Source organism: Neopsephotus bourkii, unplaced genomic scaffold (genome assembly GCF_033783945.1).
Source record: "Neopsephotus bourkii isolate Nb327-2 ecotype Australia unplaced genomic scaffold, CSIRO-AGI_Nbou_v1 NB_53, whole genome shotgun sequence".
In the NCBI taxonomy this organism is placed as follows: Eukaryota; Metazoa; Chordata; class Aves; order Psittaciformes; family Psittacidae; genus Neopsephotus; species Neopsephotus bourkii.
The window spans coordinates 13,380,102-13,452,190 of NW_026900570.1; the positions used below are offsets into that span (position 1 = coordinate 13,380,102).

The following is a 72,089-nucleotide window of genomic DNA, read 5'->3' on the forward strand; positions in this document are numbered from 1 at the left end:
ATGCAATTTTTTACGATGCACTTTTTAAATTCCCTTATAAACTCATTGACTTTAAACTCCAAATCATAATTTTGGTTGTTAGTGATGCAGCAAAACACTTGGCCACATCAAAGAGAACAGCCCCAAACCATTCACCATCAAGATTCATACACAATATGCTTTATTTTCTGCTTCCTGTTCAAAATCCAGTAAATAAAAAAAAAAACACATTTATTTATTTTAAATCATATGTTACCTTTAACACCTTTATTTTCTGTAATCAGACCTTTATGATGACTCCCATGTACACATTAGAATAAGAAGCTTTATTATCAGATTAGTATTTCATCTTTGCTCAATATGCAGATATGCACAAGCTTCAGTTCAGAGTCCTCTAAATTGATCAGACATGACAAAACCTCACTTATCCCACCGGGATTAGCCTCCCTTGATATGTAAGCACAATCAAAAACATTAATCAATCAATTATTTCTTTTTATGGTTAGCTTCAGTCCAACTTTCTTTCGGTGGCAAACGTGATCATTAGATCACTTCTGGCAATTTTAAGAGAAACTTGATAAGAAGCAAATTTAATTCACAAAGCAGTCATTATTATACTTCATTGAACAGTGTCCAGCATGTGTTTGACCTGCTCAGTCCAACACATGACTGGCTTCAGCCAGTCACAGCTTTCCCAGCAGCAACATCAAACACCAGCAGAAGAGAGCAGCAGAAGAGGAGGCTGTGTTGTTTCCCCTGGGTTTGCTGCTACTCTTTTCTTTCGCTCACCTCAGTTATAGTGCTTGGATTGACTGTTTGTCTGCTTTGACAAGGGCACCCAGGCAGAGGAACACCATCCCCAGCTACACCTCCCAACTGCTCTGCACTGCCCACAGTCACTCAGCTCAACCTACAATAAGATTTGGATCACTACACTTTGCACTGGACCTGGAGAATCCTGTTTCTCCTTCCCACTGCCCTACCTGGACCCACTGTGGTTGCATATCTGCAGATGATCCCAGCACCACACTCACAGTGTTTGCGGTCCACCTGCTTTTTGCCAGCCACAGTACAAGAACCCTCACCAGAGCTGGGAATCTGGGTGGTCAGTGAGCAGGCTCCAAAGGGGCCTGACAGATCATCTGTTCCTAGGGTCTGGGGACATTAGCCCCATGGAGCTTGGGAACCCCACCATCTCAAGCAGCCAAGCAGCTACAGTACAGCCAGGAGCACTGCAGTGAGCACCATCTCCAGCACAGAGGGCAGAGCCACTCTCCAAGTCACCACACCATGGGCATGGCTACTCTGGGCAGCAATGGGATGGGCTACACTGGACTGGGATGCAGCAGATGAAGCAAGACAGAACACAGAAAAGAAAACAGCAAAAAAGAGGAGGAAAAGCCTTCACAGCAGTATTGTACACAGAGTATTGTACACAGAAGATTTGTCTGTCCACAGGTTTATCTAAACCTTTTCCTACTGTTTGGGTTTCAGCCAACATTGCTTTTCTGTTCAATCTATTGTGCCACCACCCCTGCTGTACAGCCACTGCCACCACTGCCCTTGCAGTACTGCTGCCACCATGGTATCACTTTGCTTTCGGGATTGTTTCCTTCCCTTCTCTCTCTTTGCCAATTCTTGTATGAGACTTCCCTTTACGCTGCACATTTTCTCCATTATTAAATCTTCACATTATTCCACATTAAGCTTTAGTTGCATGAAGAACTTACACATGTTACTTTCATAACAGCATAGAAAGCATGCTCGGTCTATCCCTCACAAAGACAGATCTCATGCCATTGATGCAGTTTATCCTGGAAATCCTGAGCTATTCTCTTTTGACAGGGAGACACTGGCTTTTTCCTTTGGAAATGCCGTTAAAACTATTAGGTCACTGCTACACTAGTAAATATAAGAGTTCAAGGCTTATCCTCTGGCCTTGAGATTGACGGACATGGCCCCGATCGTATGTTTTACAGGAAAGGAGAGCAGTCCTTCCTTTTGGGAGCAGCCCCCAGGCTGACCTCTGGACAGGATCCAAGAACTGGGGGAAAAGTGCTCGTGGGCACAGGCCAAAACTGTGCCAGGAACTGACCTACCAGCATGATTATTAGCCCAGGCTTAGATCCTGGCATTAATTAGACTACTACTGCAGCTGCAGCCTGAAAGACCTACAGAATCTACTCAATGCAGTAAAGGCAGCTGAATTTTGTAACTATTTTGTAACACATTATATTGACCAAAAATTGAAAAAGAATTGTCTTTCAGCCATTCTGATCAGATGTATGTAACATGTATTTCATTATGCATTCTTTACTTTTTTTCTTTAAAAAGAAGGAAAAACTTCCTGTTAAAGTTTTTTCTCAACACATTCCCTAAAAAATGCTTTTTTTCTCAAAGTTCTAAATGGGAGCATAAAAAAGAAACTTCCAGCAGAGAAGCGAAAGGCCCCAACCCCAGGTTTTGAAGCATGGACAGCACAGATAATGAAGCTCCAATACACTTTTTGGATGCACAGTTCGAGTTCATGTTGCAGACTCACAAGCCCTGTTGGAAACCCACCAGCCTCTTGCTGAAGCTCAGAGGTTAGCTGGCTAAAACACAATTTACTGCTGAATCCTTTGTACTCAATAAGGTATGAGAAATTCAGGTGAATCATTACTTACTAGTCATGCAGGATACATTTGATTCATGACAAAGCACCAGACAGGAAGGAATTTTAAGATGAACCTTGAGAAAAATGCCAGATCTGGCAAAAGTAAAGATCATATGAAGCTTTTATTTCATTTTGTTTATGGCTGTATTAAGTTAAAGAAACGTAACATTACTTCTGAACCTGTAATTGCTGTTAGCAATGTATTTTGACCTATGATAAGCACCTGTTTGTGCATGTGTATGTATCTCTGTGTATGCATGGATACATTTGGATTTGGATTGTCATAGGTTTAGGTGTTCCTGCTCCGGCAGGGGGATTGGACTAGATGATCCTTTGAGGTCCCTTCCAATCTCTAACCTACTGTGATACTGTGATACTGTGATCGTTATCATTTACCCAGGATTATCAGCCTGGATAAATGTCTTATGATACATATTACTTACAGGCTTAGTTTTCAAAAGGGTAGATGGTACAACATCAACTGTAAAGTATATTCCCAAGCAGCAAGCTGGTATTTTGACTAAGCTCTTCATTTCAGTACTCATAACATCATCTGGCTTCATCCATATTCAAAACAACTTATTTTGTATTTGTGCAAGATCTCTGAAGCACAGACTAACTTTGTTATCTGTTTATGCAGTCCTTAACACAATTTTTGTCAGGAGCTCCTGTATGTTATTACTCTACATAGTACGTATAGGCATGTTAAACGCCAATTTATTTGAGGTTGTGTTTACGCATACATCTACACTTTCCCTGTAGCTCTTGATGAACTCTGACTGTTGCTAAACTCAGGTTATGGAAAACTGTTCCCATGTGACATCTAGCATCCAGATCAGGCCTACACCTACTCTGGTCGGTCCAATATTCCTGCAGAGCTTGTATTTGTCTTCACAAAGAGAAAGACACACTTGCAAAATAAAAGGTATTCAGGAAGACCAGTGGTTTCAATATTTTTTTCTTGGAAATACCCCTCTGAGAACTGGATGGATCCTGCAGTTCCTGTAGCATATGCAGTTTTGGTTTCCAGGTTGAAGCCCAGCAACTTTTAAGGTTCAAAGAAACCCCAGTGGATGTTAGTGAGATCAGGTGTAGAAATGCAACCTACCATAACAACATAGTTTCTGAGATGGCAAGTCAAATGTAAGAGAGGCCCTGTGAAATCCAAGTAATGCAGTAGGAACACTGAGGAGTTACCCTGCCCCATCACAAGGTCACAAAGAACTGCAAAGCCTGTGCTGTTCAGTTTCTGAAAGCTTCAACACACCCTGAGCATCTATAAAGTGACATATTCTTGTGCAGTAAGGAATAGAAAGAAGTATTTTAAACTACCAGGATTAAGAATATGCTAGGAAGAAAGTGGACTTTTCCAAGCCTTGATTATGACTATATCACAAGGGACCAAAGCAAGAAGCATGAGGAATTCAAGTTCTGTGTCACTATTTTGCCACTGATGCTTTTCCTTTCACCAAATGGAATTCCTCAGTTTTTATTCCAGCCCGCAGGCAAACTGCAAACTTCAAATTTAGACCTGCCTCTGAAGCTGACTGGAGGTTTTTTGGGAAAAAATAAAACTGTGCACTTCTGCAAACTCAGGAGATGCTGAGGAACATGTTACTATAATATTCTCTCTTCTGGTCCTCTCTTCCCTGCTGCAAGTAAACTGTTGTTAGAGCATATTCAGAAAGACACAACTGTAGAAACATACTCAACATTTACTGCTTTCCTTATCTTTTAATAAAATTTTACAGTATAATCCTTGCCTAATGACTTTTACTAACACGGATGAAAACAAAAGCTGGCATGTGTTCACCATGCTACAAGACTATCTATCATTCAAGCTGTAAGTTCTTCAGACAGGAGTCCCTGGGACAAGGGTATAGCCTTGACTTCTGACTTTAATTTCCAGCATAATGTAGATAGAGAAAGAAAACATCAGCAAGAGCAAGAAAGCAGACTATGCAACTGTGGTGTGTCATCTGAAGGTTTCCTTTAGCACTTCCACTGGGAAACTTCATGGCAAAGTTGTATCCTTCGTGCTGTTGTCATTTCTCTTTCAACCCACGAGTGTCTGTGGTTCTTTGCACTTACATGCTCTTCTAGGCAACAGTGACACAGAAGAACACCTTGCACTTTGAGACAAACTACACGAAAGATCCAGAAGAATTATTAGCTCATGAATGAGCTGACTTGCATCTTACTGGAAGCAGATAGTCTGTTCCACCTACGCTGGCCTAGACAAAGTCACCCAGACTTCAACACTAAGCGGAGCTGGAGTGAAAAGCTCAGGTGTAATAGGTATAAACCCTAAAAACAGTAGAAGACAAGACATTGGAAGAAATCCAAGAAATACATTTCACCTCGAATTTCATACCTCCAGTGCTGAGCACAGTCTGTGTGCAAATATTAATCATAGATGCATCAAACTGCTAACCATGTGCTTTTCTTTAACATCCCTTTTAGTTGTCAGCTGCAGGATGTTTCACTTGAATGCGTTGCTGGTTAAGCCTTTCTTATCTTTCCATTTGTATTAATTTCTTGTTTGGATTTTCAGTGTTCATTAATGCCCATCTACTGTATCACTCAATGTAAAATATTCCACTTTACTAAAACTAGTTACATTATCCTTTTTACATCAAACAACAATTATCCCTCCCTACCACTGTCATTTAATTTTAAGTTCAATGACTGCAACAGTGTTTAACAGGTTATTGCTGCTTTTTGTAACTAGTACTAAGAAAAAGATCACTGACAAAATCTAGAACAGAGAACTCAAGTAGGATAACTTTGGCCATTTATTGCTGCTACTAATTATCCTAACCTTCTTATCATAATTACTTATTGGCCTACTTACCCAGTTACCCTAACCTCACAGCCTTGACTTCCGCTACACTCAGGATTTAGTGCTAGTAAAGTTCAAGTCTTTGTTACTGACACTAAATACAACATAGACGTGAAACAAAAGTGAGGAGCAATTAAAACAATACCATTATTTTGGTAGCCATTTCCTTGGCAGTAGTTGTTAACCATAAATGTTCAAGGGCATGAAAAAGGGAGAGTCTGTGGAAGAGGAAAATCTTCATAGACCAACAGACAGAGGGGGGGGAAATCTTGCAAGTGTGCAAGCCTTTCTTCAAACAGTGCAGTGATATTCAAAGCTAAATACAAGCTGAAGAAGTTCCTCTGAGTTCAGTTAGGTATGATAATCATCTGAGAGAAAAGGTCTGGAGTCTCAAGGGCAGTGTTAGCGAGGTTAGGTGGTGAAATGTTTATCTCCTGCAGGGAAATGGGAGCAACAGCCCATTTATTGCCTGTGGAACTTGAGGGAAAGCCTTTTTCTCTATTTACATTTATAGTTGTAGTTCATCATCTGAAGGTTTAGCTTCATCCTTTTAATGGGTTTTCTTGCTAAGGCCTGAGAGGTCCCAGTCAGCAGTGGCTGAAGGTGTGAAATGCTGATAATGGGCACCTGAGAGTTGCTGTCCCCTACAGCACTGCCTGTTCTGAGCACAGGTGTCGTCCAACTTCACCCATGCAGTTTCCCAGAGGGTATGTGGTGTATGGAGTGAGATACAAGATATTCAAAGGGTGCCACACATGGCCAAATGAAGGTACAAGGGAACTCATGGGATACTGCCCATTGCTTGGGGCATGCTTTGCAAGAGAAGTGGTTACCAAATAGACCAACCCAACAGACAGTCTTCTTAGCTGCGAGTAGTCAGGTATGCTGAGCCTCGTTTTGGTTTTCCTTCCAGATGTCAGTTTATAGATACTATAGCAGAGAGAATACCAGGCATTGCTAACCCATCACTCAAGAATCAGTGCAGCTAGTCCTGTATTATTATTCTGAAAAATGGGGATGTAGGTTCCCAATTGTCACAGCCATGGAGGTGTGCTACTAGTGGGGTTTTTTGCTGAGGCATAGTCTGGATTATTCATGCAGATATTTCTTTTTTCCTAATGGCAAGTTAAGTGACACAGGAGTGTTTAAAGCTGAAAGGGCTATTCTTAGAAAGACTGGAAAAAATCCTGGAAAAGATTTTTTTATATATTTAGGTTATAAACCTTAAATTGTTTTCTGAATAGGTTCAAAGCTACCAAGAGTGTGCAATTGTTTTCTACTGAAACCATAACTCTGAAAAATGCAGTGATTCAGAGGAGTATTGTTACAGGACAAAACGTTTTTTACACTGTGGAACTGAATACTGAAAATGTTGAGCTTAGATACCACTCACTTGGGTTCAAGAGCTCAGCTGTGCTCTTCAAACCAGTTAATTTTCTTCAAAGCAATTGCTGTTGCAGCAACTATTTTGCGTGCACTGCCCTAATGACTGCATTATCCATACACATACATCCATCATGACAGAAATGGAGTTGCTTGGTCTCAACTATATAAATGAGAAGTTTTAAAATCTTACAATGTAATTTTTACATTACAAACAGTACAAAAAGCACAATTTCATGCAACTTTTAGCAATTCATGACCTGTAAGAATAGCACCATATGTATGGCATTAAAAGCACCTTATTCAGTAAAAGTCTCTTTAATTAATGTACAATTGAAAACAACTTCAAAAACGTTTTCTGTGTAGGTTCCAATTTTTGTTGAAATAAACCTTGTACTTAAAAATAGCACATCACTGGGTTTTTTCAGTGTTGTAAACCCAAACTTTGATTTCCCCCCTCTCTAGCAGGAACAGTAGGTGCTCTCAGTGTGTTTATAATAGGTGTTCTGGGTGTGTTTGGGAATTCTGGCATCAATAATGCTTTCCACATCAGCCAAAACCGCATCTACTCATAAGGTTAGAAAGAGCACACCCACATACGTATATCTTTGCAAATCAAGCAATGTAACACCTTAGACTGCTAATGCTTTAAAACTTAGTCATTAAGAGAGGTTTCTAATCCTCTAGTAATGCTCCCTTCAAATTGTAATGTTAATCTCTTTAAGAAGCTATGGAATTCCTCCATCATAAGCATGTTTGTAGTGACATATGTAACAAATTAAGATTGTGTCTCTTTTCAAGACTAGTGAACTTTTCTGGCATACTAACTGAAAGCAATGAGAAAGGAAGGTAATGAATTTAGCCAAAAGCACACTTAGCTCACACAGGCTGTTACAACTGAAGTAGACTTCTACTTGACTAAAACCTGTGAGGAACTGCAAAGAGTAATGAAACACGAATCACATCACAACCAGCATAACTATTATTCTCATTCCCATTATTCAGGTGTCTGATTCATTTATTTACAGGTTCAGCACTGTAAGGAACAAAAGTTCTGAACACTGGAGAAGTAAGCACTAATTATTGTTATTACAGTGGTACACAATCACATGTGTGACACTTATTTACAGGGGACCAATTTTTCTGCAGGGTTGAAATAGCACAGTATCACAGTACTTCAATATATATCTGTGCCAGTAGAACTGGTACAGTCAATGGTATACTGTACAACTCAACTTTTCCCATTCTATTTTTAAATGCATTTCTGTTGACGATTATTCACCTACTGCTTGAGAGAAGAACATATGATGGTAATGCTATTTTTGTACAAAACTGTTTATCCAGTTATGTAAGACAAAAAAGACTTAATCTCATCTGTCAGTGGAATGTAACATCCTGAAGGTTTTAATCTTATGGTTTTTGAAGGCATCGAAAAGATGATGCTGCAATGAACACAAGTTTAGGGACAAAAAGCTTTGTGAACATGTATAGAGGTAGAGATAAAATCTTTCATACAGCAAATTAAAACAAATTAGTGATATGAAATAGCCTGAGAGAAGGGAATTTATTTTGCAAATTATTATTAATCAAGAGCTGGCACAGTGTTCTTTGCCAAAGTACAAACAGCATTACTGGTCCTACCAGGGCTGTATGCACAGACAAACAGATGGTGAATCTCTGCCTTTTTGAAGTTGTGAACTTCATTCAAACGAATGTGGCTCTAATGGTACCTATATGAAATTTATACATTTTTTTAATGGAAATTGTGTCAGGGACATCATCTTGTTCAAATGCAGAACTAGCTTTACAATGTTGTGCTCATTAAAGGATTTTAATTGTTATGTATTTGAACATCAGATACTTCTTTCAGCTTTTATAAAGACTGATTTTAGCAGAATAGTTAATAACTAGATCTACTGTGTGAGGTTTCTGTTTAATCCACAAATACTTACAGATGCGTAAGTAAACAAATGTTCTATTTTAGCACACAAATAGGCATATGCCCACATACCTACTGAAAAACAAATGCAAAGCAAATTTGCCAGAGAAAGGTTACAGCCTAAAGGAAAACACTGAAAGGAGCTTAACAGAATGGAAAACTAGAAATGTCAAATGTTTCAATCACGTCTAACATGAATTAGCAATTTAGAAGCCAAGAAAAACAAGGAAAAATAAAGTGCATGTATCAAATCTACCATGACTCATAGCAGCTCTATTGTACTTTTTGCTGTTTATAAAGCCTGTTAGTTCTAGCTCCTGGCAAGCTGTGAGAAAGTTGTTCCTTGCATCTCTGATATGCAGAAATTAAGCAAGAGCAACTCCATGACTGCTGGAGACCAGGGCCACCAATGAAGCTGTGGATAAAGCGGTGCTAATGCAGGGACTTTTAACTTACAGCTCTCAGTCAGAGTGACAGTTTTGCAGGGTGACATGAAATGCAAACCTCCTCGTCCCTGCATCAGGACAGAGCTGAGTTTCACCAGGCCTGTGCAAAACCCTGCCCCAGCAGCTCTTCTGCTCTGCTTTGCACTGCTCCCTGCCCTCCACAGCCTCTCTGTTGACAGCTCCAGGATTACAGCACATTGTAAATGAGGTCCAAGAAGGGGTGCAAGGTGGCAATTGAGACCTTCAAGTCCCAAGGATTGGTAAATCAGCTAACTCCTATCAGCTTGGGCTTGGAAATGAGCTGTTGCCATGTAATTTCCTCTGCTCTCCGCCAGCATTGCTGAGAAGTGGTTTATGTTACTTACAACTGCTATACCATTTTCCTGCTTGCAGTTACCATGGCTTCCTATTAAATGGCAATTCAGCTATATATGGAATTTTTATATGTTTGTAATATAGTATCTTTAACGCTCTCCTGGGGCTACATACTGCTCATACAATTACTGCAGCTTGGTATTGCAAGACTGTTGCCTGGCACAAAATAATACCTTGAAATCTAGTCCATAGAGTTAAACCCCTGAAGGCTTATCTGTGCCCCAGAGTGTTGATGCCAAACCTCACCAGAGTGCGCAGGACCCTGCATGTGCACCAGGGGAGGAAGCAAAACAATCCTGTGGCTCGGAGTCCTACTAAACTGCTTCAGGGACCTGCTTTTTCCTTCTACCTAATAAGCACTGTGCTGCCATTGCAACGCTGCTGCCCCTCCTGAGCTCGGCAGGGCGTCTCCACACACCACTGTCTTTTGCAGTGCAGACATACCCCAGAAGACTAGCAGAGTAATTTTCTTTCTTCATCTCACTGAGCAGCATAGGAGGAAGAAAATCCAGGAAATGGCATTTCAAATACTGTGCAGGTGATGATGCTGACCTTATGTACAGATGTAGATATTATATTCTCTCCTTCAAGGATCTTCTTTCAAGAACCTGTGTAAACAGACCCCGCACTCAGTTCCCCGTCTGCAATAACTAGAGGCAAAGGCAGCTGTCTCAGGAAAGTGACAGGTACAGGATTTTGTTGGGATGAGCTGGCCCATCAGCATAGCAGCAGAGAGCCTAAATAAGCTCCAGTTTCATTCTCTCCCCCCCTAAGAAATTAAATCTGTAAATTTAGAATAAAGTACATAAGAATGAGAAATGTCAGATTTTTATAACATCCCATTCATGTAATATTTCCCGTTCAGAATTCCCTTACTATCCATCAAATTTAACACAGCTGTAAGCACTTACTTAAAAAGCCTATAAAGGTGGAATTAATACTTCTTCGCAAATTTATTTTTCAGAGCTATGTGCTTGAATTACATGGTAAAGTTTGCGAAATTGAAAACACCACATAAATCTTGTCAGATGTAAAATTCCTAAAATATATTCTGGACTTGACTCTCAAGAGCCAAAATCTCTGTTCATACTTAATATCTGGGTGGGAAAAGCTAACGTTTTGCAAAAATGTGAAAAGCTTTTTTTTTTTTTTGCCAAGGAAATAAAGGCAAATTTATAAGTGAGATGCAAAACCCACAGCTCAGACCACTGAAAAGCAAGGCTTCCTGCACACTGCACTTTAAGCTCAGATAGATACATCACTTTGATTTTTGTTGGCACAGTCCTAATCCTCTCTCATCTCAGAGCCTTTGGCAATTGCATAAGCATGTGCTCAATATAAGGAATATTAGCAAGAATAAGGCTCTCTAAAGAAGGCTTTCAGTCTGAAATTATTCTCTCCTCTCCTTTTTGGCTTTAATAGTATTCATTATCACTGGAAACAATCCCCAACATGCCCTCCCTATGCTAAGGGAATAAACACTTAAGAGTTTATGAGGGGATTAAAAACATAATAGTGGTAGTAAATAGAAACAAATACCCAAACAGCAGATTAACTTGGATCCAGGGTGGAATTCAGTAGAAAACCTGACTGCATCCCGCTGAAGATCTCCATTTGACCAAGTGTCTGTAGCGTTTCTAGAGCTGTAAAATGCCTCCATGGCCAGCTATAAACTGGGGGGGGGGGAGTAAATATAACTGGCTTGGCGCAGATGTGAGGATTTTTATGTGACAGATTTTAAGTGAGTAGTGGGAGAGAACTGATTCCGTGTTCCAGTGATGTATAATTTCTTTTTCCTTACACTTTATGCTAGACAGGAGTGATACATGACACCGTTAGGACAACCAACCACGTATGCTGGAGAACAAGTTTCCCTACACACTGACAGTATCTGCTTCTTGTCTACCTTTCGATCAGTATCAAGTGACTGAAAGAGATTTGATACAGCTGCTGGCTTGTTAGAGCTTAATCCAGAGAGCACTGAGATAAAGCTCAGAGGCTTGAGGAAGCACCAGAAGTCTTAGCAGAGATTAACTCAATCCGTTGACTGAAGTAGAGCAACTACTATTACCTACTTGGTCTCAAGGCTAGAAGCCTAGCTGGCAACGTGATTTCCACAGATGTTTAGGCTGAGGCCACTGCCAAGGTCTGTGCTGTACAGCCTGTCTCTGGGGCAATGGATGCCATGGTTCCTTTCAAATAGCGTCTACCTGGAGCAGTATCTTTTGTCACCTCAGAACAGGTCTAGTGCAATAATTCATGTGTGCTTTTAACTACAACAACAAAAAACTTTTATCTGATATCTACTCTATTGCTATTTACTCACCAAGTAATATGGCAGAAATTCAAAGGGGAATCCAAGAAGCTGCATTGACCCACCAAGCTCAGGGCTCACTGGCTCCACTTCTTTGAGCTGTCCTGTCCCAGCCAGTGAGCCAGCAGATGCTGGGCTGGGATGCCAGCTCTTGAGGGGCACATGCCTGAGTGCTTCCAGTGATGGACAGCATAGCCAGAAAGAATCTGGGTCAAACCAGCCCAAAGAAATCTGAGGTTTCCCAGGACACACAGCTGTCCAGATAAATGCTGTAATTGCCTGGTGATTCTTACATGCAATCAAAGTGTTTCAAGTACCTATTGCAATTTTAAGTGTGAGCATAGAACTAATAACGCAGTATACAACCTACACGGGTTAGATGATGTTCTAGGCTAGTCATGCATCTCTGCTAAGTTTCTTAATTGAAGTTATGGAGGTTTTTGTGATAAGAATATAAACCTAAGTGTCACTCAGCTTTTGGACACTGGTTAATGCAGATGGTGGTGATGTTAGCCAGAGAAAGTTAATGTATGAGCAAGCAAGCTCTAGTCACTTCAAGAATTACATTGTCCCCTCACTCCCACACACCAAGCCTGTCAAAGTTAAAGAAAACTGTTATCCTATGTGTTAATTATCACTTAACTGATAATTTGAAGGACTCCTAGGAGTAAATACAGCAGGAAATTTGTTGTGACAACGCCATGCAGGACAGAACAGTTAGAATTATTGCAATTCCGTGAGTCATTTTAGGCAATATTTTGTTTTGAAAGATTATGTACTTTTGGGTTTTTACGTTGATGTAATTTCAGTGTGACAATAAAATGTTTTGAAGAACACGTGTACTAGGGTATCCCAGCAGCCCCCTTTGCAATAATACATTTGGTGAAGCTTTCCACAATAATCATTTCTTATTAAAAGATTCTTTAATTTACCCAGCAGAGCCCATATTTGTCCTATTTGTCCATTTTGCAACATGTTTGTCTCTCGCCAGAGCTATATAAAACCCTCTACAAGGAGAGGAAACTGGCTACACAGATGCTATCAGCTCCATACACAAGTAACTGATTTTTTTTATTTGATAGAATTTCTGGCCATTTCAGATCTTACAGAGCCTCTTCAGAGCTACTGCTGTAAAATACTAGCTGAAAAATGGAAATCTACTAGGAATCACGTTCACACAAATGTTTTACATGAATTATTGTGAGTATATACAAAAGGACAGCTACCTAATTGAGAAAATATCCATAAATATTTACTTCCTGATAAGTAAGATAAGGCACATGCCAAAAAGAAAATGAAACGGAGAATAAGTTTTCAGATACCTGCTAAGGGTGTGCTGTTAGTAATACTGCTTCTCATCAAGGTCCCAGTGGGATTGCAGCTTTGTTGTACTAAATGCTCTACAGTATAAAAGTTGTTTAACCAAGGAAATTTCTTATTCACCATTTAGTTAGGGGTATAAATCTGAATTAAGGATCTTATTCTACACGTATTCAACCTACGAGTTCAGGAAGGACGCAGGCCACATAAACAAACATTCCTTAACTAAAGCCAAAGATCTCTTTCACTAGATAATAGACATGGTGGGAAATACATGACAAAAAAAGCAATTATTTCCTGGCTCCTAATAACAGAACATTATTTTATTTTTTAATCTACCAGTCTTAGTGGTCTCGTGTCTCCATTCTCAGTTTAGCAAAAATATAACGTGAGATGACATTTTTTATGAAGAAATAATAAACACAATTACATTAAAGCTTTTAGATCAGCGGCTACAATGCCAATCTATAAACTGACATAACCACCTTTTAGAGCAAAAGAAGTCCTTTCACAACTGCTTCATTTTGGGCAACACCTCTCCCTCCCTTATACATAAACAACAAAAGAGCTGTCAACTCCTAAACTCATTCAAATGTCGCATTTAATTAGGCTTTGGTTTACAGCATAACTAGTTTCAAAGGTTAAACTTGAACGGGCAAATAACTGCCAATCAACAAAAATGAAAATGGAAAGAAAAGATTGCAGGTATGATTTGCAGGAGTTGTATTATTGGTAATTAATGAGACAATACTTTTGTCATCACTTCTACTTTAAACTCCAATAGTCAGTCCTTGTGAGTAATCCACTAATCCAGTGGAGCTGAAATTTGGTAGGAAAGCAAACAACTCATATAAACATGCCAGCTAATTGCTTAATTGCTTATTCAAAGCTCAATCTTTAAGTCATATGTAAGACAGGCAATTTAGATATAAAATATACTGTATGATTTATTTACAAAAGGGGTACATTTTGACCACTGCCCTCTCTCAAAAAAGTATCAAAACAAGCTCAGTTAGAGTTTCAAGCATCATATGATTTCTGAAAGCAGCCATGTAAACATGAGTACAGCATCAGCGATGGGAAGAAGTATTACTCTTAGCCATATTAGGTTAAATTGACAGAACTTACAAGGTTCCAAATCCCACGCAGGGATCCAAAATCATGGATTTTCTTGCCCAGAAACATTGGTGAGTTGGAATAGCTGAAAAATGGAATTTTACACTTAGCAAAAAATAGTTTCATGCAGGAAAAATGCTGGATCCTTGTACCCATGAAAATAATATGGCCTACATAATGAAATTATGGATTAATTAAAAAAAAAAAAAGTTTGCCAAGCTTTCTTAGAGTCTTAAAAATTTGCTATCAAGTGCTTTATCTGATCTTTAAAATTATGTTGGTTCTTTATGACCATTTTGGTATTCAGTCATGCTGTTGCTCATTGATACTTAGGAACAAAAGGCAAGAAAAAACCCACACCTTTGTCTGTGAAATTCTTTCATTTTTGTCTGAGACAGTGCTGCATCCCTTCTTCCATATGCAGCCTCCCAGAAACTCGGCAGGATAGTAACTTCACAGCTGAACATCAATGAGCAATAACAGTGAACCTGATGCACACTGCCACCAGAACAGCAGCACAGACTCACTGCCTACCACAGCAAGTCCAGATCTCCCCTGCCTGGGATGTGGGTGAACACGAGACAAAAGGATAGAAGACAACCTGAGCTCCTTCACAACCATCTCCCAGCTTCATCTTTCCCTGCAGCTACCCTCCCCTCCTGCAATAGTCTTCACTGCAGATGCCATTCTTTATGCAACTTAACTGTGCTGTAGTGCTGAAGGTTCACACTCTTAACCATGCCTTGTAGTAAGGATACAACAGTTTTCTACAACTTCCAGTAAAAACAATAGGATATAAAATACACATTAAAAGCATAATGGTTTAAAAACGCACACTAAAAATGCAGGAAATGCCAAATTTAGGATCACACAGGAAAGATTAGTTCTATGTGTGTATGTGCATCGTGCTGCTACAATTGCACACTCACAGTTTCTCTAAAGAAACCTGATCTTACTCAGTAATTAGGAGAAATGTATGAGGATACAGAATAATAACCACTCATGCAACAGAAACCTGGAACTTGCCAGTGGTTTATTTCTATCAGTTTGAAGTCCAAATACCAGGCATGAGTTTTCTTGTATAAAAGAAGATTTGAAATACTAACACCAGAAAAAAAAAAAAAGACTGAAGTACAGTGTATTACTGCATTGCTATACCTTTCTATCCATTTATACTATAAACTTACTTTAAAAAAAGACAGACTGTAAATTAAAACTTAACAGGAAATAAGACCTTCAACATTTTTCAACTAAAATGCACATGTACATGTTACAAATCAGCCTGTACACTAGTGAAAAGTTCAAAGCTTAAATTCTTCTGCTTCTTTAAAAGAAGTCCTGGTGGCTACAGAATCGGCGTTTGCCAGACCAAACGGTTGCTCACCACCTTTCTGAATGCTGCATACTTTCATATGACCGTGTCCTTCAGTAAAAGGGACAATCTATACAACACCAAAGCTGAGGCTTTTTTCATTCGGCACCATTTTTCAACACATCCCAATAACACTTATCAATGCATATCAGCGAACTGCTAAATACATATGAAAGAGTATAAACAAAAAACAGTTAATGCCAGGTACCTGTCCCTGATGTGAGATATCTGTCATCAGGTATCTGCTTAGATTCAGAAGCTTTGTATGTGCACACTGACAAACCACTAAACCAAAATTGTAATTTTAACCTCAAAAATCCTATCAATTAATCCTGACATAATAAAAGCAAAATCAGAAGAAATATTTGGGTGCACACGGTTTTCTGCATGCATAGGGAGTACTGAAATATACCTTTATGTTTACAAATTACATCAATGTAACAGATTTATCTTGCGCACATGTAATGTACCAGACAGGTACAACAGGAAATATAAACCCAATAGCTGGCACTAAGCAACTTTTATGAATCCTAAATAAATCACTAAGCACGGAGTCACCCACTTAACTTTCTGAAAGAAAACCATTGACTGAGATGAAGAAAGACACACAAATCTCCCTTTTCCCACTTCCCACCTTATTTTGGGATGCATTCATTGTACGTACAAACCAATTCAGTTCTTGCAAACCTTACGTTGTCCAACAGAGTCTGTTCAAGACACACGAAAATTCTAACATATCCATTGCACGTTTAGTGACAGAATGCCATAGTCTTGGCAACCTAAGAAACTTCTGAAATGAAGCATCAACTAATTCACGATTGTATTATAAAACACAAGCAAAGATCCTCAGTTCAGAATTAAAGCATTTTCTACTTGACTTAAAGGACCATACAACCAAATATTGAAAACCTAGCTCTCCTTTTCACTTATTGTTAGTAATAAAGAGCCTATTGACCGAAGTCCCCAGACAGGTCTAAGGATGAGCTGTGTTATGCAAGTGATTAGCCAAGGTTAAAATAATCAGGTATTGAAATTATGAGCAAAATGACACTTGTCATCTCCTTGTTACTGGAATTGTTGAGGACACTCAAGGAAAACTTACACTTGGGCCAGCTGACAACGTTACAACCAGTTCTGTAAAGTTTTGTCCACATAAGGACCACTGCCTCTCTAGATGAACTATTCCACTGTCCAGAACTGACGCTATTGCTCCTCAGGCAAGACGCTGGCTTGCATCTAGACTCAAGTTTCTCAGCTAAACTTCAAACACCAGAGCTATAAAAAGAAGTTTTCACTTTCCATGTGCCTGGAACAACTGACATGCCATTTTTGTCATTTCCTGTCAGAACAGACACAGTATGTAATGTAAGCTGCAAAAACAAGTGCGCCGATAGATGCTTCAGCAGTGTATCCTCAATGTTTTCACAAGCTAGTTCAACAAGTAGCCTAGTTTCTTTAAATTCTTTAAAGTTATCCACATGTCCCTGTGACTTCATGCAGTAGCATCAAAATTGTTAATGAACCCCATGGGAACTTACCCACGGTTCTGCACTGCTCATTTTTAACATTACTGTTGATATTTTAGTGTAAAATATATCTCTCAGAGTGAACACTATACAGTATCAATCCTTCTTTGCTTTGCTTACTCTATGAGGGTTTCTAAGGTGTAGCAAAACACAATCAAAATTTGTAAACCCAAGTCATGTAGCCAAAAATCATAATTTTAAAAGACCTGAGGTTTAAACAAACTTTTTCAAAACAAAGTGTGGGATATCCACAACTGTGAATGAAATCGTCATCTCCAACCCAAAAGGTAAGCAAGTAGATACAAAGTTTTTAATCAATCAAGCACATCACTGATATTTAGTGACGCTGTATTAGTATTTTTGTGCTTATACCCACCTAAGTAACAGTTTTTCTCAACTATCTCTGTCCTTATGAACACCCATATCTGCATCTTCGCCTGGCTCTCACCTCAGAACTCAGCTTTTCAGAGATTCAGTAAAGTTAAGCAATAGTGGACTAGCAAGACAGGGTTTTACCACTTTTGACCTTTAAGGAAGAAACACGATTGTGTGTGAAGAAAGAATGGGGGAAAATACAATCTGTATTTACCAGTATTTTGGAAGTAACACAAGAAACTTAAGTCTACCCTTTGCATCACATAAAACAGCACCAAAATAAACACAATCCCGCGGCTCTGTAGCATGACTGTGCTCAATGAAGACTGCTGCATTTCAGGTATTTAGTTAATTTATAATCCTAATTTTAACCCAGTACCCTTCTGTCATTTAAGGGTGGCCTTGTAGCATTTTGAGATCAGGGGTAGGTTTGTAACTGCATGCATGCACACCAAGCAAGGTCTAACAACTTTCACTCCCCTTACAAGATGGAAATGCTCTATTCAACTCACGTGAGGAGGGCTGAGAGATACAAGTCGTGACAAGGGAAATCTAAAATTTGGAGCTGCAGAATGGCCATTCCCAATTACCGCAATCCAAGCCCAAGTGTACACAGCCCCACGGAGAGCTGGTCCATCACAACCACTGGTATGACCAGTGCAGGTACCACACTTGAGAACTCCCCTCCTAAGGCAAATTAATATACAAAAAATATTTCTTATGTGCAGAGATATGCCAAGATCTGTAATCTTACAGATATTCAATTGGTTTTAAATGCTTGCATTTCTTTCACATGTTCACAGACACCAAAATTATCAGTGGTTCACATTTGTGTAGTACCATGCCCTTCCTCCCACCTCTTAATTGAGGAAACTATGGCAGAGAAACTAAATAATGGGTCTTGGGAACACAACTGCAGTTCTTCACCACACTAGGAATAGAAAGGGTGGAAAGAAAGATCACAAGTAAAATTACATTCTTTATTCATTCCATTTTAGCTGTGAATATTCCTATTATACAAATACAGTATAAATTCCAAAATCACAATATATTACAAAATAAAAAAGTACAAACTGCATTACTTAATAAATATATCTAACAAGTTAATCAGAAAGTAGAAGACAGAGTTAAGATTGAAACATCCAAATGTTTGACCCAGCAAACCATACAAACCTCAATACTTTTTTTCCTCCTTTTAAACCATAATGTAGAACAAACACCATTCCTGATTTATTAGAAAATAACGCCAAGTGAATAAAATGTTGTGATCAGATAATGAGTTGTTGGTGCAATACCAGTGCCAGAAAACAAGCAGGGCTTATACAAAAGACATCATAACCCCAGAAACAAGAACACAAACACCGAGGTGCAGCCAAGGCAATTACTGCCGAAGTGGGAGACTATTATCTAGTCACAACATTCTATTGCAAGTTAATGTTCTGTTATTACAGATAACTAATATAAATGGAGCAGAGGGTAAGCCAACCAGGCAACAAGAGGCCAGTTTACTCAAAACAATAATTAAATACAGAAGAGTCAATTGCTCCCTGTACTGTTCATGTGTAGCTGCATTCTAACTGGCTCAAAGGGCCTGTTCTGTGCTCCAGGCAGAGAAAGCAACTGTTCTGAAAAGCAATCTGTTCACACTTTGGTGCACTTTTACAAAAAACATTGTTTTAGTTTTGCAAGAAAATACCCACGATGCTTTCATCATTAGGAAGGGTTAGTCTGACATCAGCTTCATTTGGTAAAAATATAAGGTTTATGGGTAAAAAACACAGCAAAAAATAGCTGTTACATCATAAGCCTTATTTACAAAAACAGTTTACAAACGTTTTTGGCTGTACAGCTGAAAGCCAGATACTAATGTCATGTGTAGAAGATGGAGGTAACAGTTTAAAAATATTGTGCAAAAAAATACATTCTGATAGAAAATAGACAGTGGGGAGACACAAACATATGCGGAAAATCTGCTTGCAAATAATCCGAGGCTGTGTTTTTTACAACAGAATATTACAACACGTTTGCATTTACTCCCCCCACAATCTACAGTTCTTCTCAGTCTGGGGTGCTCTTGCTGCTTCATTAAGGATTAAGGCATCACCATCACAGCTAGCACACTTTCCATCTGTCTCAGTCCCTGCAGCAAAGCTCCCAGCCTGCCATCCAGGGGGTCTCAAGAGCAGGCATTCTGCTCAATGTACATCTTGGACAAGGACACCGCCATGGACTTGGCCAGCTCCTCATCCCGCCTGCGCTGTACCTGAGTCTGTCTGCACCAGGCCTCGTACTCTGGGTTGGGGCACATGCGGTCCAGCACAGCATCATAGTGCCCATTGCTAAGCCAGCTCAGCCAGATACTGGGCCGTGTCGGGTCCTCGGGCCCCAGGTAGTGAACCATGGTGGAAACAGTGGGGCTCTCGGGCCGGCCGCCTGTGGTGAGGTGGATGTTCACGTTCAGCATCTGCCCCATGGCCAACAGCTCCGGGTAGCCGGCCCAGGCCCCGTCCTGAGCGGCGGCGATGAGAAACTCTCCCACGTCGCCCTCGATGATAGGGGTGAAGTGGTCCAGGTGGTCGGCGATGTAGTGCACGGTCTGCTCGCGGAGCTCGCTGTGCAGCCGCTGGTCCCCGTACACCGCCTTGCAGACGGCGCGGTACAGGCAGTTCCCGTCGGGGATGATGTGGAAACGGAACCGGCCCTTCTGTCGCAGGTATCTGTCTTGCTTCTCCACCTCGGCCAGGTACAGAGCCAGCTTCTCGCTGCGCTCCGGCCTGCCCCCCGGCACCCTGCGCACAGCGGGATCCGCTCGGTCCTCTTCCTCCTCCTCCCCGGCCGTGGGGCCGGCGGCAGGATGCGCGGGGCTGCGGCTCCGCTCCGCAGGGACACAACCAGGTGTCAGCCCGGGCTGGGCGCCGGCGGCCACCGCCTGCAGCGCCTGACAGTGCTCGCTGAAGCGCAGGCTGCGGTTGCTGGGCTCCTCGGCGGGCGGCGGCAGCGCGGCGGCCTCACCGTCCCCCCCGGCCTGCCGCATGCTCTCCAAGATGCCCTCCAGCCAAGCCCGGCTGCGTGGCGAGGCCGGGACCAACTCGCCGGGGGACTCGACTCGCTGCACGATGCGTATGGGCACGATGCGCTCCAGCGGCCGCCGGCGGCTGACAGTGACCTGCGCGCAGGTGCTGTACTGCGGGCCGCCCGCCGGCCGGCTGCCCGGGCCCGCCGCAGGGCCGCTCGGCATCACCTCCAGGCAGGAGGAGAATGCGGGCATGGCGGCGGCGGTGGCACTACTGCTGCTGCTGCTGCTGCTGCTGCTTCCCCCACCGGGAACGAAGCCGTCCTTAGCGGAGCTCTCGGCGGCCGGATTCGGACCCGCGGCGGCTGCGCTTGGTGCCTCCGCGGAGGGGGATCCCGGCGATAAGGAGACCTTGAAGACACCGGTGCTCGGCGAGGCCGCGGCGGCTGCGGTGGCTGTTGCGCCCGCCGGGTAATGGGTGATCACCGAGCTGTAGAGCTGCATCCTCTGCTCCCCGCGGGCGGCGCTTTATAGGCGGCGCCGTCGGGGCCGGGGCGGGGATCGGCGGCGGGGGCTGCGCTGGGGCTGCCGGAGAGGATGAGCTGCCCGGGTAAAAATAAACAAGGGCATCACCCCCACCAATCCCCCCGCCACCGCCCCGCCCCTGCGCGCCCAGCTGCCGGCTGCGCCCCGCGGACACGGCAATTCCAACTGCGCCACCACCTCCGCCACTGCCGACCGCCCGAGACCGGCCCGACCCCCTCCGCACCGCCCGGGCGCTTCTGGAAGCTGCTGGAGGCCGGGCCGGGGGCGGGGCCGCGCCGTGTTTACCTCAGGGACAAGGCACGTTGGAATGTGCGCGGGGTGGGGCTGAGTGATGTGGCGTCATCGAGTCCGGTCCCCTGCCGGAAGGGGACGCGGTAGAGGCGGGGCGATTCTTCTGTCAGTGGCGCCGGGCGTGAGGGTTCAGGGCCTCCGTGGGGTCTGGACCTCAGTGGGGGTCCCTCCGCTGTCGGGGAGGGGCGAGCGGTGTGTAGTAGACTTGGCGGTGCTCAGCGTGGTCTGGGTTGGGCTCTTGGTGCGGGGCCGGCTTCTCCTCTCTGCTTCAGCCCCGGTGTCGGGGAAGTGGTGCTCAGCGGCTCTGGCGGCGCGGGTCGGCCGGTGAGGATGGGTGCTTCTGTCTGAGAAGTGTTCCGGGGGAAAATGCCTGCAGTCTCCTGTGGGGATTCGGTATGTCACTGCTGCTGTGCCGGGCTGGGCACTGGCTCTGACATCGCTTGGTAACGGGAGTGTTGGGGAGACTTCCAAGAGGGAACACTGCGCCGGGTGTGCTCGGGGGCCGACCTGAGAAATGCCACAGGAGGCAGTGAAAGCAACTTCTCATGAAACAGTTTGTCAGCCAAGCAGCTTGATATTTAGACTTGACCATCAAGTATAAGTTGTTGGAGATGTTCTACCTATGTTTATGATGCTGTGTTGTATCCATGTTACTGCTGAATTATGCTTCTGCCAACATATAATCAGTGTCATGATTCATAATTTGCAGTTAGGGTTAAGAATAATACTCATCGGTTTTCTGACACAAGTTGCTATTTGTCCACCTGCAGCCCTACTTCAGAAAATAGTAGTGCATGCATACAGAGAGTATGATGTAAACTGTCACATAATAACAGGAGACACCAAATTTAAAATACAGGTCTCATAAAGATCATTGATAATTGGTTTGTTAATACCTGTAGTGTCTTCAAATTAAGCTATGCCTTTTAACCTTAGCTGTGATATAAAGTAATATCAAACCCTTTGTCCATGAACGATGATGTCATCTGTACACACTGGATTTGATGATGTTCTGGCAAGCATGACGTTTCTTGCTGACCAAGGAACACCAGTTTATACTATGATCAGATGCTAACACAGACATTTATTACTACCAAAATAGAAATACAGTGTATTGATATATGTAATTTCAAAGTGATAGTTAAAAATAATTAAGTAAATTCTGGATTTCATTCCAGAGTCTCAAATATCTTTGGAAATGCTTTAGTAATCCAAACAGATTGCAGAATTAAAAAAAAAAAAAAAGGATATTCTGAAAATAAAATATTTTCCTTATTCCATTTATTTTAATTAAAAACATGTAACTAAGATCACTTGCAAGAGGCTGCAGAGTCAAGAGTGATTGTTTCTTTGGAGCCTTGGTAGTCCTTTGGATCCATGTCCAGGGATGTATTTCCCATCTTCAATTTCTGCAGCTCATTCGAGGGCTACCAGGAACACAATATGGAATTCCATTCTTTTTACATAGAAAACATGTTCTGATCCCTTCTGCTAACTTGCATGTTGAAGGAAAAATGCTGAAATCCTTCATGCTAAAAACTGTGGATATTTTTGGGAACAGTCTTCACATCCACCTGTTTTATTCTGGATAAAACACAGCAGCTAATTCCACGCATTACTGGGAACCTCTTGATAAAAAATTACAAGGTCACTCTATGTCCAAAATCATTGCCTTCAGAGTTGAAATGCAAGAGGTGCATCAGACATGAATCAAAGCCCAGAAGTCCTGACTTACCTGATACAGCCAGAAAGCTGATATTTTCAGAACAAATGGTGATGGGCATTAGGCAGGAGCATTTCTGGCAGCCTGTTACAGGGGGATAAGAGGTTACAACTGCTCTGAAATTACAGAGTGACTCTTGCATTTCAGAATGTTCAGAACTTTGTTATAAATATAGCTTGCAAGCTCAGAGAGTATTTCTGGACTAATCACTGCATGGAGAGGAATATATATTGATCAGATTGGTAAATTGAAAACTCCCCTCCTTAAAACGAAGGCTTGGAGCAAAAGAAAGATTCTTGTCTAGTTTTGCTTCTTAGTCAAAACCTGGTAAGGTATTCCCAAGTTAAAATGTGGTGTAGTGTATTGATATGTAATTTAATGTAAAATCACTGGAAGTTACCCCCTCCTAGAGAGTTCTCAATGTGCCAGTAGCTGTTCATTGTGAGTTTGTTCATTGATATAATAAAGATGTACAGTACTCCATGCCCACCAGCCTTTTTGCCTTCATTTCCTAGTTATAAAAGGTATCTCTGTGGTTTTGTTTAGTGAATTGCTCTGTCTGCTAGTAAATGTCAGAGCTGAGTACAGGGTGATGGGTTTAAAGTCTTAAATAGTCTAATAACAGAGAGTGGGGGGAGAGGCAACTCTCTAGCGCTCTTTCTGTTAGAGATGGAGACAGCAGAATAAGTGTGCTTCTGTCTTAAATGAGTGCTGTGTTTTGAATATTCAGTACCACAGTTTTCTTTCTTCAAGGATGTTACAGAAACTCCCACTAATGACTGTTATGCCTCTCGAAAACCACAGGTTGTTTGGAACAGTGGTACAATAACGACTGGGCAGCTGTTTAGTTCTGATGGATGGTTACAATGAGGTACGATGCTTGTGGTGCTTTGTTTGAAGAAAGAAACAGTTTTTTTATGTATACCCAAATTACCATCATGTTAGTATTCTGATGCTCTGCTATAGCATAGTCTGGAGAAAAAACTTGTTTATCCCTGAGCAAAAAGCCAAGGATACATACAATACATGCTATATGAACAAGCAGATCTTAGTAATGGTAGCTGATAGATTGTTCATTGGTTCTCTTTTCATTTATAAACAGATGTTTTTCCAGTTAAAATGCACATGGTAAGCTTGCTAATAAGGTTAAAATGATCCAAATCTGTTACTAGGTAACTGACAGACACAACAAACATTTCTATCACTGTCTTAATAGTATACGACTTTGGGCATGCTTATTACCTCCCTTGTGAAGTAAATGGAAAGAGAAGCTCACAGTGGTGTGGTTTACCTGTGTTGTTATTAAATACTGACGATGTAGTGCAACCAGTATTTTCCATAACTGAGCACCCAGAGTTAGTCACATGTACTTGGCCTGGGGGGCATGCAGTCTCTCTGGGTGATCAATGACAAAAATCCCATCGAACTGCTGCAATACAAGCATCTCATGGTTGGTTTTCAACTTTCATATTAGGAGGTACCAGAAATCAGCACTTACCTGAAAGGTAATTTTCTTACATCTGGTTTTAACAATCACATCCTAAACTGTGGTCTGCTCCAGAGAGGAATGATCAATACAGTTCTGGTGTAAAAGAAATTGATAGGCAGAATTTGAATGTCTTCAATGAAAGAGTATCTAAAAAGTCAGGGGGCATGTGGATGTGCCTTAGTGCCTTTTGCTACCAGAAGATGGGGTTTTGCTGCTTCTGTGAGCTGCATAGAAAGCTGCAGCTAATTCCATGGGGGAAAACAAAAAAAAAAACCCCAAACAAACAAAAACCAAACAAACAAAAAACCCAACTTTAGTGTGGCCTGTATCAAACATGAAGCACAGATGGACTGCTTGCAGAATATTCCTGCATGTGCCACTTCTGTCACTGTGGCCTGCATGTTGTGGCCTCACAGGCACTAGAGGGGTATGGAAAGTGAGAACACAGTAAGGAGACACCTTTTCACCTTCTTCCTGGGCGTAATGACCATGGGCTTCTGGTTCACTCATTATAGGGTAATGTACAGTCCTTTGCTAATACAGAATAGATCTCAAAACAGTCTTTGTAGTAATAAACATCTCCTGTAGTTAAAGTTTCTCCTGACAAGAGTGTTATCACTGGTTACGCTGCACATTCCAGGAATTGTCTGGATTGTTTAGAAGGCAACCCATGATCACAAGAACAGCTGCGGAACAACAGTGGTATTCACTGACGTAAAACTACATGCCTGAGAATGGAACTACTTTTAATTTTAATGTGTAGTAGATACATGACTGACATAGAAGGAACAAATTAATTACATCACCAGGAACATTTGTTAGTGAAGAAGGGAGGAGAAGTTAGCTTTAATGATGTATTGAATGACACCGAATAAGCGTTTCCAGTGTCTTCTTTTCTTATGCCAGCATAACAGCCCTTCAGCCAAAGATATTTCTGGCTGAAGTATTTAATGAATTAATAGCTCTTTGCATGTACTTGGAAAATGCAATATTTAAGTTTTATTAATAGTTTTGAAGTGATTTATCAAGGAAGAAAAAAATAAAAAATAGAAAATAGAAATATGTATCAAGCATCTTCCAATACAGGGAATACATATAAGCTGGAACTTACACGTAGGAGCCTCCTGAATCACCAGTTTTATCCTCTGATACCTGCAGGTGATCATATCAATCATATAATTATATCATATCATATATCATATCACATCCTTTCATAAAATTACCAAGTTGCAGGTAGCTTACTGAGGGTAAAGTTAATGAACGTGTAAAGATGTGACAAGCCAAAAGCACTAGCAAAAGAACCATTTCTGCTCTTTCCCACTCTTACTCTCTTTTTTCTTCTCCAGATGCTAGCTACTTTGTGATGGCTTAAGTGTTGGCATTAACTGGACTACCTACTTTGTTCAACCCTAAATATACCACTAACATGAAAAGTGAAAGTATCCATGGTTACTTCCAACGTGTCAATAAGCTGTGTAAAGCAAGGGCTGTGTCTCAGAGAGCACTGCCTCACAATTTGTTGCTCAGCTTCTGATACACTGTTATGTTAAAATCTTATTAAAATCTTATTCACTGTATGGGTGCACTAGTCATTAGAGAGGTAACCCATGCAATGACATCATGTGGCAAGAGTTTGTGGAAAAAGGGCTGTTGGTGATAAATATAGACATTTGCTCATATCTAGGTGTCTCGGGTGGTATCCCACTTGATAAGTGAGTCTCTAAATGTGAGCAGTGACGCAGGTCACGTCTCTCATTTCTACTCAGAAGTGTGGATGGCATTTGTGGTGGTCATTGTGCATAGAGCCTTAAGATGCTACCACGGAAAGAAAAAAAAAGGGGGGATCTACAATGCTGTTTCCCCTGGAAAAAAAAGAAAGTAGTAATAATGTGATGCAAACAAGCTTTATAACATGCATGACATTTAGAAAGGGTCATCTCCTCTATTTTAATAAATGCTGTGAGTATTTGCAATGTCTATATTTTGTTATCAGTTACAGGAAATCAAATTGTCATCTTCTCTCACTTTCATGTTGGTTAATGGCAAGCTTAGGGTTGAGGAAAGTACATATTTTAGCTAATGCCAAGAGCAGAACAGAGTTCTGACAAGGACAGACTGTGAAGGAGGTAGGAGAAGCGGGTAATACAGAAATACCAGAAGCAGGAAGCCACCACTCACAATTACAGGAAATATTATTAATAGATTAATCCTGATAAAAAGTGTAAGCATAAAGTAGCTGTGGTAGAAAAGAAGGTACAATGCTCCCTACTCTTGAAGTGAAAAAGTACTCCGTTGAGGTAGCAAATAGCCAGCACTTCCATGTGTGGCCTCACAACAGAAAGATTTTGGAAACACAGTGATTGGATGCAAGTATCATCCCCTCGATCATCCACAACCTTGCAATGCACAGCTTTCCCAACCTTTCTGCCATCAGTAAGCAGCAAAAGGAGGAACCATCACTTCACACAGAGAGCTGAGCAATGCAGAAAACCACATTTCATCATTCACGCTTTGAGAGTCATGGAATAGCATGTAATTGCATTACCTAACTTTTGTTGTTCCACTGCCGAGTCCTTCCTGTGGGAAAGGGCTGTGGTTATGTGCTACATAACCAGCTCAGCAAGTTGTGTCCTGGCTCTGATGAAATGTAAGAGAGAATTTACCTCATCACAATTAAAAACCTGCTCTGTTTCCATCTGTGCAGCACAGAGCTAACTGTTACAGCAAGGTCAGATCACAGCTATTTAGCTCCACCATCTAACAATAAAAATTAATACAGGTAGAGCCATTAGAGAGGAGGCATGACATCCTGACCGTGACATCCTACTCAGTGTAAATAATTAAGCATTTCCTAATCTAATTTACCATACCTAAATGTACAATATGGATTATTCTGATTTGACATTTCCAAAGTTCTAAAGTGACAAGAGATGATTTAAAAGAGCATTTAAAACAATGAGCCCGAATCTAAAGTAATTTTCACTGGAAGAATTCAGAAATAGATAGTCCAGTTAGTGGATTTATACTGGTAACTCCAATCAGAATGGAATCTTAACTTAGTTTAGTTATCCTGAAATACAAAGTAGTGTTCCTGAGTATCTGTATCTATGAGTATTTATAGAAATTTTAAAATAATATTTTAACAACTTTCAGTTCTTCATTTTCTCTCTTGAAGTGCTTTAGGGATTTCAGTACTTACTCAAGCACAACTGAAACTTTAAAATTGTTATAAAGAAGCACTAGTTGTAAGAGTTATATTATCCATGCATGAAAAACATAAACAGTCTTCAAGTTTTTATATGCAAGCACAATTTTATGAAAATTAAGCTTTAGTCAATTAGTAATTCAGAGTAGGAAACAAATATAATCAGTTTACTGTCAGACCTGGGCCCTTCAACTGAAGAGAGGTTTTTGTGCACATCTGTCTGAATTTGATATAAAGTTACTATAGGGAATTAGCGTATCTTATCTTGCTAAGGGAGAGATTACTGAACATAATTTAGAGGAATTGTTACACTGAAAGGAAGTAGTATAGTTGTCAAAGATCTGTCTTGGGACTGTAGTATTTTCATTAATTACACTGGCACTAGTGTGCTACAGACTTTTGTTAACGACTCTCAGCTGAGCAGCATTTTTACAATAAAGATTTTTGAAATATTATATGGGTAACTTCTGAAGACTAGAAACAGACATAATGTGACAATGAAATTCAACAGTGGAAAAATGAAACAGCGTGCACTTGGTGGCAGGTCAGGATTGTTATTATTAGCAGAATCTCGTATGCAGGAAACCATCAGGACAGGTGAAAGAACCACATATTCTATTCAGCTGCAGAATCACTGTAGTTTCTGATGTGATGAACCTTTCAAAAGCACAAATAGAATCATAGAACACAGCAGGTGAGAATGTATCCAAAGTAAGTATTTCTTATAGAAAGGACTTATAAGAAATAAGTATTTTTTTGTAGATAAGACTTGTAAGACTTCCTCTGGAATATCATACGCATGTCTGGTGAACATCACTTAAGGATGTTGAATTTTGACTGGAATGTGAGCAAAGGGGAATTAAAATGATCTGGGCACTGGTGACTGTCTAACAAGAGGAGACTAACTGTTCTTGGCTTGTGTTATCTAATGAAGGTTGAGAAGGGATGTCTATAAATACATCACAGATGAAATACAGGGAGTGAGAAGGGCTCATAAAATTGAAGGACAGTGTTGGCTAAAAAGAAACTGTCAGTGAATAAATTTAGTGTTGACTCACAGCCTTGGCTTTCAGATATGACATAATTGCAGATAATTTTGTGAAAGGATACCAGTAACAATATACTAGCAGCAGCGCGGTGAAATCAGGACGGCCTATGAATGTGAAGACCATTATGGTTTAATGATAACAGCAGGGCAATAGCTTGGTTAAGACTTTAATCTTAACGTGCAATCATATCGTGTCCACTTCTTTGTTCCATTTATCTCTGTTCCTGGGGGTTTATGATCTGTCATTCTCTTCCTGTAAATACGACTCCCCTCTGAAAATGCTGCTACACTTTTTTCTTCCAAATTGTCCAAGAAATTAGTCTAATTAGTTTAAACAAAGCACATCTCTCTCTTATGAAGTTTGCTGCTGCTATACCAGACTTGCAGAAGGATCTGAAGATGCCTGAAGATCTGTTCGTTTTTTCCAACAAAGCCAGTGAGAATAAAATAGATATATTGTATTTCTTAGGTCAACAAACATGGCTCAGATAATAAGAAAAAATAGAAAATGTGCATGGTTTTAATTGTCATACTTGCATTGGACTCACTCTAACTTAGAAAATTGTTTGCTTCTCTGTAATACAGGACTAAGAGATTTGGGGTTGTTAGAAAAATATCAATAACTGTTAGCACATGAACCTGGTTACCTTGGAGACTTGGTTAGAAATTAATGAACCAACATTAACTCTTGATGAGACAGGCTGAGAAAGTTGGGGCTGTTCAGCCTGGAGAAGAGAAGGCTGTGTGGAGAACTCATAGCAGCCTTCCAGTATCTGAAGGGGGGCTATAGGGATGCTCAGGATGGGCTGTTCATTAGGGACTGTAGTGACAGGACAAGTGGTAATGGGTTAAAACTTAAAGAGGGGAAGTTTAGATTGGATATAAGGGAGAAATTCTTTCCTGTTAGGGTGGTGAGGCACTGGAATGGGTTGCCCAGGGCAGTTGTGAATTTTCCATGCCTGGCAGAGTTCAAGGCCAGGCTAGATGAAGCCTTGGGTGGCATGGTTTAGTGTGAGGTGTCCCTGCCCATGGCAGGGGGGTTGGAACTAGATGATCTTAAGGTCCTTTCTAACCCTAACTATTCTATGATTCTATAATGATGACTTCAGTGGAAGGAGACAGAATGTGTAAAATGATCACGTAATTAGAATCTGAAGCAAAACCCTGAGGTAGCTGGAAGGGAAGAAGAGGAGCTTATTGTGTGTTGCCAGCTCCATCTTGTCACTAAAACTTAACATTTACAGGCCAAATAGATTAACAGATTCATCACAAGGAACCACAGAAGCTTTGTTCCATTCTAACATAATGTACCCTAAATACTGTAGCTTGTTTTAAGAAGATGGTATGTGCAACTGTAAACATCAGAGGTCAAGTTCATCTAAACTGAGTGGGAAGCCATAGTTACAAAAGAGCAGTGCTGATGCAGAAGCCCAGCTTCTCCCTTGTGGTGCCACAGCATTCGCTGCACAGAAAGCAGAAGGCCCAGCCAATGATACAGAAACACTCCTGGAGAGAGAAGACACAATCCAGAGGCAAATAGGATCTCATTTTTAAAGATTATAACTAAACTCTTTTTGCAAAGTCAAAACCAGTATTCTATTACGCCATAAATACTATTCCTTAAGATTTGGCACTAGTACCATTCCAAATCCATTTTCAGCAGTACCTACCTGGTTAAAATATCGTAAAATCCATTTCAGGGAATTTGGGAATTTGGTGAATGAAGACTAAATGTTTGATTGCTATCTCAGATGAGATAACAGTAGCCATCAGTAGCCATCCTTGACCAGGCTAGACAGCAAAGATGTTTCTAAATAAACAAGATTGTTATAACTAGAGTAGGTCATCAGGGTGTGAGGCACTGAGCTACTTAACATAAAGACAGTAGTTAGAATAGTTACAACCTGACTGTAATCAAAAGTAAGAAAACAATCAACATGGGATGAAATACATCATAAACAGAAATGTTTAGTTTTTCAGTGTCTTTCAGCGCTCAGAAATAAATGTTAATCTTCTGGTCAGTTCCTCTACTGGATACAACTTGTTTCTTTCATATGTATCAAAGCAATATATGGGATTAAGAAAGCAAGTTTTCTTAACCTGTAATTTGATTCCTACACGTCATAAAAGCTTTGATGTAATTCTGTGGCAGTTTTTGCCATTTCACACTACAGCTTATGTTAGTAAATGTTTTCCATGTATTCAGTGGCAAATTGGACTTTTTCCCAAACCAAAATACACTCTTCTCTGCATTATTACCGTTGGAATGTGACCTAAAATACAGGGTTTACAAATGGTCTTTTTAAGCCAACTAACAGTTTCTGCATTTCACTCTATTACCTTTACCATTTCTCTAAATGGAAGATAACACCTGAGAAGAATATCTGAGTTACAAGTATCAGTTTAAATTACTACTCAGCATGTGACTTTTTGTATTTAGTAACATTTGTGCACTATTATAAAGACATTGCTGCAGAAAAGGAGCAATTAATAAAATTATTTTTATTCTTGAAAATAAAGGCACTTTTTCCTATAAGCCACATAAATCCTTGATTCTGTAGATTCACAGAAGTTGAAGTGGTTTTCTCAATGATAATCACTCCAAATACTGCAAATGGTGATTTATTCTTTTGAGTAAAGGAAACCAAGTCTGTAACCTGGTCCATAAAAATTATGTATCACAAGGAACAGACACGGGTGTCAATCTTAGCAAAATTCAACTCCATTAGAAGCAGTCACCTTCTTTAAAAATCCTTAGCTCCTAGTAGATAAATCATTATTTTGCTTCTATATTTATACAGTTGTGCCACATTGATGTGATTTTTGATATTATATGCTTGCTATCTCTGCAGTTGTAACTTGAGCTTAAGCAAAGTTGAACTGATTTTTAGTGTAAATACTAGTAACTATTGAGGTCAAAGAGCACAACATATCGAATACAGAATCACAGAATAGTTAGGGTTGGAAAGGGCCTTAAGATCATCTAGTTCCAAACCCCCTGCCATCATTCGGAGGGACACCTTGCACTAAACCATGTCACCCAAGGCCATGTTCAACCTGGCCTTGACCACCACCAGGGATGGAGCATTCTCAACTTCCCTGGGGAACCCATTCCAGTGCCTCACCACCCTTACAGTAAAGAACTTCCTCCTTATATCCAGTCTAAACTTCCCCTGTTTAAGTTTTAACCTGTTACCCCTTGTCCTATCTCTACAGTCCCTAATGAAGAGTTCCTCCCCAGCATCCTTACAGGCCCCCTTCAGATACTGAAAGGCTCAAAACCTAATTAATAACTTTATAGCTCTTCCAGCTATCCCATACTCTCTGATTGAATTCTGTTAAGGAAGAGTTATGAGAAAATTGTGCATAGCTTTTGGTCATCACACTACTGTCTCCCAGTGCAAAAACCAGAATGGCAAAGCCAAGGTTTGTTATATTACAATGAAAGCAAACAGGCCACTCATAATGGCTTATGTTTGACATCATCTTCTAGCCTGCAGTCATAAACTGCTCAAGATCTCTTCTTCTTTTACTTACAGCACCTCAGCCACTATTTCCTCCTCATTTTCTGCTCATTCTTGTGTAGCTTAAGAAACCCATCTGAACATCTCACCTCAGTTTTCAGACTGGAGGAGGGAGAGGTGGATGAAGTTCAGGGATGGTCCATGTGCGATGGGAATCGCTGCATTAGGGTGCCATGTTCGATGAGGCATTCTTAGAACTTTATGCGAGGAAAATGTTTCTTAACCCTGTAATACTTTACCTTGAGTGTATAATCCCTCCTCAGGTAACTGCTCTCCAGTGAGGCTTTGACGATTTGTATTTTCAACTTAACAGCACTTTCAGCTGCAATAGGAAACCTGATGCTTGCGAGGTTGGGTGAAAGTGGAGAAGGTTCCTGCAGCAGACTAACGCGTGCTGAGTAAGAGAAACATCTAAGAGGGACTAAGTTCGCTTGTGGCGCAACAGCTGAGTGGCGGCAAAAGGGATAAATGAAAGAAAAGCCTTCTGCCTCCCGGCAGATGGGACGCTCCAGTTGGACGAACTCGCTCGTCGAGGGGAGGCTTCCGAGGCCAACCAGACGGTGCGGGTTGCTCCAGGCGGGCGGGCGGGCGGGCCGCTGAAGGCAGCAGCGCCCACGGGGACCATGACGGAGCCCCTGCGTGAGATCCTAGGGGGAAGGTGCAGCACTCTCACACCGGAGCCGCCAACTGGACGCACCCCGACGCCACACGGCCCTGCGCCATACGTCACTTCCTGCCGCCCGCGCGCGGAAGTGTCGCTGTCGCTGGGCCTCCGGCCGGCGCGGCGTGCGGAGCTTGCCGGTTTCCATAGCAGCGGCCGCGGGGGGCGGCCCGGCTGGCTGTGAGCGTCCCGGCGGGGTAAGGAGGGGAGAGGGCCGCGGTCTTGGGCCCTCCGCCCGGCCCCGCAGGCGCTGCCGTGCTGCTGCGGGAGCCGGGGCCCGAGCACCCGTGAGGAGTGGTGGCGGGTCGCCGAGGCCTGAGCTGGCGTCCCGCTGCGCCGCAGGCTGCCTACGGCGGCGGCGGGCTGCTGTATGAAGCCTGGCTTGGATGGGGACAGTTCCGTTCCGTGGAGATCCCGCCTGGTTTTACAGCTGCAGGGGCCAAGGGCGGTTCCCGGTCGGTCTGGAGTGACACCAGATGCTGTTAACGGGACTCGATTCACGATGCTTTGAACGCGAAACCAAATATGTCCTGAATTTTGCTCTTGGTAATGCTCTTGGGGCGGTTACGCACTGAGCTTTCACCTAAATAGCTGATTTACCTATTTGAGAACGTGCCCTGTGTTTTGCTGCTGTTCTACGGACTGACAAGGATAAGACGGTATCTTGTATACACTTCTGCTTCGGAAGAATCTGTTTGTGCTGTGATTGAAAGTAATCTCTTTGTGCACTAAATTAAATGTAGCCCACGGTAATTCAGACTTTTTGGCTGAGCTGTGCATCTTACACGGAAGCCTTACAGCTGGGTTCACAGCTTCTTCAGTGAGGAGATTTGCATAGAATCATAGAGATATTTGGGTTGGAAGGGATCTTAAAGATCATCCACTTCCACACCCCCAATGTCATGGGCAGGGACACCTTCCACTAGACCAGGTTGCTCAAAGCCCCATCCGACCTAGGTTTGAATATTTCCAGGGATGGGGTATCTACACTCTGGGTAACCTATTTCAGTGTCTCACCACCAAGTAAATAATTTCTTCTCTATAAATAGTTTAAATCTACCCACTTACAGTTTAAGTCGTTACCTCTTGTTCTGTCACAACCACCCCTATTAAAAAGTCTGTCCCAATCTTTCTTACAAGTCCCCTTCAGATACTGGAAGGCTGCTATGAGGTCTTCTCGCAGTCTTCGCCAGGCTGAACAGCCGAGCTTTCTCAGCCTGTCTTCATACGGGAGGTGCTCCAGTTCCCTGATCATCATCATCGTGGCTTCCTCTGGACTTGCTCTAACAGCTCAATGTCCTTCTTATGTTGAGGACACCATAACTGCACACAATACTCCAAGCAATGTCTCATGAGAGCAGAGTAGAGGGGAAGGATCAGATCCTTCGACCTGCTGGTCATGCTCCTTTTGATGCAACCCAGGATACGGTTGGCTTTCTGAGCTGCGAGTACTTGGAATACATCTAAAAGTCTGCAAAATAAAGAGGTCTTCAGAACATCTCTGACTGAATGGTATTTGCCCAGTTGCAATGACTGATGGTAATTAGATAGAGCTGGGCAAGAATTTTCTGGCACCATCTGTTTCTAGCAAAAAGGAATTCCAACAGAGTCAAATGTTATGTTTTTAACAATCCAATGTTGCAACGTTTTCTTTAAAATGCAACAGTATTAACATCTTTTAGACTCTGTATAGTATCAAAATAATCAAATCTACCAGTGAGACAGAAAATCTAGCTCCTAACCAGATATACAGTCCAGGATTTCTAGGCTGAAATATTTTTCTACAGAACACTGAAAATAGCCTGTTTACTGCAGAAGCTCTCTTTTCTTTAGCATTTTCTTTTATGTTCCTTAACATAATGTTTAGTGTTGGTTAACTTTTTGTTATTTGTTATTTAAATAAAAAAGTCTTCATGAAACAAGCATTGAAAAAAACTGATAATGTGTTTTATTACACTCTTTTAAACTCCTCTCTGTCTTAAAAAAAGTCAGACAATTGAAATGATAAAAGTATAAGCACTTAGCCTCTGAATTTCTATTTTTAACAGAAGACTTAGCTTAATGCAAGTAATGTAATATTGCAAGTAATTTTTGTTTCAATTCTGTCTGGTTTTGCAGGCCTTGCATTTCAAATGGTTTAAAACCCAGGATATTACAGCACTGATCATGCTAAGCAAACAGGTATCAAAGAAATACTAGAATTAAAGGACCTAGTGATTGCTATGCAGTATAAATTAGGAAAGTATCATAACAGCCTTCCTTGTGCTATAGAGCGTGTACTTTTGTCACTGACATTTGCTTTGTGTAATTCTTGAGGAATCTGTTTTGGCTTTTCAGCTGTCTTCATATACCTATTTCAGCTAAATTATATATATTTCTGTTTTCAATATAGAATAATATACAAGTATTGATAGATGAATTAGAGACTGCATTACTTGGTTATCTGAATCAGAAAAATATGTAGGGATTAACACTGCTTAATGTACAAAAAAAAGAAAAGAAGGCACGATGCAGTCTGCTTAACGTAAATACCGTAGCAATTTGTGATGGAAGACAGGTTCCTCTAGAGACCTGCAGAGGGAGATCTGTCCTATCAAGTGAGGGGGTTTTATCTATCCCTTTGCTGTGTAAGAAATTATAACGGAAGGTGTTTTGGAATATAAAATAACATGTGGGAAAAGGTTGATTTCCTACTGGGGGAAAAAAAATCCCAAACCAACAAAAAAAAAGAACAACCCCACTTTTGTTTTTAGTTCTTGGATGGCATATAAAGTGATAACTAAAATGAAAATGAAATGCTTTTGATACTAATTTTAGAAGCAATATCTCATTCTACCTCACACCTCTGAAAGACTTCAGAGTATTTTGCTCATCTGAGCCAGTGTCAAGCAGAATGCATTTCCTTTAGCACTTCCTCTGTCATTTCTTCTTAAAATGCACATTTTTTTATTCTTTTTAGCATAAAATACTTTAAGAATGTTGAATTAGGGTTTATAAATAATTTTTTATCATTCCTGGGTGTACATTTTGATATCTGTATTGATACATATGTGTGGGTCTCCTTTGCAGAATCTGACTAGTTACCATCTGGCAGATACTTGAGTGTTCCTAAATTAGTTAATTTTTAAGAAAGCTAAATATCTTTCCTGCATAAATATTCTCTGGCTGTCAGATACTGAATCCAAATATCTTTAAAGTATGCAATACTGAGGTTTGGAGGAGGAGGGTTTAGTTTCACAGAGAACACTGTAATCTGGAAACAAGGTATATTTAAATGAAGGGTCAGTTCTCATTATGCTTTCCTTGCCTGTGACTAGTGAAATATATGCTTAATATTGTATATTCAGATCTTCCATTTCATGGGTAATCGTTTTCTTAATGTCAGTTTCAAATTTTTATCATACACAGGAGTGATACAATGGAGTGGTGCTTACAACAAACATTGCAAAGATGTCATTGATACTTCTGACATAGCAATATATGTTCGTTTTGGTGCTTTTGTATAATTTATGCTTTGCTCTGCAAAAGTAATTATAGTTTTCTTCATATCATTACTTAATTTCATCAGACAACATTATAGTTCAATGTTTCTTGTTTTCATTATAGAAGGCTCCCCAAGACTCTATTTAACAGTCAAATTTGTTATTTGGGGTGAGAATCAGTTCACAGATTAAGAAACCGACATTTAAGTGTCGCATGGGGGTATTTTTGCCTGAGCAGGGCATCTGAACTTCCCATATCATGAATGCAGATCTGTCTTTGTAGTCAGTGGCAAAGCCTAAAAACATGCCAGTTGGCCTCTGTCTCTGGTTTCAGAAAGGGACAGGTTTCCCTTAGCCCTCCATCATGTCTGTCAGCCGTGCATAAGAGGTCTTTCATACCTCATCTGACAGTAAACCATGTGTGCATGAACAACTGAGTCAAGTTCCATTGACTTCATTGCCTGTAACAGAAACTTACTCACCTGGTTCTTATGTAGACACCTAAATATAGGTGATTTACTTTGCAGATAGAAACTCCCACTGACAGCCTAAGATATCTAAGGCATGGGTATGAAGCTGTGAGCTCTGACACATGTAGAGACCCCTACCAAAGTGACTGTTGTAGACCAAAGAGGATACCATAGGGTGTAAAAATGTATTAGATGCTCATTAAGGTGAGTGAATCTAGCCATCAGCATCTCAGACTACTGGATTATTTGTAGTTTTCTTTTGACTAGCTTACTTTGTATATGAAAATAAATAACACTAAGATTTTAATTTTTAGCTTGTTCACTACAGCAAGACTTGCGCTTCTACAAAAGTACCATTCAAGCACAATATGAAGAAAAAAATTGAAGAGCAGGCTTCAAATCTTTGTAAATACATAAATGATTGACTAACAGATGCTGAGTTTTTACAGTGCATGCTCCATTTGCACGTGGCACAAGAAGGATGACATTTAGATTCCATACTTTCTAATTTGAATTATTTTTATTATACCGATTGCATCCTGAACTCGTTAATAAGAAAGTTTATTACATAGTTTATGCAGTTTTGCATACTCTAGTTTTAGACGAGTAACATTATAGTTAGTACAACATAAATATGTTTATAGATACCAGTGGAAGAAAGCAAAAATTGCAGAGTTTTTAATTTCTTGACAAGTGAAAAACAATTGACTATAAAATACTCAAGCAGTGTAGGATTAGACCCAAATATGCACTCAGTACTTACTCTTCCATGTTATGGAAGGCAGTAAATCAAATGAACATGCTAATTCACAGCAAATAAAGAGAACTTGCTTTAATTGACAGTCTGTGATTGGGTCTGTTAGGAGGCAGAAACATAGTAAATAATTCACATAAAATGCTGCTTGGTTGGTTCAATAAAAAATGAAAATGTCTTGAAAATTCTGTAGTTGAGCTCTTAGGCTACCGGTTAGAGAATGAGGACCAATTCTCGGCACTGCAGGTGGCTTTCTACTGCCCTCTAGGGACTATGCCACAAACTTTCTTCTTAACGAGTTCAGGCTGTAACTGGTACAGTAAAAATTATCCAGTTTAGAAAATATGGAGCCTAGATTTCATCTTTCTTCCCCACATTCAAATGGAGCATGCGAGTTTTTATTCTTGACAAAACAAATCCAATAGTAAAAAGAAATAGAAAGAAAAATATTAAATTACTTTACTTGGATAGTTAGGAAATTTATTGAGTAAAAATATTTCGCTATAATTATTCTATTATTGGATTTACACAGCAAGGTCAAATGGAGATATGTAGTGGAAATTGTGTACAGCATTTTAACAGTGTCTACTATATAATACAGTATATAGAAAATCATAGAGAATCCTGAAAGGAAAAAGGAATGTGTTTTTTGCAGAATGAATGATCTCCTGGACATCTGAAGGGACAGAAGAACAGGTGCACTTGTGAATGAGTTCAGACCAGCATTAATCATGTGGATGTTTCAAAGAATAGGATAGAGAAATGTGAAGCAAAGAAGAAAAGTCCACAGAAAAGATATGTGGAACTGTGAAGCTGAGGAATTTTAATAAGATGTGAGAGGAGATCAGAATGCTGGAAACACTGAGCAAGTGACAGAAGATGATAATGCATTTCAAGAATGTTGCATAGCTTGAAGCGGGTGGTTGGAAGGCAAAAGTGAGGCTTTAACAGTAAAGGAAAGGATAGCTACTGTAAAGAAAGAAACTACAGGATTTATTAAGAAGACAACACCGAGAGTAAAGATTTTAATTTTTCACTTTGTTCTTCATTCCTGGATAATGATATGTAGTGCCATCACTTGAACATCCAAAACCAAGTGTAAAACGAGGTGGGGTGGGAGGGAGGGGGGCTGTTCATAGGAATTGTGGAATCTTCCTAGCAATCACTGTAATGTTTTAAGCAGAGTTGTTAAGTTGTTAATCTTTTAAGCAGAGTTAAAAGTGTGCTGTAGACTATATAGACTATTTGAAAAAATAGATATATGTTCCTTTTCAAAAGTGCATAGTGAAACATTCCTGTTGGGAAATAGTCACTACAGAGAAAAATTAAGTGAGTAACATCTATCTCGTGTAACACTTCATCAGTAATGTAGACATGTTTATGATGCAGTTGTGCTGACCTTGCTGCCTTGATATTCAAGGCAGAGATCATAAACTATTTATCCAGATGTGGAAATCTTTGAACACTTTCAACAAAGTGTATTTCTAATGTGATTAATTTTATAGGAACATAAGGTTGGGAAGGTCCTAGAATGCTATTTGGGATTATCCTATGCTATTGTAAGTATTTTGACTAAAATAATTTGTAGTACTCTAAATTAATGTGACACAAATTTATATCATTGATAGTCTGACCATGACTTAGTAGTTGTATTCCCCACCCAAATACAGTCACAAATAGCCAATTATAATGGTTAAGAACAGTCTTATTTCTTCAGTCTGTTGTCTTCAAATGGGAAACGTAATTGTCTCATATGTCCACACATCATCTTAGTATCCTTCTGTAAAAGAAATACCTCAGTCTCCTTTTCTCTAAACTAGACAAGCTCAAAGTCCTCAGCCGCTCCTCACAGGACATTTCTTCCAGCCCTGTCATCAGTTTTGTTGCCCTCCTCAGGATGCTTTTGGGTACCTTCACATCCTGCTTGAATTGTGGGACCTGGAATAACACACAGTACTCAAGGTGAAGCCAAGGTGAATGATAGGTTAATAACTTATGCCATAAGTATATGAATACATTTATGTATGCAAGCAGGGGAGAGTTCATGAACATATATCATGAACAAAAGCTTGATTTACACTCATGAGGAAACTCACTGAGGCTTAAAATCTAAACACAATAATATGAACAAAAAAGCTAAAGTCTCTAAGAAAAAAAGTGTTACGTGACCATGAGTCTTATAGTCAAGGAAGGAAACAGCTTTTACTAAAGTCCTGTTTTAGTTTCACGGAAAGGTGACATTAGTAAATTATAGAAATCAAAGCAACATATAACAAATGTGGGAAAAAATACATCAGTTAATATAATTAGAAGGTTTTGAAAGATGTAAAATGGACAATGTATCAAATAAAGAACTATAAATAGTACCATTAAGAACAAAATCTTAATGTATTGGGAGCAAAGAAGTGCCTGCAACTGAATGAGCTTACTCATAAGGAGTGTGACCAGCAGGTCTAAGGAGGTGATCCTGCCCCTCTGCTCTCGTGAGACCTCACTTGGAGTATTGTGTACAGTTCTGGTGTCCTCAACATAAAAAGGACATGGAACTGTTGGAACAAGTCCAGACGAGGCCCACAAGAATGATCAGGGGACTGGAGCACCTCCCATTTGAAGATCAGCTGAGAAAGTTGGGGCTGTTCAGCCTGGAGCAGAGAAGGCTGCGTTGAGACCTCATAGCAGCCTTCCAGTATCTGAAGGGGGCCTATAGGGATGCTGGGGATGGACTCTTCATTAGGGACTGTAGTGGTAGGACAAGGGGTAATGGGTTAAAACTTAAACAGGAGAAGTTTAGATTTGATATAAGGAGGAAATTCTTTCTTGTTAGGGTGGTGAGGCACTGGAATGGGTTGCCCAGGGAAGTTGTGAATGCTCCATCCCTGTCAGTGTTCAAGGCCAGGTTGGATGAGGCCTTGGGTGATATGGTTTAGAGCGAGGTGTCCCTGCCCATGGCAGGGGGTTTGGAACTTGATGATCTTAAGGTGTTTTCCAACCCTAACTATCCTATGATTCTATGATTCTATAAATAAAAATTGTAGAATCGTTAGTACTGTGAAAACCCTGGGGGCAATTTCAAAAAGATGTTCTGTCTGTAGGAGGAGGCAGAACAAGGTGCTTGTATCACAGGTTAACAAGCACTTTGATTTATTAACCTCAGAAAGGGTTTAACATGTTTACAGAGAGCATCTGTTCTAGATGAGGAAACCCAGATAGCTTAGATCCAGGGATCCCCCAGATACTGCTGCCCTGTTTATGTTAGATGTGGTAACATAATGGAAAACATAATACAGGGTTTCCTAATCAGCACTAAAGGCTTTATACAGAATACTTTTCAGCAAAGCTGATTTCATTGTTTCAGTAGGATACAGTGGTACGTGTCAAGTCAAGACTTGCAATGTGTTTGATTTAGTAGCACTGTTTGAAATACAGTATTCAATATGCTATGGTAACGTATGTCATGCCTTAAAATTTAGAGGTTTGATCTTCCATTAAGGGGTAGGAAGTTCATAAAAGGCTTTAGTTTGAGACCTCAGGTTGAGGTAGGCACTTCTGCCTAAAGAGCAAAACCAGGAAGCATAGCAGTGAAGTTTTCAGTTCAAGAACTTCAGTCAAAGTTCCATTAATTACATAGACTGTGGAGCTTGTAGAGTCAAGCAATCAATGGCAGTCAAGCAGTCAATGGCAATCTACCATTGCCATTTGCCCTTTTAACTCCAGTACGGTGGGATGCTGTTCAGGTCCTGCACTATGCATATTTTACGAACCAGACAAAGACATTTTCCTTCGGCAAAGCTCCTGTTCAACAATGAAAGATTTCAAAAGCTACCTGTAAATGGGGAATCAACATTGTGTAGGTCTTGTTTGTTTGTTTGTTTCTTAAAGTTTGTTTAATAATAAAGTTTGTTTAATAAAGGTTCCACATCATTCATCAGTGACCTGGGGGTAAATTAAAACACTGACGATTAAACTTGTAGGCAATACAGAGTGCTAGGTAAGTAACGACAGCACATGGCAGTTGCAGCAACCTGTTGTACACTGGGTCCACTGAAAATTGTGTTCTACCTCTAGAAGCAAGGAATTTAGCCCATACCTATAGAGCTATCATCAGGAGTACACTTGGCAAGTGAACACAGACTCATAGTTCACAACAATTTTAGAAAGAGCTGATGTAATTCTTCAGTCATTAGCTAAGCATAAGGAGATACTTGATCTCAGGAAGCTTGTGAGTGCTAGTCCTAGTTAGGGACCAGCACGGTCAGGGAACTGAACAAGAAAAATAAGAACATTTTTAAGAGCTGAAGAGCATGCCCTAAATTGAAAAACTCAGCTTAAATATGTTAATTACAGAATCTGAATACCTTGCCAATAAGAGGATTTAGAGATATTTGCCCAAGGTTTGGGGTTTATACAGCATTCTCTTAAGAGGTCCTGTATATGACAACTTCAATCTCTCTCCAGGTCACAAGAAGCATTCTAACAACAGTTAACAAAAAATCTCTGATTGATCTTTGTCTGTTTCTGAGCAGATGAAGAAAGGGACAGTAGAGAAGGCTGGTTGCAATATACAATATCAAATTGGCTGGCTAACCCTTCATCCTTAGGCTCCACTTCAAGGACTGCTTCAGAATCTGTGCAATCTTTAGCTGATCCATACAGCAAAAAATTGTCATCAGCACCTTCCTCTCCAAGAGGTCTGCATTTAAACATTTGCTGTTCTGTCAAGGAGTTTGCAATGAAATGAATGTTTTCTCTTCAAAGCTGTGCTGTCATTAGTCTTTTTTTTTTTTTCCCAGCTCCTTGAAAAGGTAAATGGAGCTATTTAGGCCAGTGATGATTTGTCAGTCCCTTCTGGGCCGTTGCCCACGTTCTGTCACATTTTAAAGACCTCCATAGATGACAAAATCAAGCACAGCAGCTACAAGATGAAACCTCTATGAGAATGCTTGCCGATAGAGCATATTGTCAAAGCAATAATGGCATCTGGATCTCCTGAAATCTTCAAGACTGGAAGTTCTTGCAGAAAATACGCATTAGCTCAACTGAAGATGCTGGTGTAAAAACAGGTGACTGAGAAGTAAAGACTTGTATTTGACCAGTAGCCACATAAGGGGTTCCCACGTTCAACCTTAAACTGCATTTATTTGAAATTAAAATTATGTAGATACCAATGTAACACACTATGGATAATAACAATAAACGCAAATATCAAAATGGTCATTTCCCTTGCAACTCAAAACTGGTGGATTTGTAAATGGCTGGTTTTCCTGCCAGCTTGTACAATTGCACCCTCTCGTGGTGTGCATAATGCGGACTTTAAATGCCAAAAGTACAGTTTAGAAATGGAAAGGTATGTAGTAATTTGGATGACAGATTTTCAACAATAGATTTGTTTTCAAGGCAAATTCCCGGTAAATCAACAGCAGTAACAACTTCAGTTTATGATTTTGAATAGAATATGCTCAAACATTTTCTTTCTTCATGTCACAGGAGAACATTAGTTATTTCCATCATATTTCTTTGCAATAAGAGTGCAAAAATCTTAACTGTTATTCAGAAGGCCATTTGATTATTTTGAGTGTGTTAAATACTGCAAGGTATCAAACAGAAATGTCTATTTCTCAACTGCATAATAAATAGCTGTATTTTCTCACCTTTACCTGTTTGGCTAGAATACTATCTAGTTGAAGTTTGTTATATTCCAAATTATGTATGCATCTCTGTCTAGTATTACTAGAAAAGTGATCCTAAGGGTATACGATACAAAACTTCAGTAAACATATAGTAGAATTTATTACAGATAAAATATGCATATTTTCACTTAAATTAATAAAACTGTTAAAATGAAGGCAATAAAACAGGAAAAGTGAGAAATGTTGAAGCCTCCTACAAAAGCTGTGTTAAAATTGCCTTCCGATCTCCAGCCCTTTTTTCTTACAACTTAGAAGTTCCCCAGTTTAAGTAAGCCAAACGCTACCGCTGTGGGCAGATGGTAGAGAGAACATTGCTACAAAACCTGCCACTCAAAGTGTAACAGATGACTGTAGCTACAGAAAACTGTCCCTTTGTTCATTTTGCTAATGAGTGTCCTCATTGCAGCAGGAGACTGAATAGTTAATTACTTGCAGTTCTTGGGTTCAGCAGATGGTGGAGCTAGAGCTAAAGGTTATCTGAGTAATGGGCAAAGCACAAGTTGCGAAGAAAATGGCTTTTGTGGGTTTTCCATCCTTTCCTTAAAACAGTAACAGATTATGGCTACACTTATAGCTGGGGTACCATTTAAAACATAGCCACAGGATTAATTAAAACCTTTTTGTTTATGGAAAGGTTCGTCTTTGAGCATCAGCTGTTGATGCTCAAATACAGCCAGAGCAAAGGAACAACTGCTTAAGCCTATTAAGAGCTGTAACAGTTATTTAAAAGGTCTTTTGAAATTCTGAGTTGGTTTTGCAGTGGTTTAGAGTTGAGCACCGCCAGAGCAGAGTGTTAGCTAATTACTTAAATATTGCATGTGCTGTGGCCTTAGCACTGCTGTTTTCCCCAGAGTGTGCTCAGCTGTCTGCAGGGTTTGGTAAAAGTTTTCAATAAAACCACACACTCATCAGTAATTGCCTCAGAGGATTAATTTCAAATCTGTTACTGCATAAAGACTGTTTAGAATTCAGTACTCTTGAAGTATTTCATTAGAATTTATTTAAAAGTTACATTATTAAAAGTAACATTTTTGTTAATCATACTTGGTCTTTATGTAAACTGCTACTCTTCCTTCAGTAAAGGAAGGGGAACCACAACCAAGTATTAATTACTTTCCAACGCACTTGCATTTTAGTTACATGATGTTTTATACAAGCAGTGAATATTTTGTGGCTAAAACTTTATGTGCATTGATAATTTGCTCTGGTAAATTGGAAATCAAAAATGTCATTTTTGAGAAAAAACAACTAGTTATGGACTAAATTTTACTCATCGATACATTGTAGTTTAAGTTTATATGACACTTGAAAACCTCTGAATTTTACTTTTGAAGACCTTTAAGATTTTTATTTTGAAGTCATTTTTAAAAAAGAGTTCATATTTTTCCCAAGCAAAGCAAATAATATCCTCAATTTTCCTTAGCAAGCAAAGCAACTGCTGCCTGAATCTTCCCTTTTGTGTTAATATTTTAAACGGTTTGGGGAGTTAGTTACTATTCTGGTATTACTATAAAGATCTGTGCCAGCTCTGAAAGCTTTTCTATAATTTTAAAAGAAATATGTGGCAGTAAAATCTAGACAGCCATAAGACAATATATTCAAATGTTTTCAATAGCTTTGAGACCAACAAGAAAAAAAGAGTAGCTGTCCCAATAAGCTTCAGTTGCATAAGAAGTCTTTTCCATAATGGATGTGGCAAGATTTAAACAAAGGGCACGCATAATAAAAATGTAAATGAGTTTGCTTTACTAAAACTATAACTTTAAAGTCTTTTGTTGCATGTTATCCTGGAACCTTCTTACAAGGTAATCACTGTTTGCATAGAGATTTAAACCGTAGTCTTCAATAGCATTAAACCCCTGCACGGTCTATGTGTGACAGGCATGCAAAGCCATGTTAATGTTCAGAATATGAATTGCCTCTGGGTGGCTCCGACACCAAGTAGAAAACCAACTGTGTTGATATCAGAAGGCCTGATGGACTCCATGCGGCTCCCAGCCTGAAAACTTCACCGCTTTGACATGTGATGTGCTCCTCATGACACTGGCAGCACTGTCACTGAGAAATGGCACAAAGGCAACAAGCCCCCCTCCTTAGCCATGCACTTTGCAACCCCCTGGTGTTGCCTGTCCACAGTCTCTCCTGCCTGCCTAGTTACGGACAGCACTTCATAAACACGGGGGGAAGTGTGGGTGGATAGGCCCCAGCTGCCTTCCTGGACACAGCCTCCATAATAAATTGACCTGAATGATGAGGGCACACAAACAGTATGATATGCATTATTCCTGTCAATAAAATGTCCCCATGTGTTATGGTCTTTGTATATAATGTACTGCAGCCTTTCTTCTAGCGGGGACCTATTTAGAGTCTCGACTTTTTTCTATTCATAATATGACTCTGTAATAGAATTCAGAAATTATATGATACTGTGTTGTATAATATACCAGTGCAGCATATTTAAATCCCTGATTCCTTACTTATAAATTCAAGGCATCACAATCTTCAAGTTGTCTTTGAAGATGATGACCATGAAAAAAAATAATGCTTGAAAAAGATAATGAGGATTTCAAAGAGGAGGTTTTTAAACTGCACAATGAGATTTCTCATCTCAAAAATTCTCTGAAATGCTCAGAAAAGGTAAAACTTTATGTTAGAGCAAGATGATTAGTTTACATGCAGCATGTAAGAAGTGTCACTAAAGTCAGAATTGTTAACACGCTTCAGAAGGATGGCAGCTTCTATCTGGACTGTGGTTTTTTTCTGGTATTGAATGCTAATTTTCTATGTATTTGTGGAGAAATTCATACATATTTATTCTAATTTTAATGCATATATTTACATATTTTTAATTTATGACAAAGGAATATTTGCTGAGGCTTTTGAGACTTCTAATACTGCCTAGCAATGTGGCTAGAGTTCATATTTTGTGACAGATACATGCTGTAAACTTACTGAAATACAAAAGTGTCTTATGTAAATAGTTATCTTTTTAAATTATGTTCTACTATTTTGTCTTAAGGGAACTGTATTAAAAGCAACTCTCTCTCTAGAGCAGTGTTCAAGCTTCCACACAGTATCTGAATGTGCATTTCTTCATATATTTAGTTTTGTGTTTCTGTGAAAGTTTCTAACACAATCAGTTTCTCTCCAATAAGATGTTACTACTTTTGATACCTCTGCTATATTACAGCTCTTTAAAGGAGTTTTTTTCTTGTTAAGTAACAATATATGGTCTTTACCTGCAGGTTACTTCTCATATTCTCATATTCTCATTTCAGTCATTGCCAGAGTAAAATATTTAATGGGGGACTGGAAACTACAGCAATAGAGTAGAATCTGGATGTTTAGCTTTGTTATGTTCGCATAGTATCACCTTTAGCAGTAGCAAGATGAATTTGACTCAGGCGATATTCCCGATTCCTGTTTATCATCCGATTCAATGGTGCTTCTTATCTTTTGGTAGTTTTGTGTGAGCAATAAAGAACCACCTGCTAAACCACTTTGTATTGGCTGTGACTAACAGCAAGGATGTCCAGAGTAAGTATTAATGAAAAGCGGTGGGTACTCAGTCACACTTGGCTCTTGAACTTACTTCATCTCTATCTGACCAGCCGGCTGAACAGCAGGAAGAAGGCTGTGAATGTCAAGGGCAGTGGCGAAGGTCATAGTTCTGCAGGACTCTCATCCCTCGTGCATTCCGCTGTGTTTAGAGACTGACCTGAAGGAAACACTTTGAATACATTAATGTAGGCATGTAATTCCATGGGTTTTCTCTTTTCCCTCCTGTTTCCAGATAAGCAAGTTCAAAGAATGTGATCAAAAATGGAAACAGATGAGCAAATTCCTCAAAGGGTACTGTATTTTTTACTTTTATAATCTATGCTCTTGGCAGAACAGTAATGAGCTTGGGCTGTTGGTATAGTCCCAGTAATGGCTGACTGTAACTTGAATTATGTTACCTTTTGCTTTATGGTAGTATAACTCACTGTAGAGGAATAATGAATTGGTATTCCTTTAATGAGTATCATGATTGTGATTTTCTCATCCTGCCATATTTCATAATGTTGTTAAGACACAGTGAAAATCCTGAGCCTCCATAAACTACAGTAAAATGATTGAATACTTTTATAAAAAAAGTAACACATTTACTTCAAAAAAGGTAAGCTTTTGAAGGCAGGGAAAGATTTGTGTAGGTGAATAGCCAGTAACTTCAAAAAAGAAAATGGTTATTTTTTGTAACTTACGACTTATTAAATATTCCACTATTTCTGGATAGAGCTGTTAGTATTCATGAAGTATTATTTATACGCTATCTGAGCAAAACAATAACTGATCAAGGCATGAAAGTCAATGTTTTAAAAAGCTTTCCTGTACCAATGTTTGTTAATTACTAAATGATGCCAGCAAAAGATTGATAGCTCTCAGGGTTTTCCCAGTATAACATCTAGGTATCTTTCCAGTGGGCTTCCTACCCTGTGATAGTTCTTGAAGGACTTTTTTCTACAGTGCATATATAGTTGTCATCCTGAACGTTAAGAAATAGACACAGAACTTCTGCCTATAAAAAATATCCCTTCTGTAAAACATTTCCAAAATGTATTGTAGATAACTTGCTTCTTTGTGCTGAAATACAAGGGAAATGGTCATACTTCTATATGCTAATTCCATGACCACTAAATTCTCATGTAAATTCATATTTTAAAAAAATTGTGAGGACTGAGGCATTGGATTTCTAAAATCATTCCTTTCATTGCCTTTCCTTCTGAAAATTTACTCTGTCTTTTCCTTTTCCTTCATCTCCACGCAATGGAAGATGTTACATCTAGTATCTTCCCACAGATATGACCTCGGTCTGTGGATGTCAGCAGCAGCATAGGAACGCTTTTCTGTATGTCTCTCACATGACTTGGAAGCACTACATTTGTGTAAATTTGGGTCACACACCTTCCTCCCAGTCCACCTCCAGTATAGGTAGCCCTTCACAGTCACTGCACCATGTGTCAAGCGAGCTAAACCGTAAGACTGCAGTGCTGTGAGAAATCTTCGAGCAGTCCTTCCTTTCTCACTATAATTCTGATAATGAATCTAATTAGATTTCCATTCCCATAAGAAAAACTACAATTCTGGAAAATTAACTACATTGATTCAAGTTTCTGACTATCTCCCTCTCCCCCACCTCTTTGCTGAAGTATCTTTGAAAGATATTCTCTTGATAGCCAGGATGCGCAGAAACTCTCTGGTTAAAAAGCTTTGATCTTTAAAAAGGAGCAGAACATGAAGGCACACACTGCTGTAGTGCCCAGTGGTTTGACATTTCACTCCAGAAAGGGAGTTCACAAAGCTGGTACAGTATCCAATGAACAATGCTTATGGAAAAGTCAACACTTAAAATCAGGATTCAAAGCAAACTCAATCAGTACTGAGTAATGACGAAACATGTTGGAAGCACTGTCTCTTAACTGGACTAACTATAAATCACCAGGTGATTTCTTGTAGGTGGGACTCAGAGCCTGGGTCTTCCTCGTGTGCTCAGGCAGCCAAGCTGTACATACACTAGCTGTGGGCAATTGCCTCTCTAATTTCTCTTAAAGCACCATAAGAGATGGCAAGGACTGAGGTTTTCATAAGTACTGGAGCACTTGCCCAGGGTTCTCAACACTGAACTTGAGGACCTTTGAACCTGTAGCTCCGTATACCAATGACTTAACTGCTAGATTACACTCTGTTCTCTTGGGAAAACATTCTCTTTAAAGCTGGATAAAGGGAGAGCAAGTACAGAAGAGCCATAATCTCTGTGCTACATGTTATGATACTCAGCATAGAGGAAGGGACTTTTCTATAGATTTGCTCTTTCTTTCTTCGCATTTTTTCTGTGTATTTTTGCTTAGGTTTTAGGGGGAGGGTGTTTTGTGTATTGTTTTCTTGTAATTCATAGTCTAATGTAAAATGCATAAATGATGTAGCAAGTCAAAACACAATGTTGTCCCTTTCTCATGCAGTCACAGCTTTGGTATGTCATGAAGCTCATGCATGAGTATTTTGTATCTAGTCTCATGAATTTCATATTCTTTGTGTCCAATGGCACAGCTTGAACAGAGCTGGTGGCTTATTCTCATCATAGAGGGGTAGTTAGGCTACTTTTCCATGACTTGAGATATTGTAATCAAGCCCCATAAAACTCCCAGCGGCATACAATGTCGGCTGCCCTGATTTGTGGCTGAGCATTCTAGCATCTAGGTTATTATGCTGAAGGGGAGCATTTCTCCATTTTTATGAAAGAAAAAGAATGTCAGTCTTGTACTCAACATTGTCTGGCTTTAAATATGTTCAAAATGCAAATTTGGTGAGTAGCAAACTCTGCTCCTGGTGACACAGAGTAATATAGATGTTTAACTTACAAGTCCCAAGTGACAGTACCTCTGACAGAAGTGCCAGACAGCTCAAACCCAGCAGAACCGAAGCAGCTTTGCCATGCAATGTAACCAAAACAACCAAAACCAAAAACCACACAACCCCCAAACAAAAACCTGACAATGTTCATCTCATGCAGATGATACAGACGTCTCCTGATCTTTCTACAGATTTACAACACAACAGTGCAGTTGCAGTTCCAAACTGCCACTGCTGTTTGACTGTAACAGCTTTCCACAAATATTCACTTTTCTGAGAGTTTAAGTCATTATGTCTCTGTTTCTAACGTTTTCGTCATCTTCCCATCTCCTGTGACATCACACTCTGCTTATGTCGAAAGAACTTCATACGTGTGACTTTTGTGACATTATTCAACTCCACATAAAAGTATCTGTCATCTCTAAGTGAACACGTCTGTTACCAATCATAACACAAAAATATGTGTATGTTCACATGTAGTTTCTTGATCCGGGAGACTGTACTTAGAAAATCCTTTCTGCTTGTGATACAAAATCCACCATCAATTCTCGTATGTTTATATTTTAGTCGATTGAAATTCATGAACAAATGAAGGCAGAACTTCAAACTCAAACACCTTTAGTTAAAAATCTGGTCGGATTCGTGTACATTGTTTTATGTAAACCACCACTTATTGCAAATGTAATAAAATATGCAAAACCCTTTAAATATACCATAGATGGAATAAACTTGGAGTTTAAGTATGGGAGTTGCTTTACATGTAAAAAAAAAGATAGCAAAAATGCTTTACAGTCTTACTTTGTTCTTAGAGTATATTTTACAGATGTCAACAATGCCACTAGAAAGACCTGATTTTAAAACTTCTTTTTTTTTTAGAAGGGCTTGGAAAATATTTAATAAATGCAACATTATCTGAAAGGATTTGCTGCTGCTGTTTACAAATGTCATAGTCAATGATGCAGAGTTTTGTCTTAAAATATTTTTGTATTCTGCATTAGTCTCATAAGAACACTGCCTTTTATTTTCTTTTTACATGATCCAGGAACTTTCCAGACGGCTGGTCCTTTATTTTACCATTTGACTTTTTTTTTTTCCTCCTAGCCTGATTTCGTACTGGCTTTCACACTGATCACCACTAGTATGTCTTTGTTACAGTAAACTGACTGGGTTTATTATGATAAAAAATAAAACACAGCTTGACTTGCAATCTAAATGTGCTGGAAAAGAATATGATACTGTTTCGAAGAGAAAAGGTTGTGAATAGAAAATCAGTACCACTTCAGTTATTTAAACATTTGCTTTTCTGCAGCTTGTCAAACTTTGTGCCAAGTCATAGCTGCTTTACTTTGTTTTGTTAATCTCAGCACCATGTGTCTTGGGCTTTTTTAATAGGGGGCCAATCCTGCAGTCCTTACTCAGTTTTCAGTTTCAGCAAGGCTGGGTAAATACTGTAGGACTGCATCTTTTGAAAATCAGAGGGGAAAAATAAAACAAAACCAAAACCAAAATATAGTGTTATAAAGTAGGTCTTTGAAATCAGTCTGTGAAAACTAAAAATCTACAAAATGTTGCCTACTAACTACATGTTAATCAGCACCTTCAAAATGAAAATGGTTTCTAATTTGCATCACATTTTAAGAAAATTTCTTTAACATGAAGATGTAAGCAGGACTGGTTTGGAATAGGAAACTGTAAACAAAGGATTTTAAAGTTTGATTGTCTAAATTTAGGCCAGAGTCTAGACTTTGCTCCGTCAAGGAAAAGCTCTGGGGATAAAAATGTGCCAGCGAAGAATCCTTAAATACTTAATACTTAAGCTAATACTTAAACTTACACTCTGATTTGTGTATTTACCAAAAGCATTTGAAGGCATTATGATAAGATGATATAACTGAGGGTTGATTTGGCTTCATGGTCTGTTTCTGAACTGATGCATAGCATGAAGACAGCTCAGACAGACTTCTGGATCATAGCTGAAGCACCTATAATTATTTTAAGTCACAATTTGAATTGTGATAGTTCTAGAAATCCCAGTGGGACCTTTAACATCAAAGCTTAAGTAGTCAGGTTTGTGATATCCTTAATGTATGCAAACCGATCTATGTATTAGAAAACTTTTATTAATACAATAGAAAAAAAAGTTTTCAAAATATATTTTATTAATAAATACTGATTATCAGAAACATTTACTTCTTTTTATTATTATTCCAGAATTAGTTCCAATTTTTACCTAGAAATGCTTTATCTGAGGACAAATTCTTGGATGAACTGGGCAAACCTTTCTTTGTGCAGATGTAGTTAACAGTCTGAATTCAAAACAAATGAGTAGGTAAGAGCCCAGCTTTTGCAAAGGCTGTTGTGTGAGATTTGATCTCACTCTTCCCTCTTCTCCTAACTTTAAAATCAATCACACAGGAATCAAATACCTAAAACATCTGGGAGACTGGTTCTAAGGTCTTTAAGTGCCACAAAACATAGAGAGTATGCATCCCAATAAATTGCGAATTGTGATCACTAACCTGTGACACCTAACGTTATTTAGCATGCAGCTTTTTGTGGCTTTAACTTTTCACTGCATATTAGCAAACAATTTGGTATTACGCACAAAAGAAATACAGCAGTAATGAAGGTAAGGTAAGTCAGAGCAGTAATGTGCACACTGAATGGGAAATAACATTGAAAGTGGAATGCTTACCTAGTACATATCAAAGAAGGAGTAGACTTGGTGAAAAAATTCAGATGCTTTGCTCATTGAGACTTCTTATTGGTACTCTGAGTGCATACAAATGTGGAAATGAAAGATGGACAAGCAAGAGAATAAAAACACCCTAAGTACACAGTGCTGAAGAGAAAGAGGAATCAACACTGAATGTAAAAAGTAATTTATAAGTAAGATTTAACCTAAAAATATAAATCCTATGACATATGATTGGAATAAAACATCTGTGCTCTCACAATATCTTCTTGAAGTTTTAACAAGTTTTTAAAGCAACTTCATGAAGATTGTTACATAAATGTAATATCTTCAATTTTCATACAATTCTGTGAATTTTTATTTTCTGACAAGAAATAAGAATGCTAGTGGTATAAAATGACATTTCCTAATGGTTTAAATTTTGGGAAATGTAACAATGTTAGCTGAAAATAAACAATTACAAAACAGAATAGATAGCAAAGTAGCCAAAGTTGAATCAATAATAAAAACCTGGAATAAATATTAGGGGGGAAATATCGATTGATTAAATGTTTTCCTTTTGTCATGTTTAATGATTTCATGAATATTCAGTTTCATCTCATTGTCTAAACAACATTGTTGCTTTTCCATCATTCCAGTAGTACAAATTTCTGAGCAATGATGAGCAGTAACACAGAAGCAACAGGCTTTGTTAAAGCTCAGTACAAGCCAGGGACTTGCTGTCACTTTCTAATGTTGTTGACAGTCCCAGCTTATTTCAATAGAGTTTTCAAAGAAGAAGTGTAAGTATTTTTCTCTCTAGTTATTATGTTCCCAGATGGTGAACTGAAAGACAGCTTTTCACAGCCATAGGTCAAAGTGCAAATACAATTAGCTTCAAATCTGCAAAAAGTCATATGCCTTTTTGAAAATAATACCATTTACAGATTACCTCTTAGTTTCTCATTTTCATACAATTTTTCAATAAACCATAATGCTGGTTAATATTAGACTTTTCCTACATTTTAGGCCTACAGTTTTGTTCATATTTCTTGGTGTCTGCTTTCAGCAGCACAAGATGAAGAGAGAAGCTGCCAAGTCAAAAATGCAAAGTGTGGTACAGGATGTGGTACAGGAAAAAGTATGCAATTTACTTTGTTTCTGAAGTAAAATACAGATTTATTAGCTAATATTGCAAAGTTCTGTTCTCGTGTTATACCTCTATTTTAGATTTTTTCAGTCTTGTTTATCACATTCCACTCGTTTCTCTTAAACTTATGTTTGTGCTTTAACAGTATTTTAAACTTTTATGTTTATTCTAACAGTAAAAAACACTTTGCTTACACTGTACTAGTAACAGTCTACTTTCACTGCAGCTATACTTTTTTAAACAGCGCTTTTTCCCCATTTAACCTAAACGGAGTTCAGTAACATCACTACTAGACTAGGTCCTTATCTTCTACTCACCACCCCTTTGAACTGAAACGTGTACTCAGTGTTCCCTGCCCTTTAATCTAGAGAGAATGAGCATGGCCGATCAAAGGACATGATGTTTAACAGTTGTAATTATTAGGTAAGCCTAAATCTGGGTTTGTTCAGCTGAAATCAATTCAACTGACAACATAGAAGTCTGATGGAAGAAATCCCTTTATTACTATTGTACCTCATAAATAGCTAAAAATACAAGAAAACCACACAAAAACTTTTAAACAATAGACACTCAATACTAATTTTGTCCACAGGCAGCAATGCTTTACCAAAAAAATACAATTTATATCAATCACAGAGACAGAAAACCAGGATGTTTGCGGTTTGACATAATACCTACATATCTCAAGACTAAAAGCATCACAAATTCTACTTTAAGCACATGTCATAGTATAGCCAGAGACCAACAGCTTACTGTGCTCCAACAGTGTCTTCAGATAGCAAGTTTAAGGGTATTGAATAGACTTATTTCCAAAGCTTAAACTGAGAATCATGTTTATCCACATGTGAAAAATATTTCCTGTGCTTCATCAAGATTAACTAAATTGGACGTGATCCTGAAGGAACTATGGAAATAGAATTTAAAATGCTGTTAGGGCATTTGGGTAAAGCTGGCATCTGAGTTAGTAACTGTCAGGAAAAAATCCTGTGTGGGTCCTAAGTGACACTAGGAGGCTCTTGAGAAATAACTAGGATACCTGGCATGGAGGTCCTCTGGTTCCTCTGTGGTTCTATACCTGATATGAGGCATGGCTGGTTATTCTTGCAAACATACGCACTTAAGTGGTCCCAGCTTTCAAGGAACAATATGTGCATTATAATTATATACAGCTGAAGGAAATCTGACAGACAGCTAAATATATATAAAGAGATATTACTGCATTGTAGCTGTCAGTACTTATGATATTATGAAATCATTGAATTCTCTTGAAAATAAGGATTGTTGCAAAACAAGGAATGTTACTGGAATATAAAAGAGTCTGCAAATAAAGTATACATGACTACATAAATAAATTTTAAAATGGTTTTGATGCTTAGTGTAATTTTCAAAAGCCCATAGTGATCTATCTCCCAAACACTTCAGAATATGCCCAGGGTAAAGCAAATGTACTAGCTCCACAAAGCAGTGAAAAATCCAAGGAATTAATTTGTCCTTCATGAAACTCTAGTTTCATTTAAAATATCATGGGAGGGGATTCCAGTGGCAGTGTCCTAACTGATTTCATAAGAAAATGATAGGTTCTTGTGTTATTCTTGATGTTCACAGGATAACTCTCCATTTATGCTTTTCTTTTTGCATGCTGAATGATCAAAACCACTTCTTTGATATATGGAAAGTGTGGTCTGCTTTACATAAGTCATCCTCTCTTTCCAAAGACTTACTCTTGTAATTCCTTCTGTACACTTGCCAGCTTTAGAATCCTTTAGGTAAAGAACATGTGAGACTAATAAGGGAAAATCTAAACATTTTAATAACATTTGAAGGTTTTCCTTTAAAATTTGCTCTTTCTTCCTTCATAAGAATGATTATCACTTAGGAGTCTGTAACCAGTTTCCATTAGGTATTTGAATTATCTAAAAGCTCACTCTACCAGGAGGTTCCTAAATGTGACCACAATCAAATAAAAATGTAATTTTTCAACTGTACCTACTACTACAGCCTGTCATTTACCAGAGGTGTGGGGACAGTTAAACTGTGTGGATTTCTCTTCTGCTATGAATTATATTTTAATCATTTCAGAAAATAATTGCCTGTAAAATGTGTATTTATGTTTGTGGATGTTCTTTAACTTTTGTAGAATATTTTTATAATATCAAGATAAATGTAGTGAGCCATTATAAGAAGAAAGGATTTTTTTTATTGTTTTATTATCTTTGGAGTTAGATAGAATTTAGGTTTCACAACACTTTGAGTAAAGGGTTGATGATATCCCTGATCTTCCAAAAACTTCAAATAATAGGAAAAAAGGAGTCAGTGCTTAGAAGTTAATATCTAAATCAATGTATTAATCAGTCTCACTTTTTGAAGCTGGATTTCCTTCAACAGTTATTTGACATATCCTATTAATCACAGTTAGATTTGGAAATCTATGGCATGTGGTGAGAACAGGCCATATGCTGAGATAAACTGAACTGAAGCACATCTAGGTTAGCTGAAATATGTATGATGTTTGAAAGTGGCATTTGATTGTATTAAATCAAAAAATTAGTATACTGTTAGTAATTGTATTGCTTTGGCACTTACCCAAATCTCTACTTGCCCTAATGCTTTAATAATTACATTATTAATATTAATAATACAGTAAAATCTCAGAGAGAACAACATAAAATTTCAATCTCAGTATCAACAATGCAAAACTTCAACAGAAATTCAGCCCCTATACTACCTTCAAAACCTTTTCTTTCCCTTTAAGGACAAATCTTTTTATCTCTTTCATTCTATTATAATTTGATAAAATAAGAATTTCAGTTTTCCACTATTCCACTGGGTGTAATTTTTGTGGGTTTTTTCCCCTCTTGCTTTTTTAAGTATTTTGTGAATTTTCCTGTTATAATTATGTCAAAAATCCACTCTCCATTGACCAAGTCTGCACATGTCTGAATATACCTGAAGAACTCCAACCTGGACTAGTGGGAAGTGTCCCTGCCCATGGTAGGGGGTTTGGAACTGTATGATCTTTAAGTTACTTTCTAACCCAAACAACTCTATGATTCTATGAAGTGAAGGAGCCCTTCATTATAGTTCCACCTTTAAAATGACCTGGCCTAGTTCTTCTCGTATTAGAAATATTTTGAGGAGTTTGAAACATAGGTTTGGTTTTCCTGTGTTCCTTTAATACCTGATTCTCCCATCTACCATTATCCTTCGCTGTATACTATTTTTGACCAATTTGCTGCTGCTATTTCCTAATTTTTTTTCTTTCTATTAGGTGAATTTCTAAGACTATCCCATCAGTAACACCCAGAGTTCTGTTATGTTACTAGTGCTCGTACTATTGTTCTTTCTAATGCCTACAGCCCTTCATAATTCCTATTATCAAAGATAATAGGATTTTGACCTGGTGAATTCAAAATTAATTTATTGGAGCTGTGTGGTTTTGTATTGATACTGGTCAATACTGTATTTATCCTGCAAGAGAGTGCACAAATCCTTCTCCTCCTTAATGCACCCTTCTAAAAAGAGCAAAGAATATTTATTCCTTTCAGTTTTTTAAACAAGAAGATAAATGCACAGACCTGGCCACCACACAGGGCACATGAGGATGTTCAGGCCTAACCTGACATCCTTCCCATAGCTCTACAGTCCTAGGAGGACGGTTCCTCTCAGAAACCACATAGACTGGCACAGCCTGAAGCGTTTTCAAGATACAATCTGCTGTTAATGAGTAAAACACTAAGTAACACTGTAAGGTTCTGCTGTATAGCCTTTCTAATTTTGAATGTGGGTTTGAAGAAGCACACAATAGCACATTCAATAAAGCTCAACTCCTTTTCAATTACTATCCAATTACTATTAAGTACACATATGGTGTTAGCTGATATTTTAATCAGTGTTTGTACTGTAGCAGATTTGGTTATGTAATTCTGTTTTGTAGATCGAGCACCAGACACTTGCATTCACCTCTAGAAATTTTTATGTATCTAGATAGGGTTTATATTTACACTGGAAAGTCCATTTTGTTATAAATCAAGATTTTGTAAATAACAGGGTATCTGTTTATTCTCTGTTTCAGTGGTAGCTGGTGACTGCATACAGCACTGTAGATAAAATTTGAGATGTATGCAATAAGAAATTTACTATTTTGTGTTTATTACAGAAACAGGAGGCTAGAGGTGGAAAAGTACATTAGATCATTCTAACTAGTCCCATCAATGGGGCAGATTTTTCTTATTGAGTGGTTTCCCTTCTTTTCTTCGTTTAAAGCAAATAATTAATATCCAGTGTCATGATGGAAGGGTATAATTGAGGAGAAATAATGTTACAGGTAATAAAATTGTCACATTTCCCCTGACATCTATTTCACAGCCTCATGTCACTTACCCAGTTTAATTCTATTTTCTAACTACTCTAAATTCATCCCTTAACTCCTAATAATTGGCACATATTGAATGGTTTTATTCCTCAGTGTTCTTGAAATTCCCCAACATGGAAGATTCCCAGTCAGGTCACAGTATCTGATATTTATGACACTCTTTTATATTAGGTGTAAAATGAAAACCTATCATGCCCTCTGAGCAAGTCTATAAAGCCATTGTAACTTCATCCATCTCCAGGCCTTCATGGCTGTTCAGCAAGCAGTGTTCAGTTTTAGAACCTTTGGGGCAATTAGGAGTCTTGTTGAAAGTGAAATCTAATCATATTTCAAAATGCTGTAGTAATATTCTTAGTAATATAAGTTGCTTTATGTACTAAGTAGGATACACTGTATTTCGAACTTTCATCTTTTAAGATGAAAATGAGATTGGGAGAATGGGAAGATGTTACCAAAAGACTAGTTGCAGAATGCTTTTTCCTACTGAGTAAATTAGAGTTCCAATATCTGAAAGCTAAGTGTGTTTGTGCAGTGGATGAAAAGTTTAGTGAACATGAAGAACTGCGGTTACTGGATTCTGGCCATGATTAATTTGCTAAAAAATTAGGTATGTTTTTTATTACATATCTGAAATATCTGCAAGGTCTTCCCTGAAATGCAATCCTTATAATCACCATGCTAATACGCAACATCCCAAGTTACACTACAGAGGAGCTCAACTTCCTTGCCGAAGTTAAATTCGGGAATCCTGTTCAGTAGGATTCTTATTTTTATTTCCAGACTTTATTTGCAAAGTGTAGATCAAGGTTCAGTTCTTTTACATTGCCTGAAGTACTGAGGTGTTGTAACCACGCTGAAACACTAGCTAAGCAATTACTTCCTCTGCCAAATAACGTGGTTAAAATTCACCTGTACTAAGAGGTGTATCAACAAAACTTCTGTAATAAAATCTAGTATTTTTGCAAAGTGTTCATTTGCAAATAACATGCTCTTGTAATTCCTATTACATAAAAGCTTATATAAGGAGATAAATATATAGTTATGTCCTGGGAACACTTCATTAATGACACAGGGAAAGGATTTCCTGTAGAACAGATGGCCTTCGTAGTGTTAACCAAACTGTTCATCTAAACCAGCATTGTCTGGAACCTAATGCCCTCAGGCAAGGATCCGACCCAGTTGTGGAGAGGCACCATGCAATCACAACAGATGGTCATGTGTTGAGGCAGTCCAAAGACCATGCATGTGTACCAAGGGTGCTTGTTGAGAGCTGAAACTCACGGTGGAGAATAGTCAGTAGGCTTATGGCTATGGGCTGTCCTAATCTGAATAACATCAATGTAAAACAATGACGGCACATGAGAACTTAAACTGAGTGGGAGGAAGACAGTGATAGTTTCTTAGCCCTTCACCTGAGTTTTGTTGGATAGATCAATAGGAGGCAGAAACTTGTTTCATTAGCTTCAGCTTAAAGAGGGTACAGAGTTTAGTCCATCATTCTGCAGTGAGTTGAATGAGTGACAGTAATAAATACATTTCCAGCTTTTGAAAAACAAAAATTTAAATGCACTTATGGTTGTTGCATTAGTGGTTAGTGTTTCTTACCACTTTTATATATAAAACTCAATAAAATCTTAAATGAGGCCTGGCTGAGGTTTTAAAGCTGAGAGATATGAAATACAGTTTAAATAGCAAGGGCTTTTCTGATCAAGAGATTGAACAAGATCCCTGTATTGAAATTATGCTTCAATCAGCTGGAGATGCTCTTGAAAAGGGGCAAGAATCTCAATTATCTTCAAAAGTTGAATTTTAAACCAGCTTATGATTGCTTTCCACATTTGCAAGGAGATTTGCTCTTCTTTTCAGACAGGAAATTGTTACCATTATGCTAACATAATGGTAGCAATAGACATTTATGGGGCAGCTTTATCCCAGGACCTTACAGTTTTTTTTCATGACAATTCTATAAGAGACATAGGAATCAGTTTCCCAGAAGGGAGAATGAAGATCCAGTCATGCAGGCTGTGTCTAATCTGTATTGCATGGGTGTTCCGTGAACACCTGCATGGGTACTTCCATCCAATCACGAGTCATAGAAACTGGAAATGTGCCACAGCTCCCTTCTAGTCTGTGTATCTGGATTTTCCTCTTGCATTTGACATGGGACTGATTTGAGTCAGGGCATATGCACAAAAGCAAAGTTTCGGAAGCATTCCTGGATCTCAGTATGGAGAATCATGAAAATCAGAGTTAGGTCTGAGTCATTGTCCTAATCACTTGACCGTGTACTTTTCACAAACTACTGGTTTTGCCACAGGGAATTTGTGGTGATTGGCCTTGACTCCTCATCCGTTTAATGCAATGGCAATTTTACCATTGCTATCAGTAAGATGAGGCTCAGACAACCCTATGTAGGACAAGACTGCACAGTGCTGTTTTTATTATAGTTGCCTGTCACAATCCTTAGAAACAAAACCAAAAATTTGAGCTGACTTTGAACTACTGACTTAAGCTATAAAACCTTTCCATTTTAAACAGGATGCTGAAACTATACGAAGGCCCAATCATGAAAACTCATCCCAAGAGTAGCTCTGTGTATGAGCAAAACATCGTGTTTGGTTTTGCATAGCTGGCAAAAAAAAAAATGAATGTTTTACTTACTTTCATATAACATATGTAGTACCTGAGCAGCGAGCTGTTGACAGATCCCTGACTGCTGGAAAAGGTTGGGAAAGGCAAACCACAGAATGGTAGTGGCCAAAATTGTGAAGATGTGTTTTGGAGAGATTTAAGAAACCTCTATTTCTTAAATAAATGTAACTACTTCTCTTGACATTTCTTTTTTTCTACCTTAGAAAGGAAGCTGAGCAAAGTAAAGAGAAATCGCAGATTCTACAGATCATGGTTAGTGTTATTGAATCAATTGCAGTGATAAAATACTGCAGGCCTATAGATTTTGCAAATTATATTATACAGTTATATACATTATTCAGTTACGTAGTTGTTAGCATTTGTAATAGCTAGGTTTAGAAGGTTGGAATTAAATATTAATGGACTGAATAATATATTGTTAACCTAATAATGATAAACACTTCAGACAATGAATTTTGTACAATTGTGCACAAATAGTACTCAGAGTTCTTAAAAACAAAACCTGTTTTGTGTGCTGTTAGACTACATTTTCTGTAATGTCTTTCTTATGGCAGTCTTGAATGAGATTTTAAGCTGTTAATACTCTTTTTTAGCCTGTTTGCTTCTTTTGTCTTCTTTCTTAATGCCCCTCTTTCCCAGAATTGTTTTTCATCTCCTATTTCATACTTTACCATTTTCTGTCACTACACTTTCTCTATCCCAGAATCACAGTCATTTTTTTCTTCTGTTTTTCATGTCATGGCAGTTCTCCTTTATGCAGTTTTCTCCTCTGCTCTGTCCATCCTTTCCAGAATCTTAACCTTCCTCCTCTATATACTGAAACATTTTGGCTAAAAAATGCTGATTCTCCAAATGCACAAATTCACTTGAACCATTAAATTTAATGAACTAGCAAAAGAACATGGAGGCTCCCATGGAGCTCCGCTCAGTCATAGAGACTGGCTGAGAACTGTAGCACTTCTATATTACACAGCTCCAGCTGCGTCTCAGGACACAGCTTTCTGATTTGCCATCAATCTGTGACTGAGATTTAAGACCATGTAAACCTATGAATTCCCTTGGTCTAAACCTGGTTCTAGTCTTGCTCACTGAAAAAGCCTTATGCTGTTTTTTGAGCAAGTAGCACTTGGACAGCCAGACGTGCTAGGACTACATCTATACTGACAAGTAATTTTCAATGCTGTAGATACATTTGTCCTTGGGTCTTGGTTCTCTATGAGCCTCTCTGTGTCTGTTGCTTCATTCATGGTCTTTTTTTTGGATAGAGCAAGCAATCCCTCAGGACAAAACCTTAGAGCAGTTCTGGTGCTGGTTTGTTCCCTATAGGCAGTGCAGATGAGATAGCATGCCCACAGAACTCCAGGCCATATCTTTGAACATGCAATGTATGTGTTTGGCACCATGCTATAAAAACAGCTCTCTCATAGGCCATGACATAGCCCAAAGCTACTTTAGGTAGAAAACTACAAAGATTATCTAAAATCCACATGTGCCCTATGGGAGCCAACCTGGCACACGAAGAATGCAACCAGTATGCTCTGGAGGTCACTAGTACTGAGCAGTGAGGACAAATTGTGTAGCATGTCTTATGCTTATGAATTTCTCCCTGCAGCAAAATACTTCAGTAGTGCATATCTTACATAGTGCACTCAGACTGAATTCCACAGCAGGCAAATAAGGTACAAAACCCTGGTAGCCTCCATTCTGACGATCAGAGCTTCCATAGTGCCTACTATGAACTCAGGAGCTACAGTCTGAAGTCTCTGAGACAACATATGGAAGCTGTAGGGGTTGCAGCCACAGACCGTTTGCATATGAGTGTTGCCTGGAATGGCAGAATAGTGGAGTCCTAGCAGATGTTAAATGAATTTAATATGTTCTTGGTGGTATCTTTGCTAATGCTGTAGGGATAAATCAGAGAAACTCTAACTTTAAATTTACAGAGTCCTGAAGGAATCAATTTAATCATGTAAACATTGTATTTCATTCTTTCCAAGATTTTTTTCCCCAGAAATTTCAAGTTTATGCAAATTCACCTGGACTGATAACAAGTTTTAAAGAACAAAATTTCCCACCAACAGCACATTCTGCTGTACTTCAGAGTTTTTTTCCTTATATTTTTATCTCCACAACACCAATCAAAGGTGTGGAAATTCAGTAGTTCGCATCCTACAAATAGTGAACTGCAATGAAGGCACACCCATCGCACAGGATACTCGCTGTATTGTACATCATGCTTGTTTAGTTTGATACAATATCTCTAGGGTCAATGGATAGTTGCTCATTAAGTTCACCATTCATTGAAAAAGGCCCCAACTTATCTTCTCATCTGAAAATGGTGACAGTACGCTATGCTGATAATATAATGACAGTGTTATCAGTGTTTTCAGTCATAATGCAAGTCTCCATAGAAAAATAAAACCCTATTATTCTTACTAGGTCTACTTTAATGAGTATACACTGTGTTACCAGAATAGGTAGGTATTGGAGGATATTTTAACAGAGACCATTAAAATTATTTGTTTAAATAAGAGATTGATTTCTCATTTTATATATATCTAATTGTTACAACATCATAGAAACAGAGATATTTTGATGAAAAGCCAATTAATGGTGAGATATGAATAGACTATAAGAACACAGAATCATAGAATGGTTTGTTTTGGAAAGGACCTTAAGATCATCTAGCTCCAATCCCTCTGCCATTGGCAGAACACCTCACACTAGACCATGTTGCCCGAGGCTCTGTCCATCCTGGCCTTGAACTTTTGATTCATTTCTTTCTGATAGTTTATTAAGAACCACACCAATTATTTTTTCATGACAGCATTACTCTCTGGGCAGCAGACATCTGCCTTGAATGTAGCCTGAATCTCGTTAAAATTTTATTATACTCATATTAAAAAAAAAAAAAAGTATAAAATATGTGAGCCCTCTTGTGGCCAAAATATCTTCTATGTGTGTTATGAAATCATCAAAGGTTGTGTGTGCTGGTGAACGAAGTGCCTGAAAATATCCAGGCAACATGAAGCATAAATTTGTCTAGTTAGCACTTCTGATGTCAGTTCTTCTTCATTTTTCATAACAATCAAATCAAGTTTGCCTTGACATCTTTCTTAATTTATTGTTTGTAGCTAAAGTGCCTATGAAGTTCTGGTTTTGGAAGCAGACACAAACAGGACATAGAACTCCAAAATTTCTAATAACTTCATCCATGCTGCTGTAATTGCCATGAAAGGTTCTAGTTAATGTAAAATGGGTTTTGTGGAGATCTTCATTATGGTACAGGGTTTTTATTTTAAAATCTTTATATAAAGCAATGATTCAAGTCATATAGGACCAAACGGGACAGACAGTCAGAGGTGCCTTTTAGGTGTTACTGAACTGGAGCTAAGCTCTGTGGTAATTTTGAGGAAGAAGAGACAACATTTCATTGCGAGTTATCACTCATCCCTCACAAATTCAAGGGAAAATGACCCAAACCATCCAAACTACATATTCTTATTTAAGAAAAACTTTTATCACCTGAGACAATAGTTTTCATCTTCTGTGTTTTGGGTTTGGTTTTTTTTGCTTCCCTCCATTAAAAAGGTCTGCTGCTGCATTGTAATACCTTTCTTTGTAAAGAAAGAGGAAAAATTTTACAGCTGTGCAAATTACCTCATGAACTGGGCCTTGAGAAATTAGGCAGTGATATTCATTGATTAGATAAAATAGCAACACTCTGTGGTTGAAGTGATAGTAAATTTACAGGTAGGAAAACGATGGTGTTTTAAATTCAAAGCATGTATTCTGCTCTTCACAGGCTTTTCCACTGCATAAGGTGTGTTACTTTACTCATACATCTAATGTAATGGCATTTAAATGTATGTATGTCCCTTGTATTGCTGAACGCTTACTGCTTATTTGTTCTAATTTTGCTGCTTGATAGTATTTGCTTAATTATTTCCCCTGAGGCCTGAGAAAAATACAAAAATGTACACTTTTTTTATTAACTGGCTATTTTAAGCTGTTCTGGAGAGTATTGGCTGCGATATCTTAACCTTATTCGGTACCACAGTATTTGCGACACTTGTGTAAAGTTATCTATTTATGACTCAGCTATATATATGTTGAAAAATGCAAACTATCGACACTTCTGTTAATATTTTCCTGGTTTAATCTGGTCTTATATTTTTGTTTTCTGCTAATTTTATGTCTGTTTATCACTATCTTTTCAGTAGTATGGAAGCAGATTAAAATTGGAGTGTATTTGTTAATTCTTGCATGATTAGGCTGTATCTGTTTCTCTCCTCAAAAACATAACATACATTCATACCTCAAAAGAAATGCCGTATTTACAAATGTACTTGATGTTCATTGTTGTAGTGCATTTTATCATTGCATCCTTGATATAAACTCTCAAGGGACTCTTTGCAAAGACTCACTGTAGAATGAACAGAATTAAAGACTTCCAGTAGAAGTCTTTAATTAGAAATTACCATATAGAATTCTACTTTAAGTCGAAATTACCTTATAAGAATTACATGCACAGGAAACATACAGGAGTCTGCAGAAAACATGTCAGAGAAGAGGCAAAAATTAGTGCATTTAGTGAGGAGAGAAAAAGCCAAAGCTCACATCCATTACTGGTGAGATGATGCAAGTTTCCCATTTTCAAAACATGAATGAATGCAAATATTAACTGGGCAGAGCAATGGGTAATAATCCATAGATTGATTGATTTATTTAAATGAGAGGAATTCAGATGCAGTGTTTTTTGATCAGCCTTCAATGTTATTTTAAATGGAAGCATCTCCTTCTATTAAGAGAAGATTGACCACTGATGGTGAAAGTGCTCTGAACTTGAATTCACCTGATTGATTAACAACCATATGAGAGAGGCTGAGGCTACACAGAACTAATATGCTCCACCTATATTTAAGAGTCTTTTATATTTACAACTCTGAAGTGAGTATCAATCATGTGTCTGCTTAATCATAGTTATTTTGATATTTTGGAAAGTCAATTTCAGTTTGATTTTGATTATGTATTGTAATTATTAAGAATGACAACAAGCTAATGTAAGTTAATGTGAAAATCTTTTCAGTCTGCATGCGATTAAGGGTGAGATATTTCTTAGAAAAACCCTGTAACACCAGTTACTAGCACTTAAAGACAAGGTGACTGGTTTATTTTATTTAATGCTTTATTTCTATCAAAAGAAACCTTTCTAATACAACAAGACACAGAAGCCAGCTCCTGCCATACAACAGTAAAAACTATGAAATGGTAAATGCTAGAGGGGCAGATTGTCAAATCTGGATATGCTCAGCTGCATGCAGCACAATCTTGTGTACATAATTTGTGTCTACAAATAGCAGATAAATTGTGCCTTTGCTAAGTAAACATAGCATTCATCCGCCGTATATGAATAAGCCCTAATGATAACATTTTCAATCAATTTGTGAATTCAGACTCAGACTGTAGGCTGCCTCTTATAACCATATGACAGAAGGTAGGGAGACCAGGAACTATGAGGTTGGGCATATTACTCCCTCTGTGGCTTACTCACATTTGTAAATCCTAACTCAGCAAGGACAGCCACCCCTAAAGTGCCATTGATCCTTCTCTTATGCAAGCGGGTGCAGCAGGCCAGAGTGAAATTAGGGTCTTTCCTTTTTTTCCAGGGAAGTTAAATAGGGGAAGATGTATTCTAGTCTAAGTGTAGGACTAGCACAGTCTGCTTACTCCCTGGATCAGGGGAGAGGGCTTCATAAAAACCCTGAGTCCTCTGGGATTTAATTTAAATGCTCTAGATGTCAGAAAGGTCTTCAGTCAGTCCTTTGCATAGGCATGGGTTAGCACAATACCACATTGTCTCTGCCTCCGTTCAGTTAGACATTCACTACACTGTGCTTGGAAGGATTTAAGGAAATTGGTTTTGCAAAGCAGAATTGGGAGATAAATGTTTGAAATTCATTTACTGCATGGCAATTGCCTTCAACAGAATTACTTTAATTCCCTTCATATGTGGTTGAATGTTTTGTCCTCTTTTGTGCTGTTGTGAAAGCATAGAAAGAATTGCATGGAGAATGAACAGGGATGGAACTTGTCAAATTGAAATAATTTTGAGTTTACTATCATTAGCATAATTAATGTTCAAACACAAGTACTTTCCATTGATTTATTACCCTGATTAAAGTCATATATGCAACTGAGTTCTACATATACTCAACTCTCAAAGTAAAAGGTGTACAATTCAGGTACGGTCAAGTTAAAATACATTCCCCTAATTTAAGAATGATTATACAGTCATGGGAATTCCACATTCAATTAGAGTTTACAAAATGTTACATCCTGTTTAACACCTTTTATTAATGTTGATTTCATCCAACCATAGAATCATAGAATGCTTTGGGTTGGAAAGAACCTTAAGCATCATCTAGTTCCAACCCCCTTTGGCCATGGGCAGGGACACCTTCTGCTAGAACAGGTTGTTCAACCTGGCCTTGCAACTTCAGGGATGGGGCAGACACACTTCTCTGGCCAACCTGTGCTAGTGTCTCACCACCCTCACAATAAATACATTCTTCCTAGTAGCCCACCTAAATCTCTCATCTGTCAGTTTAAAGCCATTCCCCCTTGTCCTGTCACTACCCGCCCTTGTCAAAAGCCCCTATCCAGCTTTTTTGTAGCCCCTTTAGGCACTGGAAGCTGCTCTAAGGTCTCCCTGGAGCCTTCACCTCTACAGGCTGAAAAAGCCCAACTCTCTCAGTCTGTCTTCATAGGGGAGGTGCTACAGTCCGCTCATTATCCTTGTGCCCCTCCTCTGAACGTGCTTCAACAGGCCCTCATCCCTCTTGTGTTGGCTGCCCCAGAGCTGAATGCAGTAAGGTTTCTCACTTATTATTTTATATATCTTAAGCTACACTTTCTGGAAATATTTTTAGTATATGATTAGCATGTTACTTACAGGTGGCTTGTCCTGTTTGTGTTGAAAATGATACAAGAGACATGAAGGGATTTAGAGCTAGGTTATATTTGCATTCAAATTTGCTCTGTAACTTCTTTGGGTTTTGTTGGGGTTTTTCCTAAACATAAATATTTATATATTTGTCATTATAATAATGATAATATTTGTGCCAATTTCGTGAAGCATAGAATAAGACTTTTGTCCTGGGTTCAGCAGTAGCAGTCATTTTTCTCTTTCTTGGTAGCTGGTGCAGTGCTGTGTTTTGACTTTCGGGCTGGGAACAGAGCTGAGAAAAATGATGTTTTGGTTTGGCCAAGGACTTTGTGAGCCTCATGCTCTGCCAGAGAGGAGGGGAGGCCGGGAGGAAGCAGAGACAGGACACCTGACCCAAAGTGACCAAAGAAGTATTCCATACCACAGCACGTCATGCCCAGGATGTAACTGGGAGTTACCCGGAAGGGCAAGGTGGACTGCAGGCTTGGAGGAGGTATCGGTCAGTGCTTGATCGGGCTGGGGGGGCAAGTTATTGGTCGCCTGGTGATAGGGTGTTGTATTCTCTTCCCTTGTTATTTCCTTTATCATTACTATTATTGGTGGTAGCAGTAGTGATTTGTGTTATACCTTAGTTACTAAACTGTTCTTATCTCAACCTGTGGGAGTTACCTGAATAGGTAGGTACTGGAGGATATTTCTGATTCTTCTCTCTGTCCCTCCGGGAGTAGGGGGAGGGCAAGAAGAGGGGGGGAGTGGGTGAACAAGTTGTCTGGTTGGGGTTAAACCACGACAACTTTTATATATCCAAGAGTCAACATTTATCATTTGCATAATGGAAGATTGTTTCAATTGGAGAGTTTCTTAATGTCAGGTAATGATTTGCTGCAAATGTATACCAAATTTCACATTTCTCTACAATATGAATTATGATTGTTTACATACTTTTTATATTTTTGTTAATTATTTAAATATTTAACATGTCCAAATTTTCCATAGTTTTTTGTTTTCAAAACAATAGCAAGTATTGTTTTGAAACACGCAATAATAAGTATTTGTGAGAAGCATGACTGCTTCAGTTTTAAAGCCAGCTGCAATATTAAAATAATAACAATAATTAGGTGGCTGCAATTGTAATCATCTGCATAGGAACTGATGTAGCATTGTCTCAGTGGTTAGAAAGGCCAGTGTAAGCCTCATTCATCCAGTCCTAAAATAAATGGGAAGACCAAGATGGTTTAAGTGAGAAATGAGTGGGTTTCTAAGGTTATGAACACCACCAGTTGCCTAACTTGTAAGAGTTTAGTTTGTCTTGCTCCCTTTCAGGCCTAACAGCTCAACCTCAGTGGGTTGATTTTCAGATGACATTAGGGGATGGAAAATTCTATACACAGTTTGTGAGCACATATGGAATCTTCATGAGAAATGTATGTCACACAACTGGGTTTATAGTTTGAAATTTCATTATGCAATGTAATGTAAATGAAGAAGCCTATATGATACAATTATTTTTATGACAGGATCCAGGGGCTAACATAGCACCAGAAAGTGTCATTACTTCTTCCCAATTAATTTTATTTTATAACCTGGTGTTTGCTGAATCTTAATCCCCTAAAGATAAATCAGTTTAATGTCTTTAAAAGTGCAAATTTAATGGCACACTCTTAAGTCTGCTTTGTGGAGAAATTTGAATATTGATTATCTTTAGTAAGCCCATTATTCTGGCTATGGACAAGGGCATCTTTGAAATGAAATGGAACAATATGCTGTATGATGAGAGCTTGCTATAACTTAGGTATCTATCTTGTGAAAATAATTGCATCAAAAGATCACTAAGATCTTGCATGCTTATAGAAACAAGAAGATATAAATTTTATTGGCATACTGCATGGGAGTGTACAGATAGAGAAGATAGCTAATTTTGCTTTATGAATTACACAAATCTTTGACTTGGGGCATGAATCAGTCACTACACGTACGAATGCAACCTGAGACAAACAGACTTGCTGCAGAGATAAGTTCAGTCAAAAATGCTTGCCAGCAGGTAAACACCAAAAGCAAAATGACAGGTGGGGAAAAAAATACATTTAAGTAAAGGCTAGTGAAGAATAAGGTATTGTTCAGGTTGCTATAGGTAATCACAGAAAAGATACCAAGGTTACAAAAATAATGAGGTTTCTATTTTAGCCATCAATTGACATAAAGTTAATAAAGAGCAATTTTCAGTCAAAAGCATCCTGAAGTATCTCTTTTCAACTCTCTAAACAAGTCCCTGCAAATAGCAAAGGATTAATTGGCTTTCAGATGCTTCTCTCAGAAGAAAACCTGAAAGTATCTTAGCAATTCTTTTAAAAGTGGTATTATTTTAAAGGAATATTGGATGCTTAAGTGCTTAAAATTAGGGGTATTAATAGTCTACATAGTACACTACTGTGTTTGTTTCTAACAGCAGTTAAATTCACTGTATCCATGATTACACGACCTTCTTTAAATTATTGAACAGAATAAATCTAGTATCTTAATCAAGACAATAGAAATGTGCCATATTCATGTCATAGCAAACTGCTGGTCAGAAACACATGTAGAGATAGACATAAAGATGTACAGAAATACAGACTTGCTTGAATATATTTGCCTGAAATATGTAAATAAATATCTCTGTAAATATGCATGCAAAAATTCAAATCCTCATGTTCTATCCTGCAAAAGGGGCATGTATGAAACAATTACAGTTCTCTATATTCAATGGAAATATTTCTGCTAATTTTAATTAAAATTGACTCAGGGCCTAAAATAGTCTTACAAGAATCAAGGCCATATTAGGTTTGAATTAAATGCTGGTAGCTGAAATATCTCTCGGGGGGGTTCTTCAAGCACTTATTACTAATCTAAGCATGAGAATTGTACTCATTTTTGTGCTTTATAGTGTTTTAGTGTTTCCTGGCTTTAAGAACAGTTTGAGTTTTATTTCTTTTTCCTGAAATTCAGATGAACTTAATTGTAACTTGGCTTTCTAGTTATTTAGTTATTTAGCTTCTAATCAATCTTGACAATAAAATATTTCTTCTCTAGCCCCCATTTTATTCCCAGTCTATAGAAAAATAGAAAGAAGACAAAGATTAATTTCTTAGTCTTCCAAACGCAACAACAATGGACAGTATTTGAAGGTAGTGAGTCTGAAATTTGTGATGCATAGTAACCTACTCTGCAGTTTAAGTATTTCTTTCTAACTTCTTAGCATATAGTTGGACATGATTTCATTTCTCCAGATCTCTTTCTTCTAAGATTTTATAAGGGTTTGATGTATTGTCATCCCTTTCCATAAGAAATCACTGCTGAACTTAATTCCATTTCAATACCAAATTCTAATATCACCATGAAATTGTACTTTGAAGAACTTTATAAGAACTTTTTAACCTCTATTTTGTTTGCTCTGAGGTAGGTATCAAAACCATACTTCAACAGCAATGCATCAAAACTGTAATACTAATCACTCATCAATATCTCTGCTACTGAAAAATAAAAAGGATAGTAACTATTAAGCACAACATGTTCACTACTTGTCTCAGTGCTAATTAGCAGGGGGTTTGTTTTGCCATACAGTGTCACCATTTCTTTACTCACACCTTATGACTCCTTCTCCAGCAAGATAGGTTTAAAAAGTGTGGCTAGTACTCTTTTCATCCAGTGTCTATTCTTACGGCTAAAAACAAGTACGCACTTTCAAATGTTTTGTTGTAAGTAATTCTTCACACGTGTATTTCTCACTGACTTTATAAATGTAAAGAATTGCTACCTTTACTGCATTGGAATCTTTAAATGCACGGATACCATTTAAACACTTTTCTTTGGGTTTGTTGCGTACTTAAACTAACGTAAGTCTTTCCCATGGACATTTCTCAACTCCTTGTGGTCTATTTCTGCAGCTCTTCTCCAGTCATTTTTCAGATTCTCTTTCTAAAAGCTTCCTTTGGAATGAGTCGGAGAATGGATATGATGTTTGTTCCGACAGTCTCAGTCTCTGGGACAGTCTTGATCCTGGGAAAAAATAGTCATCCTTGCTAGTTTTCAGCTTTTTCAGCTAGCAATGGCTGTGCTCTGATTGGTAAATAATAGTGATAATTACGACCACAAAGAAAGAGGTACTGTTTTGTATGTCACAGTAGTTTACCTTTCTAATTGTCTTTTTCCTTCTTCAGTCAGCTGTTTGCTGAAGCTATGAAGAAAGAGGTAGATTAGCTCTGTACGGGTTTGGAGCACGGTTTCAAGGTCAGTCTCTTTAAACTTTTTCCCCATGCAGAAGGCCAAGAAAGAAATAAAATCAAGAACAACAGACATGGTTACATTCAAAAGGACTTGAATCTATTAC

At 38.8% G+C, this 72,089-nt stretch overlaps 1 protein-coding gene and 1 long non-coding RNA gene across 2 annotated transcripts; one reads left to right on the top strand and one right to left on the bottom strand.

Annotated features, from left to right (window-relative positions):
- Positions 1-18,609: 18,609 nt before the first annotated feature.
- OTUD1 (OTU deubiquitinase 1) lies at positions 18,610-21,594 on the bottom strand. The gene has a single exon (XM_061351667.1). The coding sequence runs from the start codon at positions 21,158-21,160 to the stop codon at positions 19,820-19,822; it is 1,341 nt and encodes a 446-aa protein (XP_061207651.1). The 5' UTR covers positions 21,161-21,594; the 3' UTR covers positions 18,610-19,819.
- Positions 21,595-33,366: 11,772 nt separating this feature from the next.
- Positions 33,367-33,896, top strand: LOC133209679 (uncharacterized). The gene is made up of 2 exons (XR_009724732.1): positions 33,367-33,430; positions 33,486-33,896. It is a non-coding gene; the product is annotated as an uncharacterized LOC133209679 (long non-coding RNA).
- The last annotated feature ends 38,193 nt before the right edge of the window (positions 33,897-72,089 follow it).

What these genes read in the sequence shown, in the direction of transcription:
- OTUD1 (XM_061351667.1), bottom strand. Translation starts at nt 21,160, where the DNA reads ATGCAGCTCTACAGCTCGGTGATCACCCATTACCCGGCGGGCGCAACA.